Source organism: Papaver somniferum, chromosome 11 (assembly GCF_003573695.1).
Source record: "Papaver somniferum cultivar HN1 chromosome 11, ASM357369v1, whole genome shotgun sequence".
Taxonomy (NCBI): domain Eukaryota; kingdom Viridiplantae; phylum Streptophyta; class Magnoliopsida; order Ranunculales; family Papaveraceae; genus Papaver; species Papaver somniferum.
Window position 1 is genome coordinate 112,007,043 of NC_039368.1, and position 66,788 is coordinate 112,073,830.

Sequence of the window (66,788 nt, forward strand, 5' to 3'; positions counted from 1 at the left end):
ATAGTGTTTTGGAGCAAGAAATCCGACCATTGATTGCGTATATTTTCTCTTTAATTCGATTATTTTTTTGCTGCCCAAAAATGAGAATACTTACCATTTATAGAATTTCCACACGTTAACTCGTTCCCAAAACGCTCTAAATTAGTTTCTTCATGCCTCAGAAGCTTTCCCGCACCTCCACATCACTCCATGCACAGCAGAAACACACTTGAGCTCGCTTACAGTGCGTGTTGCTCTGTTTTGGTTTGGTGAATCGAACCAGGAATTTTAGCCAAAATTGACCGATTCCGTCACACATACTGTGTTCCTCAACCTATATCACATCTCTATACCAAAATTCAGCCATTGAATCGACCTAACACTACTTCATTTCTTCGATCGAAAATTCTCTTGTGTTGTGAACATTTTCCCCGCCAAAATCGATATTCAAATGAAGAAGAGGGGTGTCCCCCTATCATGTCTTGGTGTCCCCTTAGTAATTTGGGCTGAAATAGTAATTCTTGGGTTGAAATAGTAATTTTTCTGGTTTCCTCCGGGACGTTTCCGGGAAATTTTGGGGTGCCTTTAGTACTTTATCCGGGGTGTAAATCATCACTTTTTGAGCAACTATTTCCATACAAGGGTATTTTCTCCCAAAACACCTAAACAAACATAAAAACACCATAATGAGAACAAATGGGTACTAATAAAATACATAAAAGAGATCAAAATAGACACATAAATGTGTCTATCAAAGTTTCATACCCATCCATCCATGTTTGGTTTTATTTTTTTCGTGGAATCAACTAACTCATGTGCGATCTACACTAGATCGTCCGGTCAATGATCGTTGTCGTATGCGTCAAATGAATGACTTTTCTCCTCTCAAATTCTTCCACCAACATCAGCCATTCTTTTACTTCTCAAATCCACTTCTTCTCTTCAATTTCTTTTCATCACTAAAGTTATCATGCTTTTCAGACAATATTTGCATCACTAAAGACGATATGCTTTTTAGATAGAGATGAAGAAATAAAAGAAAATAATGAGAAATAATCCGCCTCCAACACTTTTTCCCTTTTAAGCAACATTTCTTCTTCTTTTGTTCCAAATGACTCCAAAGTACCTAAAACTCAAAATCAAACCTAAGATACATAATTTACAAGAAAACTTAGCAAAGAAAGCATAAATAATAGATAAATGTTAAGGTGATTTAGACACCTATCAAATTCCCCCGCACTTAGACTTTGCTAGTCCTCGAGAAGATCAAACAAAATAATTATAAAACATACAAACAACTCCATGTCTCCGAGGATACGGTTACTCTTAGCATGAATAACAGGCCTTTGAACCCCTAGGTGTCCCTAGTGGACGAGTTATAGTCTCGTGAAGGCTTACAAGAGGTTTACCTACAAAACCTATATTTCCAACTCCAGTTACCTGTGACAAATCTATGAACGAATCCAAAATGGTTGCAAAAGGAGGTACCTTGTTATGAATCCAAATTAATATATATAAATTAAGATCTGTTAAGAAAGTCGAACAAGCCACAATCTCGGAAACTAACAAACCACAATCACAAATGAATAGATAAAGAAGATGGAAATGGATATAGATGGTTGCGATGTTTACTAAAGTGATCGATGTTTCCCATATCTGTCTGAAGTTCACTGCCAAGATGAACCTATGCATCCTAATGGATTGAGCTACTGGTCTGAATTCTAATATCAACACAGCTAGCATATACAAGGGAACCAGTGGTCGACAAATTTAATTCTAGATCAATTCACTGACATATACAAGGGAACCAGTGATCGATTTTATTCAACACAATAATAATTTCTTTTTTTTTTCTTTTCTTTTTCCAATTTTTTTTTTTGGTCGACAACATGATTGGATCTTGTGGATCCAAGCGCATGTTTCTTGTCAGCAGATTACATGATAGTTCCCTTGGATCCTGCACTCCACGCTTGCTTAGGCGACGGAGACAGGGAGAACACACACATATTGCTTTATCCAAGTGTCAAATTTATTCCGTTTGGTCAATTGGTCGGTCTTTTTTTTTTCTCTTTTTGTAGTAACTCAATCACACTATTTCATCCTAGCAACAATAACAATTCGATGTTAGTGACCGACCAAATCACATAAAGTTTGCAAAAATAAAAACATAAAAGTGATATGGTGATATTCCGAGATATGGTAACAACTTTCATATTATTTCTAACACGTGAATAATTATGTCCCTTGTAGTTAATGGGTTCCTCAACTCCCGCAGCCAAGATGGTTCCATCCATTTAGATTGATAGTGTCATCCTAAAGGCACATATTTCTATGTTTTGGAGTGTATAAAGCATTTTTTTTAATAAAAAGCATAAAACTCTAAAAACATATAAATGCTCCCCCACACTTAAACTTTACATTGTCCTCAATGTAAATTAACTCATCCAAAATGAAGTTCAAGGTGGGAAATTGCGCAAATAATATGCAAAAACAAAGATAAAAATACTTAAAAATAAATAAAAAGATAAAGGTAAAGATACAAAACCGGTGGGTTGCCTCCCACTTAGCGCTTGGTTTAAAGTCGTCAGCCCGACATATCCTTGCAAGACGAATTCCCCATACACCAACAATCTGAAAAGTTGGGGATCCTCCCATAGAACCTGTTTTGCAAACACTAGCTTCACACAAATATTAGTACGAGAAAACAGAAGTGAAGCTATCGCTCCATAGAAGTTTCCCCCACACTTATTCTTTTCTACACTTGGAAGTGTATAAATAACATAGAAATCATGAACTTTCATGGTTTCTCGTTCACAAACCTGCATAGCATGAGAATCAAATGTTTCCAATGGCGGATATCGAGAAACAAAGTCATTCAACAATGTTTTCGAAGCACATACATTCAAACCAATAAGAGATAAAGGAGAAGAAACAATATGCAAAGGGTTAGACAAACCTTGCACAATCTCTTGTATTACAGAATCCTCTTCATCCTTGAAAAACTCAAGTGAGTTATTCACCTCTTTTATATCATGGTCCTCTATCAAACCTTGCAACCATTCTTCGTCCGTTTTTGCCTTAACCAAAGTATCGACATAAACATCATCATTACAATCCTTTGCAAGCTCAATTGGGTCTTCCACAATATTAATCATATCGGTTTCATTCTCAACACACTCTTCTTTATTGTAAGGCACATACGCTACTGCGGATTCAAGTCTCTCCATAAGGAACTTTTTAAGAACACGCATTGCATCATCCTCAAGCTCTACCTTTTGAATAGGTTCTTGATCATTATTAAGATCAATGCTTGAGTAAGCTGCACTAGTGTCATCATATTCCTTTTCATCTTGACCTTGATCGCAAAAAGACTCCATTGTACACTCCTCGGGGATGTCACCATAAATTGGTTCAAGCGTTGTACTTTCATAGTCATCGTCACTATCATAGTTGACATAATATTGGCTACCACTTCCCAAAGATTGGTCTTTCGCAGAATTTTGCATGTCCTCTTTGTATTCTTCAATGCCTTGTCTTAAAATGGAAACACCTTTTTGAAGCTCTTGGAGTGATTCATCCAAATTTTGAAAATAGTGTTCCATTTGTTGGTAAAGCTCGTTAGACAAGGAAAAAGTAGAATCACTTACTTCAGTATTGCTTGGACAATTATCTTCCCTTTGAATGGGTGAATGATCATAACTACGATCAGAAATTGGGCCAAACATACTATTAGCACATTCGGTCGACGAAATTGGTTCCACGCTTGGTTGTCTACAAACTGACTCCATGCCCACCATAAATTGTTGCATCTCATCTACCAAACTCGAATAAATATGAATAGGAGTACAACTAGTCTCCCCTCCTTGTGGTTGCTCACTTACATACCTACCGTAAGAAGGTTGGTATGTATGAGAATAACTCAAAGGGTACGTGAAATATTGACCATAACCAAAGGATTGGTTTTGATTGTATTCCCCATAAGGGTGATAGTTGTCATAATATTGTTGAGGTTGAAAACCGTACCCATTGTTCCAATATGCTCCGTCCATAGAAATTGGTACCTGAAACAAGAGTTCTCAAAACAAGGTTAAAAACCAGAAAATAAAATAAAAATAAAAAGACTAAAAAGACTAAAAACAAAAATAAGAAACCAAAAACAAATGACAACCGCTGCCTCCCCGGAAACGGCGCCAAATTTGATCGCTGTCGTATGCGTCAAATGAATGACTTTTCTCCTCTCGAATTCTTCCACCAACAGCATCCATTCTTTTACTTCTCAAATCCACTTCTTCTCTTCAATTTCTTTTCATCACTAAGTTATCATGCTTTTCAGACAATATTTGCATCACTAAAGACGACATGCTTTTCAGATAGAGATGAAGAAATAAAAGCAAATAATGAGAAATAATCGGCCTCCAACAGTTTTTCCCTTTTAAGCAACATTTCTTCTTCTTTTGTTCCAAATGACTCCAAAGTACCTAAAACTCAAAAGCAAACATAAGATACATAATTTACAAGAAAACTTAGCAAAGAAAGCATAAATAATAGATAAATGTTAAGGTGATTTAGACACCTATCAGTCAACACTAGGCCGCCCGGTCTAGACTCCACCGCTCGGTAGAGATTCGACTTCACCAAGCTAAGTGGATAATTTGCCACTTAACCAACTCAATTTGCCAGTTATCCAGCTCCATAGTGGGTGCAAAAATGGCAAAGTATGAAGTTTGCCATGCCCATAGGAACCGGCCTAAAACCACAATTCCTGGGTGAGAAAGTCATACAAAATTTGATAATACTTAAACGGAAGAGAACCAAAAATATATTTTTCAATTATCCATTTTGGATATTCTACCTAGAAAAATGAAATAAAAAATGTCTTTTACCTAAAATACCCCTTACCTTTTAACCAATTTTTTTAAAAGATTTTCTTTCGTTAGAAGCATAGAACTCATCTTTTGTCGATGGAAACATTACACCGACGATTTTCTTTTCCTTTTTGAAAGCGATTTTCTCTTCTTTTTCAGATTTGGGAGCTCAATCATGGTGATTAACGATTGTGGAATCAAAGTTTAAAATATTCTACTATCAAAAATCATCTCATATCTTCAAATCGGTAAGTTTCAATTTCACCAACTATTGTAGATGAGTATGATTCACTGATCCAATTTTGATTTTGGTTTTTTGTCTAATTTTTGTAACGTGTTTCTGACTTTGATTTTGATTTCATGATGTGATTTTTGTTAATTTTTTGGGTTTAGTTGGTCATTATCCAGGGTTTTACTAATAATCAACTTTTGTGCTCCAAAACTTGATCGATTTGAACTATTATTCCGTCTCCTAAAATACCCCTTAACTTTTGCGCAAGGTGTCGGGTTATTCTCTAGGTAGTATTCATACTTGCATCATTTTACATGGAAGTGTGATGACTTAGGAAATTTATGGAGTATTCTTGCAATAAGGTATTCTAGGGCTTTTGATGATGGCGAGATTAAATATTAATTCTAATCATACATTCAAAACTTATTTATAAATGAAGATAAAACCTTTATCCAATATTTTCCACATCCTTGATTTGCGTGCTTTGCTTTCTTGTTTCGCTTTTATATTAGTTTAATCATATAAAAATCAGAAAACCTCCATTGTTTTATTTAGGAAATCGAAACATATTGACAACCCAAAACCTCTATGTGGGAACGATCCTTTCTTGCCCTTGCTATATTATATATTTTGAGTAATGAGAAAGTAATTTATTTTTGACGCATACGACAGCGATCGGCAAGCAATCTTATTTGGATCAGCACAAACACCTGCAACTGTGATGATGTGTCCTAAATACTCCAAGGAGGTTTCCCAAAACAACATTTAGATAACTTAGCAAAGAGTTTATGTTGTCTGAGTAAGGAGAAACTAAACTTTGAAATGCTCCAAATGGTCAAACATGTTTTTGCTGTAGATTAAAATATCATCAAAAAAGACCATAATAAATTTTCTCAATGCTGGTTGAAATACCTCTGTAGCGCCCCCAAAGCTAGCAGCTGACTAATCCAAGAGATTAACTAAATAAAAAGGCAATAAGAATCTAAATTATTTACTTAAACATTCAATTTAGAAATCTGCTACAAAAACTTAATCCAAAACTGGCCCCGCTCAGAAAAAAAAAAAATATATATATATATATATATATACAAGGATTCCTCTCAAATGATACATATACAATAGTCATTTGGTTTACAAATAAAATATACAACATAATAAACATAACAGAAGTTAACCAACTAACGAAATCAACCCTTGAAGCTTTCGCTGCGCAACTCTGATCTGTCTCTGAAACTGAAAGTGGGAATGGGTGAGCACATCATCCCTAAAAGGGGTGCCCAGTAGAAATAGCATTTAACTTTCAATAAATCGTGGCAAGACATGGAAAACAATACATGTTTTCCCAAACATTAAAAGTGACCAAGTCATTGTAACAAATAAACATGTACATGGACAAACTCCTTCTTCAAACAATGTATAATATGGTTGTACAATTCTGAACTCGCAAATCCACACCTAATCGTATGTATTGATGTCGACAATTCCGAACTCGCAAACTGCCGACCAATATATCATAAAAGCTCTAGGTATAAATGTGAAGGAGCGTATCCTATATACCACGGTGGAAATTCTTATTTCCATAACAATTCATATGATAAACAAACATTACAAGTCCTTTCCAAACCATGGAAAGATTCAAAGAATCATCAGAACAATCGTAATACAAATTAAACAAACACATGGAATGTACAATTAAAAAAAGCATGAGTTTGTTAAACAAAGACTTTTGTAAAATAAAACAACAACGGTTACCAAAGAGTTAATTGTATTCCCACCTATTTTGACGACAAGCCACGCCTACCTCGAGATCCACGATCCACTGGTTCATCCTTTGAACCGATCGTTGTTAATAACTAACTGTTAATCATACAAGCACTCTAAGAGTTCAGCCGGAAGGCTCACACAAGGCTCATAACATAATTCATACAAGTTTCAGTTATAACTAAGTGAACTATCTAATGGTTCTACGCCCTTTATGGTATCTCGTTCTCTATTTTTCACATAATTAAGAGTTTGCTAATTCAATTAGATTGGTTCTATAATTCATTAGCTAAGTCTTATGAATATCTACAACTTTGTAGACGAAGTAAAAGGCTAATTCGGAACATAAGGGTCCAATTCATGTTCAATTGGAAAACTAGCCCTAAGCCCAAGTCTACTGAACAAGTCTATTAATCCAAGATCTGGCCCAACTGGTCATCTAACGGTCACTGGCGGTCAAAGTATGGTCAGAGAGGTCATCTAACAGTCAACGTCCAGTCAAAAGTTAAGGTCCAACTCGGTCACACTGAGTCAGCTACAATCTGGCTAGGTCTAGTCAATTGAGTCAACTCAATCAATAAGACTGATTCAGGTAAGTCTGATACACATTTGACTCAGTCAGATGAACTGAGTCAGCTAAGCAAATTGAGTCAGCTAAACTGACCGGGAGGACTAACAGGCCTAATACTCCTATGCAGACAAACTTCAACTCTAATTCTTACATTCTCATCTTTGTTTAACGATTAACTTCAAACCAAAAACATAACAACTTTGAATTTCAATTACAAACAACAACTCTGCCTACCTGCAATTGCAGCTTTAAGCAACACCCTAGAGATTCAACTCAACATTCACTGAACCTTTTCCCATTTCACTAATTCAAACAAACACAAACCATTCCCAGAAACATCTCAGTCATACTGCAACTTCAGTTCCACTTACAGTTCAAACATATCAGTCACTCACCTCATTTGCACATTCAACAACTCCAACATTAATATTCACAGAAAACATCACCAACTCCACCAAACTCAGTACCTGCAACAGCAAGCTTCTACTAAAACTATATCACTAGCTGCAACCTTAAAAACATCTGCATTCACTAACTTCAACTCAGGCAATACCTTCATCAATTCATATACCTTCTGCAATTTCAGTTAAGATCAAACTCAAACCATTAACCACAATTACTCAAACCCATTACTATCAGCCATATCTCAGCACCACTAACATCAAGCTTCAGCTAATATTAACCCTATTATAGCTTAATATCTCTAACACCATCTCAATTCTTATTCAATAACAACTTATAAACTCAATAATGAAAATAAATCTCTTTACTAGGTTTACTGAGAAAAGCAGTTACCTCAATTTATTAGCACGTGCATAATCTACCAATCAAATTCATCTTCAAAACACGCCTCATAGTCTTCATCAACTTCAATTTATTCCTTAAACAACTTCACATCATCAATCCACCAACTACCCCTTTGTACTTCATCTAACTGCTATTCTAATTTATTATCAAATCATTTCGAACCCTAATTCAATTTGAAGAAGAACACATGAACCCTAATCCTTCAATTTCTCAATCGATCTTCATCCCTGTAACCGAAACCCCAAATTAAACCCATAAAAATCTTCTGTACATTGCTTTCTTCAATACCGTTCCTTTAATTTCTCCTCAATCACCTTCAATCATATATTCAATAACTCACAGAAACCCTAATTCTTTTATTCAACCCTCAAAACAACTTCACAGCTTCAATTAAACATCAACCCTCTAAATCTTTTATCTTCATCGACTCAACATCATCCTCAGTCACACCCTATCCTAAATCAGAAACCTTAACTTCGATTTCTCATTCCTCCTTTGAATCTGAATCACAACAAACGCCATCACCATCACTATCGAATACAGTATGATCTTCTCCATCTTCTTTCGATCTCAGAACTTCCATTTGATCTCTCTCAAAACTCGCAGAAGAAGAACATGAGAAGAAGAAGAAGAAGAAGAACGAAGAACGAAGAATAAAGAAGAAGAAAAGAGAAAGAGAGCGAGTTTATCCTCTCGGTCGAACTGGTGGATAAGGCCGACTAAAACTTCTAAAGGCACCCTTCCAAACGATAAGGGAAGCCAAGCAGTTGAAATAAAGTGACTAATTTGTCATTTATGCAAAACTGATAATATCTTCTTTATCCGATATCCGATTGACACGTTCGAGTAGCCCATTCCGCGTAATTTTTCAAGATATATCCAGCGTTACTAGTTTCGTATCTAAATCGTTGTTACAAACTCATTCATTAGATCCTAAAATGTAGCTGGAGCATTAGTGAGGCCAAATGGCATCACTTTAGACTATAATGGCCTTGATGGGTTCTGAAAGCTGTTTTGAAAATATCTGAAACATGTACTCTAATTTGATGGTATCCAGCTCTCAAATCAATTCTTGTAAAGACAGTATCTCCATTCAATTCATCCAATAGTTCCTTAATAATAGGTATTGGAAATTTGTCCTTGATTGTAATGTTGTTTAACTTTCTATAGTCAACACAAAATCTCCATGTGTTGTCTTTCTTTTTGACTAAGAGAATTGGTGAGGCAAATGGACTATGGATGGGTTGGATGATTCCAGTTTCTAGCATCTGTTTGACCAGTTGTTATACTACTCCTTTTTGTATATAGGGGCATTTATAGGCTCTCTGATTTACAGCGGTGGAGTTGGGTTGTAATGAATTGTGTGGTCAAGATTCCTTTGGGTGGTAGCTGGGTTGGTTCTGCAAAAATGTCGGTAAACTCTTGAAGTAGAGGAAGTATTGCAGGAGGTGTGGAAAGTGGTGTAGTGGGTGTAAATATGGAATATAGATGACCCACAATACCATGTGAATTGTTGTCAAAAAAAAAATTGACTGCTTCACTGTCCATCATTGATAATGAAGACTTTGGATGGGTACCTAGTAGTGTAATCTTCTTAGGTTTGTACTTAAAAGTAATAGATAAGTTGGAGAAGTTAAAAAGTACATCACCTAAAGTTCTTAGCCAATCTGCACCATGTAAAATGTCAACACCTCCTAATGGAAAGACCCTGAGGCTTTCCATAAATTGGTGGCCCTGCATGCTCCATGTAAGCTTTGGACAAATAACAGTACTAATTGTTCTCTCTCCATTTGAAACTGTGACTAACATTGGATCAGTGGGCTCAATATGGCATTGAAGGGAACTTGTTATAGTACTATAAATGAAGCTTGTAGTACTGCCTGTATGAACCAGAACGGAGACAGTTTGGTTATGGAGAATACCAGAAATTCTAATTGTGTCACCAGTAGCAGCTCCTATAAGAGCACATGATGATATTTCAACATCAGATTGTACTGGAGATTCAGTGGTCTCCTCAAAAACTCCCTCCTCCTCGGTATCTGGTGATTTAGTATTGTCCATCTGAAGCATGAAAATCTTCTGTTTGCCTTTACAAAAATGTCCTGCCTTATATACCTCATCACAATTATAACATAATCCTTAAACTCTCCTTTTATTCATTTCTTCAGGTGTGAGTCTCTTAATTGTAGGAGTTGGTGAATTAAGTTTGTGTGGAAGAGTGAAAAAGGATTTAGGAGTGAGGGAAGCAGATTTTGGAGATGTTAAAATGGGTTTCGGTGGAAAATTGCTATAAGAGTATTGCCTGTTAGAGTTGCAGGAGTTGTTGAACGATTTTGTAAATGTTTAGTGGCGGTTGCTGCTAGAGTAATTTTCTGTTCTTGTAATCTAGCAAGGGAAAAGGCATCTGCTAAGGTTTTTGGTGAAACATAGATCGATTTGCCTATCTCATCCTTCAATCCACTAAGGAAACTCATAACAAAGTATTCTTCACTAAAAGACGGATTCATTTTCAACATCAAATTTTTGAGAAGCTCAAACTCTTCATAATAGTCATCCACAGATGAAGTTTGCACTAATTTATTTAAACTACCAACAAAGTTTTCTTCAATAGGATTTTCAAAGCGTGCACAGAGATGTGTAGCTAAGTCTTGCCAAGTGATTCTATGTCTATTGACCTGAAAATTTAAAAAACCAGGTTTCAGCCTTACCCTCAAGGTAGATTGCAACAATATTCACCTTCTTGTGTTCTTCAATATCATTTAAATCAAAATAACTTTCACTTTTCTATACCCAAACTCTAGGATTCTCACCGTCGAATCTTGGGAAATCCAGCTTAGGAAGACGGTGATGTTGATTTGAAAATTGCGGATCTCCATTAGGTTCTGTATGAGAATTACCAGCTGGCTCTGGTATCGTATCTAACTTCTTCATTGGTAAATCAAATTTAGAAGGAAGATCTGATGAGAAGCTGGTGAAATTTGTCTGTAACTTAGCAATGGAAGTGGTGTTTGCTTCCACCTTATCATTTACATCTTTGATAATCATTGGAAAAAAAATTGGACGGAATTTGAGTGGATAGAACGGCTTTGATGCCAATTGTTGTATCCCTACAACAAATTAACACAGAGAAGGGTCAGAAATGATGAAAACCACCTCTTGAATCAAAGATTCAAACCAATTTCTGTGTACAGAGGCGCGACCAAAAATTTCATTAACAACAAAAATCAGGTTACGGAGAGATGAACTCTTCTTACAACTTTAATAACAAATCATTAAACCCTAATCTAACTCAATCCCTAATAATGCATGGATATTAATCAACGGTCATACACTTAACCAATTGACAGCCTAGCTAACTTACTAAAGCACACAGCTAGAGAAGAGAAGGGCAGACTACAGGGTAGCCCTTTACATAAGGGATACAACATAAATTTGTCGAAATTATGATTTTCGCAACCAAACACACAATGTACCTCACAAGAATCTATGATTTTCGCAACCAGATATACCATGTACCTCACAGGAGTCATGAACTATCTATTAGTCCCACATAGGTGACCATATACCACACAGGCATCATGAACTATCTATTAGTCCCACATAGATTGTCACGCGGAAAAAGAATGACAAAGATCGACTATATAAACCCCTGCCCCGAGTTGAAAGGCGAAAAATCTAGGGAAGGGGAGTTTAGTCCCACACTCCCACATGTGAAATCCTACGCCTACGTGGGAGAAGGTCGACTAAGAGGAACTGGTGGGTGGGTGGGTAAGTTATAAATAAAACATAGAAAAGACCTAGAGAAAGAGAAAGAGAGAGTCGCGTTCGAAGAGTGGTTGGCAGAAAAACATTTCTAGGGTTACAGTAAAAGAGGAATTCAATCCAAGATCGATCGAGGATGCCGTTGCCAATTGATGATGGAAATGTGATCAAGAGGGATGTTGAATTAGTATTCAGGAAAAGAAAAGCATTGATGAAGGTCGAGAAGGAAGTAAGACGTAATAGAATTCAGAAACAATTAGCAGCAAAAAAGAGATTGAAGAGTATAATCCCAATTCCTCAACATATTCCTGATGAAATTATTCAAGAGATTCTACACAGACTTCCTCCTAATTCTCTGATTCAGTGGGGCTGCGTTTCCAAGCTTTGGTTCAACACTATTTGCCGCAACCATATCTTTGCTACAACTCATCTCCGTCGCCAATTACCGAATAAAAAACTGCGTCTCAGTTTCCACTTGAGTTGGGATTGTCCGCCCAAGTGTGGCTATACAATCAAAGAGGAGTTCTTCTATTTAGAAAAGGATGAAATCGATGTTAAAAAATCATATGAGCTTTTCACCACAAGCAGACCTCTTGTGTTCGGACATTGCAATGGCTTGTACTGTTACCCATACATGGATGCCCATCAAAATTTCATTTGGGTTTGTAACCCAAGCAGGGATGAGGTATTATCCATATGCCCTCCACCCATTGCTAATTACGATGCTGATAATGCAATAATAACATGTATGGGTTTTGGGTTTGATTCCTTGAGCAACAAATACAAGCTTGTCTTTGTTGCTCGCAGTACTTTTGGCGGTGAGTTCAAGTGCTTCATATTTACATTCGGAGCTGATTCATGCTGGAGAGAGGTCACAATAAACCTCAACTCGAGTAACATGTTCAGAGCTTCTGATCAATTATGGACTTTGAATAAATCTTCCGTCTTTTGCAATGGGGTTCTCTACTGGAGAGGTGCAACAGAGCCTTATCCATTGATATCATTCGACCTCCACCATGAGAGTTTTCATCTCATTCGATTCCCGACTGAGTGCATTTCAGCTGATGAGAAGCAACAACAATTGGTTCATCTTCTTGATTACAAAGGAGCTCTATGTGTTGCACGCCTTGAAAAACAATCAGGTAGTCAGAATCTTAAGCTTCACTTGCATACATTAAGGGACAGAATCAAGCAAGTTTGGATCAAGGAAACTCCTGTTGTTCTTCCGTTTCCACTTCCTCTCCTTGACGCAACTCGTCTAATGGGCTTCTCTGATGATCGGATTCTATTCCACTGGTTCGACGGGAAAGATTTTCAGCTGCGTGATATGCACATGAAATATGTCAAGGTAGTAATGCCCCCAGCTAGCCATGTGGAGTATCATGTGAACAATCTTGTGGAAAACGTTCTTTGTTTACGCACCTTCGTGCCCGCAAAAGCTAGTAGGTTATTTGACGTTGACATGAACAGCTTGAAAAAATATGTGTTTGAAAGTCGACGAGAATTTGGATTATTCGTGCTCACCACCAAATCCGTATTTAAAGCGGCATGCGAGGCATACATGGATTATTAGTGGTCCATGTTTTAGTATGTTTTTAAGGTCTAATCACATTGATCATTGCTCGAGAGCAATGTTCAAAAATAACGATTCTTTTTCTTATTGAGAATGAAAATGATTCTGTTACAGTTTAGTTCTTTTCATTTATATATGACTGCATTATATACTCGTTAGGTTCGGGCACTTTGCTGTTTGCCGAGAACATACAAGAATGAAAATTTTCTTCTAATTTCCAAGTCGTAAAATATGCCTGGGCAGACGTTTTGTTCTTTTTTAAGCTATAATCGTTATTAGGAATGCGTACTTTTTAGTCAGCGTATCTTTGTTTTTTTTCGTCTTTCAAAGATATTGAACTCTCAACTATGGATGAAGTTGTAGGCTTTTACAAACCTAGTTCCTCAAACAGAAATAGCATAGGGAGACCATGAGAAGTTACGATTCCGTATGAGGGATTCTCTTGCATGGGTGGTTTGCTTCTTGCAGCTGCTGCTCGTTCTTTGATTCTGTAACTGTTATGAAATTTGCTACTGCTAGGTGCCCTCAATTGGTATGTATCATCTGGAATGAAGGTTGGTGTGTACCGCAACTCTTATGCCTTTATCAGCTATAATTGACTATGGTTTTCTTATTCATGCTTTTGTTTCTTGCTGTTTTCTTCGAGTAATTGACATCCTACTTTTTCTACATTAGTTCAATCTGAATATGCGGTTATGATAATACCAACAGAGAGTGGTATATCCCTAGTGAATTAGCTGGTATGATTGTTGTCAATGGATTATCTCCTGCATATATCCTACATTAGTTCAATCTGAATATGTAATTTGGAAACACCTTGCAGGTTGCGAAAATAGGTTCAACCGAGTCAGTAGCATTAAATTTGTTTTGCTATTAGTGTGATCCTGATAAAAACTTGCGGGTAGTGATTTCAGCGCTTTTATGCTGTCTTTCAAGAAACACCTTGCAGGTTGCGAAAATAGGTTCAACGGAGTCAGTAGCATTAAATTTGTTTTTTTGATAACTGTGTTACAAGCTTCAAAAGTGTTGCCAGCTCCCTTTCTTTGCTTGTGTTCTTCTTTTCCTTTTCCACAAAATTTTCAAATTACTACGTACTAACCTTACTGACGCTCCCTTTTGAATATTTTGGTGCTCGTTTGGTATCTTATCCAACTTTGATATATCTAATATGCGTAGGATGCAATGGGGGTGCCCTTGCGTCAATTCCTTTAAACAAAGAGAAAACCAAGATGTTATATGTATTTCGGGGTGTTGGAGTAAACTATATATAACCTTTGACATTCTTGTGCTTGCTTCATGACATAGTTTGCGGCTGTTATTAGTTTAGTGAAGAAATATGCCCAGCCACATTAGAAAGTCCACCTTTCTAAGGCTTACCGTAGTAGAAGGGTAAGATTCAAGTTTCTCGCTGAATCCACGTCATCAAATTCCAAGGACCAAATTTAGTGAAAATTCAATATTCAAAGTAAAAGCGCCATTTGAAACCGCGTAAGATGACATTTGAAATGGCGCATCGTTATCAATCTTTAGATCTCCAATAAAATTATGAATCCAACGGTCTATATGATATTTCTATTTAAATTTTTATAAAGTAGTGATAAAACGTCATTTCTAATGGCGTGTGATGCTTTTAGATTCGTCATTCCAAATGGCGTGCCAAAGTTGCTTCCGTCTCACATCCAACCAAACTGAAGACAACTCTGGGATTCAAGGCAATTTACGACACCTAAACGACGGTTCTGGCTCCAAATCTTGAATCTTGGATATCCATTGGACTAAGCCTAATAGTTAGTTCCCTCTAAACAGCAATTCTCTATATAATAACAGAGTTTTTTAAAGCGTTGTCATTCACCGGAGCTCCACATTCACTAGAGTTTCACGTTAATTCTCGCTTCTGGTTGATTCTGGCCCCATCTGTTGTTTTTGTTTTTTAAAAACTTACTAAATTAAAACAAAAAAAAAGGATTCTTTTTTTTACCAATAATAAGATACTAAATCTTAAAAAATATTCAAAAAAAAATCTTGCTTGAAATATCTAGATTATTTTTGGTGATATTATAATATTCGATCAATCATACAAAATAAAAAACTTACCTAAACCAATTATATCTTATAAAATTTCATAATACTACCGAAAATATATTATAAAATTATTGTGAATATATTTAATCCTAATTTAAAGAATATTTATGTTTGAAATTAAAAATCACAAATAAATCACATCAAAATATTCGTTGTTCATCATGATCTCATCAAAAAATTATATCGATAAATAAAATTATAAAAAATAACTCAATGTTCAATGTCCAGTTACACTTTTTATAGCTAGAAAAGTAATCCTAATTGCAATTCCAATTTACTAAAGTTAAAAAGAAAAATTTGATTGATTACAATTGCATTTTAAAAATCGATCAAACTCTGAATGATTGGAATTTAAAATCAAAATTAATACATGTATATTGAAGTATCGAGTCTTCCTCTTTTGTGAATAAGTTAATTAGTAGTCATGTCCAACAGTAAAAATACAAAATCGTTAGTATAACATCCGGAGCATCTGAAAACAAAATTAAGAACGAGAAATCAAATCAAAATAGGTGCAATAAACAAGAATGAACGTTTTTCAATATTTTTTGTAGTAGAAATTGTAGGTGAAACAGAGAAAGATAAGGGGAAGAAGAAGAACAATCTTATTAGGAGGTTAGAGTAGAGCATTACATACTTTCCTTTATATACAACCTTAGGAATCTAGTTGGACCGCACATCCATGGGTCGTAGGCCCTGTAACACTCCCCCTTGTGCGGTTTAATAACAAAACAAAACTTTATACATGGTGCTTCACATATAGTTCTTCAAATGTCGTCATCTCCTTGATGATTTGTGCCGAAATCAATTGCCTCATTAAAACTTTGACAAGGAAAAACCTAGTGGGACGAAACCTTGGTACAGCTATTCACATGTAGTACTTCACATGTTGTCTCGTATTTTACATGTAGTTCATCACATGCAATACGATCTTCAAAGATCGACGAGTCTAAGTTAATTGCCTCGTTAAAACTTCGTCAGGGAAACCCCAAGGGACAAAACCTGAACTAAAGAAAAAGGGTACAATATTACGTAAACGTAGGACATAGTTAGGCTTGAATATGTTGCCTCATTAAAACCTTGACAAGGAAAACCCAGTGGGATAAAACCTTGACGAAGGAAAAAGAGTACAACCAGACAGATGCAAGTAAAGGTGACCCGTTGCAGATGATCACTTTGCTTCGTTGAAGTTGACTAGTTGTTTCACTACTTCTAAGGCAAAAAATCCTCGTGGGAAAGACAATAGCCTTAGCTGGGAAATCACATTCCCGGTGTTTGTTGTTGTTTCATTAAAAACCTTGTCGAGTAACAAAAGCAATGTAGGAAAGAGTAACCTCGGTGAAGGAAAATAGTTTAACACACCATTAGATGCTCCCCCTGTTGTCAGACAATTTTCATTAGTCTAATGCAGTCAAAAGGAGTTTATCACACTTTACTTTGGTGACTTTAAATGTTTATAAGACCATGTTATTGATTCTGGAAGTTATGTTGCTTAACATACTATCACGTTTCATTTCTTTGATTCCGATATTTTCAGTAATATCCACGCGATCTTTATGTCTTCAATGTTCAACATACTTGATGTTTTTAGTGTTGTCTCGCTAAAAACCTTGTCGAGTAACAAAACCCTTTGGGAAAAACTATTCTCGATCGAAGGGAAAAACAGTACAACATAACTTCAATTTCGAAGTAAAATATGTCGACATCATATCCTTGGATCCTCCCCCTGATGTCGGCATCTCCCCCTGATTACTTTCAGAGTTATTCCAGACAGTTCCTTTAGTCATGTATTTTTCGAAATTGAATATCAATAATGATTTAGAAAATAGTCTACCATATCTCCCCCTGATTACTTTCGTTGGAGAATAGATTATTGTTCTTTCATAATCAACAACCTTTGGATAGCACTTTCGTTAGCATTCCTTTTTATGTCTTTGAAGGGATAATATAAGTTTATGTCAATGGTTACCTTTAAGTACATGATTACATTCACTATACCATTCCAATGACGTTGCGTTGGCGCTGAGCTATATCTAGCTAACAAATTCACTGAGGATATAACATTTGGTCGAATATATTATGTTAAGTACAATAATGTGTCTATTATACTTAGATAAGGAAAGTTCATCTTCCGACACAATTTCGTCATCTTCCTTTAGACGAATTGGTCATTTATGTACATTTGAAACTCGACTAATCATGGGAGTGCTAGCAGGATGCATGTCCTTGTTAAATTGCCTGACAATAGAATATGAAAACTGGTGGAATAATATACCACAAGCTCGGTCTTCTAGAACAAAACATAGATAAGATCGAGATTTCCAGGATTTTCATCTCAAATTCAGATTTTAAATAGCTTATAAGATTACTTATCATGTCCATATTGTCGACACAGATAGCTATAATTATGAATCGGGAACTTATTTAATACGCATGGCACAAAAAACCTTACTTGTTTATCCCTTCCCAATCAGATAGTCACTTAAACGGGTATACCATATCCGCCTGATTGTTTAAATCAATAAGTGAGTGTTCCAGTGTAATTGAAAACACACTCTGTGGTTTAGAGTCATTCGACTTGGGAAGAAAAAAGCCATCATGCACTTTTGCAAATATCTTCTATCTCTTGATTCTTTCAGAGATACGTAACAACCACATACATATGCTGTATTTCAAGTATTTTTGAAATTACCAAGCTAACTAAGTAGCGGAACACTATAAAGTTCATTACAAGAGAACAATTCCAGGGGTTTATGAGAAACCTCGCGCCACAAGGCGAGTCTTTATACTTTAAGGTTGCTTTCTTATCATTATGCTTTGTGACAAATTAATCATGTATGTCCCACAGGCTTTATACTAGGTTGGTTAGCACTACCACAACAAATACCTATATATTTGTCAAAGAACTAACTTCTACCTGGATTGCATAGGCCAAATACGCTATTTATTTGAAATTAATCAAAATAAAGCGTGGTTCGATCTCATTGTGCTCTACTTCTTGAGCAACTATTTGTGGATTATATCATCACTATGCACGCATGATCCTTCCACTGACTCATGTGCATTCTCATAATCCGTTAGGATTTCATTTTTCCCTAGAATCATTTAAAAATTCAGAGCGTCCTCCAGTTTGATTCATGGACGTAGTGAGAGACAATCTTATGAGATGGTTTTTGATGACATAAATAAGTTGTGTCTTACTCACCTATTTCCTTTCTAGGTGAGGATTGATTGAACTTGGTGGTCTCTCCATCTTCCTTTATGGAGCCACGGCCTCAACTACACTTCCACCAAGTGTAGTTGCAACACCTAAGTTTATGGTGTACCCCATACCTTGCAGGAATATTTTCAGCTGGTATGTGTGATCTTGTCACTTTAGCGATATCAGTGTATATTCAGAAAATCTATTATTTTTTGTCAATTCACATTTACATTTGTGGAGTACAAGAATCAATATGAGACACGGTGGGAACACACCACAACAATTGTTGTCGTTCCCTTAGAAAATACGTTTTCTTATCTCCCCCTAACGACGGGAAGACTGTCTCATTAAAATGACAACCCGCAAATCTAGCGGTAAGATATCTCCTGCCAAAGGTTTTAAAAATGCGGATAATTGTTGGGAACTCGTTTCCAACATAACTACTTAACAGTTTTGAAGACCCATCATAGCACGATATGGAATCGTAACGGCACATGTATAGTGCAACCAAAAATGCGTAAGAACACAAATGTCAGGCTTAAATCCAGTTACCAACTGGTACGTAAAAAAAGGTTGACTAATATTGGGGTCTAAAAACTATTTAAGTAAAGATGCGCGTAATATTACATATCCCCAAAGCAATAAAAGGTAGGTTACTACGCATAACCTATTCCTTAGACATCATCTGTAACATTTGATGGTAGTCTATGTGAGACCAATGGGTATAAGGTGCTTTACATTAATCCTATTAAACATGCAATATTCATCAAATCCTTTTGATGTACACTCGCTAGCATTTACAATGGGTGGTGAGCCCTTACATGTATTTTAAGTGCTAGTAGTTTTCCATACGCAAAATTTCTTGGAAACTATAACTAGTCCAAAATATAAAAACATCCACGAGAGCCATAAGTCACTTTAATGGTACGCATTCTATATGGATATTTTTCTAAATATCAAATTGCTTTCCTTGTAATAAGGATTGTTTACCATTTGCATCTTAGGACGGTCTCGATCCTGTTTTACTGAAGGCTTTATAAAATGAGTGATATTTTTCTTACTTTAGAAAGATATCACTTTAGAAAACACTTATTGAGAGAACACTTATTGAGAGATATGCCGTCTCTTTGCATTCTGTCAATCTGTTTCCCATTTTCATTCACCCAAATAAAGTGATATTTGTATGAGTTCTTTCAAAACAATCATCATGTCACAACCAAAGTTGCTTTATGGTTATGCACAAAGCCTGTATGAGTCAGTTCCTAACATTTCATCTTCGACGTCAATATGGATTCAATAATCCAAATATTATAGTGAATTACATTTCACTAGGTTAACTCATTAGTTTCTCAAAAATATATTTCCTTCCAAATATATTAAAGACTATGAAAGATGCAATCAATTACATTCTCATCGTTGTGATGTTCCACATGATATCCATTTGCACGGGTTACTTAAGAATTTAACAAGGTGTGATTATCTCTTGGTACATATAGAGATTTTGCGACGTCTTTGTTCTATCTTGAAAACAAATTTTTGAGCAATGCTGCGCTTGATGATCCAATCCTCATAGTAACATTATAAGGAGATAGTTCAACAACTAGTTTAAATTCCTTAAATTAATGGAAGAAAAACAACTATCAGGTAGACATTTGGGTCTTGAGAGTTTTAATAAGTTGTGTCACCTTATTACGTAATAAAGTGGGATTCAACCCAAAGTACTTTAGAGTGAATATATATTACGTTTCACCCAATATATATCAAGTGCTTTAGATTTATGTCTCGTGTTTTCATTCCATAAGTGCACACATTGGATCTAGTTCAACTCACTAAGATAGTCAATTGGCCCAGCAAAGTTCTTATTGCCATTAAAGTTGAGGTGAAAATTGGTTGTTACTATGATACACACATTACATTTTATATACCAGTACCTATGACCATGTGCATTTCCAACTCTTTCATTTATTATGGGAGCTACAATTACATTTTAGCTAATCCCATACTCGGTTGATACTTGTGTATTGGTGTTATTACTGCCGAAGACAAAAGTAAATCTTTGTCTCATGATACATATGTCACTTTTCACATGCTTTATATGAGTCGATACGTCTAACCCTCATTACTTCGGGGTTCTTTCCATTTTTAATTTTACTACATTTAGCTTAATTTGAGAAATTTCTTTTATCTCAACAGGCCAAGAGAATCTCATTTTGAATGTCAACCATTTACTTTAGGTTGAATAGCTTACTAAATATAGTGAATCTCTTGTTGATACTTTAGCATATACTAGTTCATTAGTTTTGATGAAATATAAAAAATGGAAGAGGGGGAAAAAATCTGACTCATATCACTTTTTGTGAGTTCTTTCATAAAAATTGGATGCATGTGTAGACATAAAGTTATATGCAGGAATAAATTGCTTTTTCTTTTTGAAAGAAATGATTTCCACCTCAAATACACAATAATGATGTTCAAGTACTTCTGAGTCCAAAATGTCATTTTTGAGTCGAGTTTGGTCCAAATGGAAAAAACCTTACTAAAAGAAAACCATAACCTGATTAACGGCCAAATTACGATGATCCAGTTAGTAGTGTTAACTCGTTAAGGTCATAATGTGTTCAAGGCCCATGAAGAGTTACATGCCCATTCAAAAAAAAGGTAGTAGTGCAGTTTAATGTTTTGGTTTCACAGGAAATAAAACAAACAATTAAATGACACCATTTTTTAATAAGTGTGATATTTATATGATATAATTATAATTATTATTCTAATTGTATATGTGCATGAATGTCCTTGTGGAAACTAAATTGACTTGCATGAATATATTTTAATTATTATTGTATTAATTGTATTTGCATGTGCATGAATGTATTTGTGGAAACTAAAAGTTATCTCTATATTTAACTTTGCATGAATGCATGAAAATATTTTTATTATTTTTATTTTAATTGTATTTTCATGTGCATGAATGTATTTGTGGAAACTAAATTGACTTGCATGAATGCATGAATATGTTTTAATTATTATGTTAATTATATTTGCATGTGCATGAATGTATTTAACTAAATATTTATTCTATGTTTGACTTTGCATGAATGCATGAAAATATTTTTACTCTTATTTATTAGTGGAAGGTAATTATGGTTATTATATATTAGTTACCATTAATTAATTTATTTATTTATTTATTTTTCATTTTTAGTTAACATGTATATTATTAATTAATATTATGACAAATCTTATGAAAAATATTTATTTAAGTAATTAATATTTATGAAAAATCTTTTAATTACCATGTATATTGTTAATTAACATTAATTCATTAATTAGTTCCAATTGTATATTAATTAATATTGTTTCATTTTTATGAAGCTAAAAAAATGTTTCATTATAATATTCATTTTTATAAGAATACAGGCGTTATAAAATTAATAGAACAAAATTTATGAGAAAAATGTAACAACACACAATAATTATAGTAAATCAAAATCACAAAATTATAACTATACAGGATTAAATGAAATCTAACCTATTTGGCGTACAAATACAAACAAATCAATTAAAACAGGATTAAATGAAAAAATCAATTAAAACAGGATTAAATGAAAAACAGTTTTGAACAAATCAATTAAAACATTCCATGGCATATAAATACAAACAAATCATCCCTCATATTAACAGTACACATCGACCAAATTTCTAAACAAATAATACAAACATAATATGAATATGGCATATACATGACCAGATAAAATTTAACCTACTTCATTGACACACAAACAGAAGACTTTCATATACTGATAAAAAAAATGTTAAAAAAAAGAGTCTTCATTGCTATTATTATTCTTATTTAAAATAATAATGGAATGAAAACAGATGATATTATTTATATACACCAAACAATATTATTAAGTATGGATTATATATATATATAGACATATCAAACATGACAAAGATCTGATGACGCATCTAAAAAAATTGAAACAAAGAACAAACAAAATCTTATGATTACACCATATATATAATATAATAGTCATAGTATGTCAATCAATCGTAGCATGGTTTTATATCTCATAGCATGGAAGACAACATCTAGTGGATCATATCTCACTAACAAATATAAAATAATAATGATAAAACTATTCAATCAATCACCGTACAAACAGATAAATATATTATAAAATATATAATCTCCCACTCAATAAAATCAGTACAATCAGATTAATCACATGCAAGTTCATCACACAAACATAGCAAACAGAGGTCAGATGGGAGAAAATGTAAAAACGGGTTTAGGTATACCTTATGAGTACGGTTGAGAGAGAATAAAACAAGAACCCGAGTATGATGAATCTCCACGAGGTAGAATCCACCGATTGAGAACAAAACAGATATACATATCCAACATTTTTTTTTTGTATGCGGTTTTGATTTTATTGATTGAGAAGTATAAGATCAATCTAAAAGAAAAATTCTTAGCAGCAGGGTTAGAGCTCGTTGTTGATGACGTTTTGTAGTAGAAATTATAGGTGAAACAGAGAAAGATAAGGGGAAGAAGAAGAACAATCTTATTATGAGTTAGAGTAGAAGCATTACATATTTTCTTTTATATACAACCCTAAGAATCTAGTTGGACCGCACATCCATGGGATGTAGGCCCTGTAACAATATAGTTATTTTTAATATGGTTCATTCTATAATTTTTACTTTTTTTTTCTTCTAAAAACAGACATCTGGGATCTAGAACAAAATAAAAAAGTCTTTTTTCGAGTTGTTTTTGTGAAATAAAGAAATTTTGTTTTATTTTTGACTCAAAAAATGGTTATATTTACCAAAAAAATATTATTTTTATATTTTCTAAAACAAACTTTCCAAGATAAGATTTAATTAGGTAAAAAATATAACTAAAAAAATTTCTTTTCCCACAAAAGATGTTTAATATATTTATGGTTTCTATCGAAAATTATAATTTTTTCATATTCAATATTCTCGATATTCCTAATTCCATAAAAGATACTGTAAATATTAATTATATTCCTTGATCGTGTGAATACTTAATATGTTTTGACAAAAATAAATACGCATATACAAAAAAAATACATTAATGAATACTTAATAAGATTTATATATTCTTATTAAGTATTCCTTGATCGTGTGAATACTTAATAAGATTTATCTTTATTAATGAAAATAAATAATTTATTAAAAAATATATATAATAAAGATACGGTTATTTACTACTTGGATATCTAACTGTGGTTAAATGTTCGGTTAGATGATGTCAGATCTTTTTTATCCAACGATTATAAAGATACGAGTTCAATTTTGCTCCCGCACTGCGGGCTCAAAACTTTTTCCATGTCGTATCTGCGGAAAGACTTGTTAGAAAGGGATTTCGTTGATCATTTTAGGGTGTTGAAAACAAACGGGTAGTAGAAAATATATAACGGATGTATCTCTTTTTCACATCCGTTGGGGTTGTCAATAATTAAATTGTGTCTTCTGGTGGTATCTTTTAGGCTTTGGGTCGCCAATAATATTGTGTCTTATGGTAGTATCTTTTGGACTTTGGAGTCGCCAATAAAATTGTGTCTTATAACAGTATCTTTTGGAGTAATGATATCTGTTGGAGCATCCAATTAGAATGCGATGAAGAATATCAATACTGATATAACCAGAATCAATCGTTAGCATTAAACAGACGTGTTTGGGAAAAGCCGAAAGGTCGCTTCACCTGAAATATAAACACCGTGATTTCTGGTCTACCAAAATTACTCAGACTGTCCACTTTCATATTTTTGCCTTTTTCTTGCCTCTTCATACGAAAAGGTGCGTAGGTGATGACATGGCAATGACATGTGCAGCAATGCTGACATGGCTTCACCATGTAATACTTTGATTGTGGTTGCGCCATGTGGCATTTTTGGGGTCCCTTATTATCAAGAAAAATATTAAATTAAAATGGGAGGATGTGGACAAAGTTTTAGAGATTTTGCAGGTACACAGGTAGCTTCAATGTGCGTCAGTTTCAAGCTTTGAGTGCAGAACACTTGAAGAGTTTACCTGCTTTGTGGGGGGGGGGGGGGGGGGGGGGCGCATTGTAGTTGAATTTGACTATCAAAGTATAATATAGGTATATAGGTTCGTCTGGTTATGATATTTCCGTTATAAGTCGAATTATTATCTTTAATTGATAGTTAAATGTGAGTAAATGGGTTCGGCTCATATTGGGTATTTCGGGTTAGCCGAACCCTATTCTATGTATATAGGTTTTTAGGTTCGTCCGGTTATGATATTTCCATTAGAATACGAACATATCATTGTGATTTAAAGTCCATTGAAATTTATTGGGTTCGTCTCATAATAGGTGTTACGGGGTAGCCGAACCCTGGGTAGCCGAACCCTGTAACTGTTTATCTATTATAGTCCTAAACTTGAGTTAATCCACCAACTTTTAATAAATTAGTAAAGTTTTATACTTATTTTAGGAATAATGAATTTAAAAAGAGAAGGAGGATGGAGGTTATACCTTCTACTTCTAAAACACCCGATCCTCGAGGAGGAGGTAAAAAATTATTGGGAGCTGGAGGCAGAGGAATTTACAAAGACGAAGCATTAGAAATTCGTGAACAACTGCTAGAGATACAAAGGAAAGAAAAATAAGTAATAGTGTGTGATGGTGGTCATGTTAAGGAAGAACCGCAGCATCAACGAAAACCTCCGAAAGAGAAGCATCTTGCTGAACCCCGGTTTACAGTTTTGCATATTCCTCATGAGAATAATGTAATCCCATCTCGAGATGATGGTTTTCCCCATGGTCTTCCCGAAGATGGAGAAAGGGTGTTTATCGATTACGCCAAATCTTGGGAAAAGAGAATATATGAGACCCCTGATCACAACAATGCGGTCTGAGTATTGAGACACCAAAGGGCATTGAAATGAAACCATTATGTGCCGAACCATTAACAAATTCTGAACCCAACAATTCTCAGGATTGTGTACTACTTATCTTACAAGCCAAACCATAAACATGTTTTCTTCCAAAACTCTCAGGAATATGTTCGGTCTGTTATGAAACTTTCATATAATCCGAACTATGATCTAGCAAATAGGCGCGAAGTTACAAAATAGAGGTTCAGCGACTAACTTTAAACATTTCAGCTAGCCAAACTGTTCTTCATTTGTAAAGAACCAGGTGGGTTCGGCTGCTGATTCTAAGCCGAACATATTCCTGGTTCGCCGAACCATGGTAAAAAAAATACAAAGTTTTGATGATTTCAAGCTAAACAAGTGAGATTACACATAAGATAGACGTGTACGTGTGTATTAGAAGCATTGGGTTCCTCATATATGTATTCATCATCTGTATTTGGCTCATAAAAATCATCATCTTGAGTTTGAGTTTGAGTGCGAGCTTGAGTTTGAGTTTGTATAAAATCATTCTCATAATCTAAGAATTCAGCCATTTCCGGATCATTGTTATATTTTCCTAGATTTTTTAGATGAAGATTGATCCTCATCATCCATTGAATCAAAATACAAGATTTTCTTCTCACTTTCCCCTTCTCCTTCTCCAAAAAAACCTATCTTTTTTTTCTTCCTCAAAATTTTTCATCCACACAAACTTATAACTAAATGATCTTAATCAATAATCACACAAATTTATAACTAAATGATCTTAATCAATAATCATTAATATTAATCACTATAATCAAAATTATTAGTAACTAATCATTAGACATTAGTGTGCTAATTGGTGGCTCTCAAAAAGAGTCACAAACTATACCTGCAAGTGCACAGGGTCTAGTGTATAGAACAGGGCAAGCAGGGTCGAACCACAGAGACTTGGAGTGTGCAAGTTAAAGAAGTGCTAAATTATTCTAAGCTATGAAAAAGACAGTGTGTAACAGCAGTGGTAGAAGAATTTAGAAGTAATGGCAATGATGTGGCTCAATGCTCAGTGCACAGCATGCAAGGCAGTGTAGATAGTGAATTGAGATGCAAGATTGTAAAGAACTGAGAAGTTGGAGTTTAGGTTGTTGAATCCACAGCCTAGTTTCATAGAAATCCCTGTTTTGATACCCTAGTTCTCTTCTTCAATCAAGGAGTATAGAGGTTCCAGCCTCAACTACCTTGAAGGTGTGATAAATCACCAAAATGTCATGAATTAACCTTAAGTTAATAGTCTGTCAAATCCAAGAATTGGCTGTCTGATTAAGGCACAACCAAGCAAAGATTGAACTAAAAATGCCAATTCCTAGCATTACCCATCTGTTTAAAGTATGGGAAATCACAAATTGAGCTAAAATCATTTTACTAAGCTTGAATATACATCAAAGTGTTAACCTAACTACCTAGGATGCATGACATACTAGGTGAGAGTAAATCAATGTGTATTCAGGGGTTAAAGCATGCTTTTCCTTCTAAGTTCATGGAGCAACAGTGAATCAAACAGGGGATTCTTATCAACTAGGGTTTCATCTAAACCTTAACACAATGAATTAGAACATCATAACATCATAAACATGAACTGATAACAAAAATTGGAATTGAACTGGACCCTTGCGCTTGGCTAACCCAAGTCTCAATTGGTGCTCTGGCTTGCCCAGGCATGCCCAATTTTACAACCCCTAACACCCTTTTATAGTTACAACAAAAAAATTCAAAATCCCCCAAATCAGTAAAATTAGGGTTTCACCAAATACGAAATCACTCACCTAACTCTCTGATTTCTGCTTCTATTTCGTCGACCCATGCTTCCTCAACGTCTTCTACTCCTTCCCATGCTTCAATTACATCCATCTCATCAACTTATTTCACCAACTCCACAGCTAGGGATTAGAGGTGTGAAAATGGGTGAAATTAGTCGCTGAGAGGGATATATGACGTGATGTAGGGGATGGGTTTAGTTGGTAGGAGCCATGATGGCTTTGGTGGTGGATGTGGTGGTGGCAGAAGGTGGTTGTGGCAGTGGCAGGGAGTGGTGGTGATGGAGTTGCAGACGGAGGTGAGGGGAAAGATAATGGATTCGATGGTTTTGGAAGAAGGTGTGTTTGGCGATGGGTATAGGGTGTTCGATGCTTGGGTGTTAGGCGGGTTCAGCGAGGTTTGATGATCTGCGACAAGGAGCGATGGATGGGAAGATGGTAGGTGGATCCAACGGCGATACGGAGGTAAGCGTGGAGCGACCGTCGGATGAAGGGATGTAGCAAAACGGACGACCCAAGATGGAGATGGGCGTTGCGATGTAAAGCGGGGGCTTCGGAGTTTGATGTGCGATGATGGAGCGACCGTAGGATGCTGAAATGCTTCGATCTGACGGCTGAAATCCGAGACGGGCTTGGATAGTGGAAATGTGTTTGAGTAAGGGTTTTGGGCCTTGGGTATGCCAAGCCCATATCTTCTTTAAGGACAATTCTTCTTCTTCAAGCCCACTTCTAGCCTTTTGGTCTTGTGCACAACATTCTTCGCGGCTTCCTTGTGTAATTCCTCCCGGATTTTCACTACTTTTCTGCTCTTTTCCGCTCCGCTATTCATCCAAACTTTATTTATTACCTAAAAATGCAAAATTAATTAATAAAAATATTTATTCTTGAAAACAAAGAAAATACAGAATATGGGATAAAATGTAGAATTAATGCACAAAAGATGAGTTAAATGCCAAGAAAAATATATAGAAATATGCACTTTTTAGCACTCATCACTAATACTAAAAGGGCAGATTTTCCATTATTAAAAATATTTGGTTAAAGGGTTACTGATCGTGAAAACTACTATAATCCCCCTACTATATGGATTTAACATTTAGAAGCCCCACCAAATGGATCTTTCACTATCAACTCCATTCTTTCAATATTTGATATTTCTAGGCCCAGAACTTTTAAATATGGGGCCAGATTTTGAATTTTCCCGGATTCGCTGACATCATCTTTTTTTTTTAAATAAATGGTAAAATAACAAAAATAACCTCCACTATTTATACTAGTTTTATACAGGAACAGTAACAGAAAACCAAATCAGATTGTTTTTTCTTATCTCTCATCTTTCAAATTCGGCGATTTGATCTTCATGAAATTGAAATCTTCTCAATTTAAATTGTTTTTTCACACAATTGTTGCATTAAAGAACAAAAAATAGCTGCATTGATTTTTGATTCGTTCTATTGAAGACGAGAGGAAGAATATTACGTTATTTGAGAGAAAATTATTTAGTTGATTAGTTTTTTCAGATCTGACCAGAAGTATACGTATTGAAGAAAAACAAACAGGTATGTTTCTATTTATATGTTTTGTTACTGTTATTTGTGGTTATCTTTGTTTTTTTTATTTCGATCTGTACTGATTTTGTTCTGTTTTTTTTAGCTGGTATTTGTTGATTCTTAGAAGAGGAAGAAGATAGGTTTGAAAATACAGTAATCAATATAGGTTTGTTTTCGTTCTTATTTATGAAGGATTTTGTTTCGATTTTTATGATTTGGATCTTATTGATTCGATATTTATATATTAGTTTTCACTTTTGTATTTCGATTTATTGATGCTGAGAACAAGAAGAAGAGATAACATTGTTTCAGCTGAAGAAAACAACAAATCTATGTACGAATTCTGTTCGGTTTGATTTCAATTTTTTTTCTATATTTTGTTCTTCTTTTTTCTTGCATGTCCCATATGAGATTTTGTTCAGAATTTGTTGGTTTTTTTTGTTGATATTGAGAAGAGGATGAAGAAACAATATTGTTTCAAAACAACCACTAGAAATTTAGGTAGAGATGTTGTTTTTTATGAAATGTGTAACTTGAGGTTACACATATATATCTTGTTGTTTTTTTAAGCATGTGTAACTTGAAGTTACACATATATATATCTTGTTGCATGTGTATTTGTAAACAATTGTAGCATTTGTATCTTTTACTCATATTTTCTATTTTTTTCCTTTATCTTGTATTATTTAGCTTGCCGCTTAGGATATACTTCTCACGAGGGGCAACGCCCCCGAGTGAATTGCGTTCATATTTTTTTTCTTGATATTCTTATTGTATGTTTGATTTTTTCAGGTTGTCATGGTTGTTGTTAGTTCCATTGTTGTTGTTCGCTACTTTTCAGATTTGATTACCACTCGTGTTAATATTGAAACCACACTTGATGATTTTAAAGACGAAGTTTGCAAGCAATGGAAGCAATTTACTCCACTTTATATTTGTTTCTTGTTCCGAGAAGGTGGGAAAGATCTTTCGGTTGACTGTGATTATTCTATTCAAGTTGTTGCTTCCCCCACAGATAGTAAAAAAAAAACAATTTTTGATATATTTTTGCGAAATGTCACTCATGTAGCCTCCTCATCTAGATCTAGGGCAATTTCTTCTATTTCTAATGGTTCTAGTACATCTTCGAGAAACAATTTCTCAGTTGGAATGTATCTGGAAGATAGGAGCAAGCCTGCAAAACCCTTGTTGTCGGATGGTTGGCCTAAGGTCCTTGGTGAGATTGGTCATGTGTTTGTTGAAGGGGTTAATTAAGGAGGTCGGGTTGCTTACACCAATTACCATCTTGGCACTGGTTTCAACATGGTTGTAACACACAATGAGCATTCTAGGTTCATGGCTAAGTGCAGTAAAAGAATGCGACTGGAAATTTCGTGCAGAAGTATTGATAAAAGGAACGAAATGTTTCAGGTATTTTTCTTTTGTTCTGTTATTTTTTAGCATATGATGTTTTATTCTAACTTTGGGTTACACATGATGTTTTTTGCACTAAATTGGTGTTTTTTCAGCTTCTATTGTAGTTTTTGTTACAATATGTGTAACTTTGATTTACACATGATGTTTTTAGCACCAGATTGGTGTTCTTCAGCTTCTATTGTATTGTAGTTTTTATTACAATATGTGTAACTTTGGTTTACACATGATGTTTTTTGCACCAGATTGGTGTTTGGTTGATTTTTTATATATTGTATGAACTTTCTTAGGTCAGAGCTTATAATCGTGAGCATACTTGTGGTGCTGGTGGGCGCAATTTGAATAAAAAAATACTCAACCAACTTCACGTCTAGTTTGATTGAGGAAAAATTTCGTAAAAAACCTCACAAGAAGCCAAGGCAAATTGTTGATGATTTCCAGACCAACTATGGAATTACCATGGAGTGGCTTATAATGGTAGGGAGAAGGTTTATGAGTCAATACGATGTGAAGTCTTACTCAAACTTGGAATGATATATTAATGCTATAAGGGAAACTAACCCAGGTAGTGTGATAGACTTTCAATTTGACCCTGTAAAGAAACAGTTCAGACGGATTTTCATCTCGTTTTCTGCATGCATCAAAGGGTACCGGTTTTGTCGTCCAATAGTCTATTTGGATGCTACTTTCCTTACTGGTAGATTCAGAGGTTGCTTGATAGCATATACTGGGATCAATGGTAATAAAGGTATGTTTTTTAAGTTTTCTGAACAACTGCAACTGAGAGATAACTGAGAGTTATACATGTATAACTCTCAGTTACACATTGAGGAATAACATCTGTAACTTTAAGTTACATATCTTTTTTTAGGATGTGTAACTTCAAGTTACACATTGTTTTCTGTTTTTGTGTAACTTATTTTAACTTCATTTCTGCACACTTTGTAGGATTTTTTTCCTTGCTGTGGCACTAGTCGATCCTGAGAATAACGAAAACTGGGAGTGGTTTTTAAGAAATCCGACCCATGTTGTTGGCGAGGGAGGCCAATCACCTTCCATTAGGATCGCCATGAAGGATTCTTGCGTGGTGTTCCACTTTTCTATCCAGACTCATTCTATAGCTTCTGTTACTATCATTTGAAGACTATTCTTCCCATCAATGGATCAAATCCTAGGTATTGGGTGGCTGATTAGATAGAAACCACCCCACCTGAATCATATGCGAATGCGTTTTTCCAAGGTTGTCGGTATAGACGCACATCTAGTATTCTATTAGAATCATTAAAAAGTTGGATTAAGGTTCTTGATCAATTAGGCCTATAGGTTTTATTACCTTTACAAAATCCTTAATTGCATTCAAATATTACCTTAATTTTCCTGTACACATCACACACAAAAATAACATGAGTTAGTATGTTATGTACTTATCAAATACACTCCTTTTTAACTGCAAAATCAAAATCATGTTACAAACAATGTGTATTTTCCAAGTATACAAACTGAATCATTCTATTATATGTTGTGTAACCTTAACTTACACATGCATATGAAGGTTTAAATTTAATTTATAGACGTCATTTTTGATGTGTAACTATTATTTAAACACAATACAGTCGTAGGTGATATTTTGCATGTGTAAATTTTAGTTACATAGGCAATTGGAAAGTTAGTGGTGAGATTTTGAATGTGTAACTTGATAAGCACGTAAGTGCGACGCTTTTTCACCCATAATTAAATTAGCTAGGACTCATTTTATTGCTAATAAACTTGTTTTAAGTATTTTGAAGGAAATAAAGCTCGATCGACTAAAACACGGAAATCTGCGGGAAAAATGGAGGAAATGAAGTGATTTATGATTAAATGGGCTAAGGCCGAAAGCAATTACATGGAGAATCATTTTATTAAGTCCAATTATGTGGATATGGGAGTGTGATAAGAATTCCACTGAGTGTATAGAAGTGTGGAAACCATGTGAAAGATATTAATTATGATACAGGATATCTGAAGATATTTTGTTTAATGAAGAAAATATTTCCTTATGATGTGGAGTAATGGAATATTTGAAGATCTGGAAAAGAATATTATTATTTATGGTTGAAAATAATAATTAAGATATTGATTGCAGTATTTAACACATGGCGCAATCTGATTGGAAAACTTTTGTATTATTTGACACGTGGCATACTTTTATTGGATGATGATGTGGTAGTGGATATGATAAAGGAAAGTGGTTTCCTTTAAAAACTATAAATACTGGTTGAAGCAGATGGAATATGGAGGCCGGAGTTTTGAGTTTGAGAAAAATAGTAGAGTCTTTATTTCATTCTTTTAATTTTCTTTTGTAATAATGGAGTAATTTCTCCACTAGGGTTTTGGAGGAAGCTATTTTTTATATGTATTATTAATAGTTTTATTTCTTAGACAATAAGTACTCTATTATTTGTGTTATTCATGAGTAATAATTTCTCTTCTATAAATGCTTCATTTTAATTGTTTTGGGTGGTTTAGCTACCGATCTTATATAAGCGAAGGAGGTTATATTTTTGTGTAACGGCGAAAGTCGCATAATTGATTTTAAACGTCTTATCTTCCAAAACATGAGATTGGGTTCAATATGGTTTTGAGTATTTCATGAGTAATTGTTTGAGATAATAAATTGTTAATTTAAAATCGTCAAAAGTAGTGGACTTCGAATCCCTAGATTCATCTCTCCTTGGTAACGAAAACCAAACTTTATTAGTTTTTCCTTATTTAATTTTAAACCAAACCTTAGAAAATAGTCTGAGAATCGAACCTTCTACTTACCACCTGTAAAAACTACATCATAACTTATAGTTACACATGCACTTTTTTGTAAATTTACACATTCACAGGCATTACATATGATTAAAACATGAGATTCTAAATGTGTAACTTAAAGTTACACATCACCTTGGCAAGTCAGTGGTGAGATTTTGAATGTGTAACTATAGGCTCATTTGTATGTGTAACTACAAGTTATACACTCAATATACAAACCAAAATACAGTCAGTGACAAGATTTTGAATGTGTAACTTATAGTTACACAAGCCCTTTTATAGTTACACATTCAAAAGCATTTACATGAGATCATCACATATGTATAGTTTTCACTAGCATGAGATCATAACAACACATATACTCAAATAGTAAATTTGATATGGTTAAGGAAAAAATAGTTTTTCACATCTTAATACCTCTTAAGGCAGGATATTTTTCAGGAGGATTTTGTCTTCCTTGCACCATTCTAGTTCACAAAATGTAAATTGAACCTGAATCTGTAGTTTAAACAGTAAGAAAATCAAATTAGTTGTTCATATGGATTTCAATTGAACCTGAATCTGCAGTTTAAACAGTAAGAAAACATCAATTAGTAGTAGTCCTAGACCCCTAAACATGAGATTGAGATGATACATGAACAAAAAACATAAATTTCCAACCAATTCCATGTAAATCCAACCTCTAAAACCATAAAGGAAAAATGAGAAGATCTAAAACAGATGCAAACCTCTCTTCGTCTTCTTCTTCTTTATCAGCAAACAAATCAAAAATGACTGACTCAAGAAACAGAACGAAAACATATGAAAACAGATCAAATTCATCGAAAATGTGAAACACGAAGAAGAAGAAAAGATTAAACATGAAGAAGAAGATTGATCGAAAACCTACCTGTTTTTGATTTTCGTTTGTTTGATCTGCAAAAAAAAAAACTGAAATTTAAGTTTTCGATCTGCAGTATTCTCAGGTGAGATTTGTTTTCCCTCTCCTAAAATGAAAAAAATGTTTCCGTGTAAGAAAAAACCTAGGTTAGACACTTATACAGTCAAGGATAATTTGGTCATTTTGACCTCCATTAAAAAAATATTTAATTAGGGGTTTGGTTTTAAAACTCTTTTAACTAAGGACCTCATATTATAGGTTATCCATGGATGGAGCTTTAGCCTAATTGTCCGTTACTTATTTTACCATTTACAACCGATTTTTATTTTGTGAAACTACAGCCACACCCATTTTCTCAGCTTCCACCACTGTCAAACCCACGCGTGTAAAAGTTCACACGCGCACCCAAAATCGGCGTATAAATTCTGCCGAAACCCAAAATTTTCAAAATTCAGTTTTCTTTTTATTTTATTTCCAAGTTTAACCTCACTTTATGTTTTGAGATTTTGTATTGAGATTTTGTTATGAGAGATTGAGATAGAGCCGGAGCGAGAGCTGAAGTATTGAATTATCGAGAGTTGAGAAGGAGCTGATTGAGAGATTCAATTTACTCAGCAAAGATAATCTGAAAGTCAAGCTCAGGTTCGTTCGTTTTATCTTTGATTCTGATCTTGTTTAACTTTGATTCTGATCTTGTTTAATCTTGATTCGATTCTAGGTTTTAGTTTCTTTAAGATTATGATCTATTATTCTAAGTTACAGAGTTTAATTTAGGTTTTCGAATCGATTTTTAGATACTTTAAGCTTTTTTTTGAATTTACGATCAATGTAGATCTTTTCGATTCAATCTTTTAGTTTCGATTTCACAGAGTTCCAACTCCATTGCACTGTACTCATCTCTAAAGTTCTCCTGAAACTGCAACATGATTTAATAACACTCATCAGGGAAGGCATAACTTTATATGCATAACAGGTTATGCGGATACTCTAAACAATGCATAACTTGTCATGCAGTCAATGTTGGATCTGTATAAGATGTTATGCATTAAGACAATGTGTGATGCAGGAAGGCGTAACCAATATAATAAGGCTTTTTATATGCATAACAAGTTATGCAGATACTCTAAACAATGCATAACTTGTCATGCAGTCAATGTTGGATCTGCATAAGATGTTATGAAGTTAAACAATGTGTGATGCAGGGAAGGCGTAACCAATATAATAAGGCTTTTTATATGCATAACAAGTTATGCAGATACTCTAAACAATGCATAACAGGTCATGCAGTCAATTTTGGATCTGCATAAGATGTTATGCAGTAAAACAATGTGTGATGCAGGAAGGCGTAACCAATATAATAAGGCTTTTTATATGCATAACAAGTTATGCAGATACTCTAAACAATGCATAACAGGTCATGCAGTTAATTTTGGATCTGCATAAGATGTTATGCAGTTAAACAATGTGTGATGCAGGGAAGGCGTAACCAATATAATAAGGCTTTTTATATGCATAACAAGTTATGCAGATACTCTAAACAATGCATAACAGGTCATGCAATTAATTTTGGATCTGCATAAGATGTTATGCAGGATAGATATGATTTGATTTTTTAAATTTGATCTTTGTTGTTGTTGATTTGATATTTTAATTTTGAGTAAGAATTTTTTTCTGAAGCAACATGTAGGATATATATGTTTGATTTTTTCTCTTTTTGTGTTTTGCAGGGTGAAATGCCTTTTGTTAGTGCACTAGTTGTGATTCTCTACTTCAGTGAATTCTTAGCACATCATGTTGATGTCAATTCAACTCTGGAGAATTTGAAGACAGACGTTTGCCTGAAGTGGACTCGTTTACTACCTCATCATGTCAGTTTTTCTTTTAATGATGGAAGTAAGTTTTTGCGAGTTGATTCTGATTTTCTGCTTCAGTGTTTTGTATCTCGTTGCCATTATAAAGGTCAGAAGATCTTTGATTTACTTGTTGAAGTTGTCTCCAATTCTTTCAATTGTTCCAGCAGTCGTAGTAGAGCTTCATCAAGTATACATGTAATAGAACCTGAACCAGAACAAGCTATGGTGAATTTCCTTGAAGATGGTTCTGTCCCTGTTAACAAGGTTCTTAGGACTGAGGGTTGGGATAAATTACTTGGTGAAGTTGGTAAAGTTTTTTTTGGAGGTGTAGCAGAGGTACGTATTGCAGTGAAGAAATACGAGCTAAAGTCTGGGTATGTTCTTGTATATACTAAGAATGAACCTAGCAGGTTCTATGCAAAATGCTCTAAAGAAAATTGCCCTTGGGAGTATAAGGTTTGTGCTGTTGATGTTGAAAACATGATTCTTAAGGTTAAGAAATATTCTAGAAGTCATCACTGTGGTGTGGGATGTCAAAGGCTTTTCCACAGGCTCAGCAGTAAATTTGTTTCTAGTCTTATCAAGGAAGAAATCAGAAGTGATCCAAGTGTCAAAGCTTCTGATTTGAAAAAGTTTTTAAACATAGCTACAATATCAATATGAAATACTATCAAGGTTACAATGGAAGAGAGAAAGTGTATGAGGATATATTTGGTGATGATGCCATTTCGTATTCGCATCTGGTATGGTATGTAGATGGCATTCGCAGCACAAATCCTGGGAGTTGTATTGATTTTCAAGTTCAAATCGATGAAACTGAATCGAACAAGGATAGTTTAACTGATTTAGAAGTTGAAGCACCTTCAAATAAGTTTGTGCGTCTTTTTATTGCTTTCGAGACATGCATCAGCGGTTACCGTTACCTTCATCCCATGATTTATGTCGATGCTACCTTTCTTACAGGGAGATTTAGAGGATGCCTCATGGCTGCAACCGGTATCAATGCTGAAAAGATGAATTCTTCAACAAATTTGGCAATCCCATCATTGTCCTTTGTTTTAACAAAGTACTGCAAAAAAAAATTAAAAAAAATGTTAGAGGTTGTCATTGAAAGGGTGCACAACAGGTGTAGGAAACAATGCGGCATAACTAGTTATGCATTTAAATTTATCTGCATAACAAGTTATGCAAAAGTAAGAATATGTTGAATAACATGTTATGCAGTTCAAATTTAGCTGCATAACTAGTTATGCTGAATAACTTGTTATACAGTTAAAATTTAACTGCATAATTTGTGCAGTTAATTTATGTTATAACATGTTATGCAGAAGTTAACATTAGCTGCATAACTTGTTATGCAGAAGTAAGAATATGCTGAATAACTTGTTATGCAGTTCAAATTTAACTGCATAACTAGTTATGCAGAATAACTAGTTATGCAGAATAACTTGTTATGTTGTTCAAATTTAACTGCATAACTTATGCAGTTAATTTCAGGTTATAACATGTTATGCAGAAGTTAAAATTAGTTGCATAACTTGTTATGCAGAAGTAAGAATATGCTGAATAACTTGTTATGCAGTTCAAATTTAAGTGCATAACTAGTTATGCAGAATAACTTGTTATGCAGTTCAAATTTGACTACATAACTTATGCAGTTAATTTCAGGTTATAACATGTTATGCAGAAGTTAAAATTAGCTGCATAACTTGTTATGCAGAAGTAAGAATATGCTGAATAACTTGTTATGCAGTTCAAATTTAACTGCATAACTTATGCAGTTAATTTTAGGTTATAACGTGTTATGCAGAAGTAAAAAAAAACTGAATAACTTGTTATGCAGTTAAAATTAGATGCATAACTTGTTATGCAGAAGTAAGAATATGCTGAATAACTTGTTATGCAGTTAAAATTAGAAGCATAACTTGTTATGCAGAAGTAAGAATATGCTGAATAACTTGTTATGCAGTTCAACTTTAGATGTATAATAACAAGTTATGCATAACAAGTTACGCAGTTATGCATAGTTGTTTTTACTGCATAAGCAGTTATGCATAATAAGTTATGCAGTTCTGCATAGTTGCTTTTACTGCATAACCAGTTATGCATGCATGTTTGCTTTTACTGCATAACAAGTTATGCATGATAACTTACGCAGTTATGCATAGTTGTTTTTACTGCATAAGCAGTTATGCATAATAAGTTATGCAGTTCTGCATAGTTAATTTTACTGCATAACCAGTTATGCATAATAAGCTACGCAGTTCAGCATGTTTGCTTTTACTGCATAACAAGTTATGCATGATAAGTTACGCAGTTATGCAGAGTTGTTTTTACTGCATAAGCAGTTATGCATAATAAGTTATGCAGTTCAGCATGTTTGCTTTTACTGCATAACCAGTTATGCATAATAAGCTACGCAGTTATGCATAGTTGATTTTACTGCATAAGCAGTTATGCACATTATTTTTCCTGCGTAACATATGTTATTTAAAAGTAAAACACATGACCTATTATAGATGCATACCAGACAATTCCTTTATCTCTTTCACAAAATCTTCCTTTGCCTTCATTGTAATCTCAATCATTGGTCTTTCACTATCTGTTTCTCCATTTTCAAAATCAACATCAACAAGTAAAAATGATGTTAAAATCAAAGAAAAAGAAAGTAATAAAAATGATGTTAAAATAAAATGATGTTGTTAACCTGATTGTGCTTCTGTTTCGTTCATTTTTGTCGAAATGTTCTTTCTTGGGTTTGTAATTTCAACTTAACTAGTTTCTAGGTTGGTTTTATAGAGTATGAAATTGATTTTTTAGGATTTAAATGGAGAAGAAATTAACTCTGCAAATCAGTTACAGAGTTTTTGGTGGAGGAGAAAAGAAACTGCTGACGAGGAAAGATTTTAAACCGCTTAGGGTAATAACTGCTTAGGGTAATAACTGCTCAGGAGAAAAGAAACCGCTTTATTTCGTTACGTTCGAAACTGCCGAGGATAATACAGTAAAAACACATTTCTAAAAAACTTTGGATATGAGCGTATCCAAAGTTACTTACGGGCCTGATGGTAAAAAAATTAGTTTTTTTGGGCCTGCGACTAAAATTCGCTTTTATTTTTTTTCTCTATTTAGTATGCCCCTAAAATTTTAGGTATGCCCTAAAACTTGGCTCATCCAAAGAGTCTACCAAAACTCCTGGTTTGACTCCTCAAGTTAGCGGTTACTTGACATGTCACGACGGAAACGAGACCCAGATTTGCTTTATCAGGTATCAAACGGGGAAGACGATGTCCTGATTTCCCTCGAGGTAGGATATTTATCGTATCCTTTGTTTCACCAGATATCAGTACAGTATGATTTTTAATCACACTTGTTTTTACTTGTTTGTAGGAGGAGGAAGTACTCTGGGTAGGCGTGAAGAGTCTGAAATCCGTGCGGAGGTTGATGACGGAATATAGAGAATCAAAAAAAGAAGAGTAAAAGGCAGAAAAAGGATACAGTTGAGGCTGATGATTTTGGTTCACTTTTTGGTGATGGTATTGCTGGTAAATTACCTAGGTTTGCAAATAGAATCACTTTGAAGGTATAAAATCACCAAATTACTTTGTGTTTTATTTCTATTGTAGCCAATCTTGAATCTTTAGCAATTTCTGGAAATGAACAGTTTAACATGTTGGTGTTTTTCCCGACATACAATAGGTTACTTATCCGAGCACATTTAAAGCATTAGTGTGTACTGTGCATGATATTAGTAATGAACTTATGAGTTCTTTGACTTTTTCAGAATGTTGCACCTGGAATGAAGCTTTGGGGTGTTGAAGCAAATGAGAAAGATATAGCAGTTAGTCTCCCAGGTGGATTACGTGGATTGGTTCGAGCGAATGAGGCATCTGGCCTTATAGCAGGATTCGGTAGGTAACTTTATTTCTAGCATATTTCATGCTGGTGAACCCGTATCCTGCGTCGTCGTATAAGTTGATGAAGATAAAGGTACAGGCACAGGGAGGAAAAAGGTTTGGCTTTCTTTGCGGCTTGCTGTATTGCATAAGAACTTGACGTGGGATGCGATACAAGAAGGGATGGTATGTTCTTACTCATTATACTCCGTGGTGTGCAAAGCTGTTTTAAACTTTTGTTCTCATTGTACAATGTTTCGTCGACCTCCTCATCAGTGATAGTTGTAGGGATTATGATATTTGATTTCTCTCTTTAATTGGATTGTCAATAGGACATGGCTCATCACTTGGGTAAAATTATTATCCCATACCTAGATGGTTAACACATAAAATGATAGAGGCATTACGAATATGGGAGAAAGCTTACTTTGTATTGTTTCAGGAGAATGTTGTTTGGCTAACCTGCAGGAGCAAATGGCGTTGTCAGATCCAAATACTTAACTATTCTGCATATTCCTTTGCAAATACTTAACTGTTAGTGAATTTGTTTTTTCTGTTTACTTGTACATTATCTACAGGTGTTAATGGTGTATGTGAAAAGCATTGAAGACCGTGGTTACATTCTTAATTTTGGGCCTTATTCCTTCACTGGTTTTCTCTCTAGAAAAAATATTATTGATCCATCAACTAGGGCTGTTGGTCTCACCATGAACTATCACCTTGTTCATAATGAAGCTCCTCCTTCAGTAAGTCTACTTGTCTACAATAAGAGATTAATTGCTCTTGCTGCACATATTCAGTATCTGGAATTTTCATATGCAAACAACTCTCTTAAACTCGTAGTATGTTATGATGTCCTAGATGTTGCTGAATGAACTTAAACTCTATCATTTCTTCTGCTTTATTTGCTAGTGCATTGTTTACTTTTCATAGAAAGCTCTAAAATAATATTTACTTGAGATAAAAAACATCAAGAATCTTAAATAAATTTTATTAACGAAAACAGAGAGTTTACGAGTCAAAAGCCTAGTTTAGGGCGTATTTTAGCCCAAGAATTGAGACATACAATCAACCTTGTACTTCAGGCATGGATATGACAGGTTAAGCGTTTTGGATGATGACATGCATAAGGAGTAAGCATCGAAACATTAGGCTTTCAACCCCATGAGCAGACCCATGAGAAACAAAATGCTAAATAAGAACTTGAAAGTGTTAAGCCAAATGGACAATGTTCTGAATCTTAAAAAAGTGCCTTGTTCAGATTATGTGGTATTACATCATCTTTATACTGAATAGCTAAGTAGCTAAGATTTGTCTGGAGATTGTAAGTGGATAACTCCCAAGCGTTTTAATTTGTAATTACCTGTTTCAACTATTCAACCAATACTGCACATAAAGGCATAATGGCATACCTCTTGCACTTTTCTCGTTAGGTGTATGACTTCAGGTCTGTGAACCTTGTAAAACTCGTATGCCTAAGAGTTGAGCCAATGACACTTTTCGCGTAAACGTCACCAACTTGGCCTGTTTAGTGATCCTATAAGAAGTTGATCAGTGATTCATTTCTACCCACTAGAAAGGACACATGTGCGATGCACATGCTTGAACTTTTTCTCATCCAATAATACTAAATTTCAAAGCCATGTAATCTTTTTCCTAAAACAAAAATTTGCTATTCTTGTTTATACTCGTTAAGTAGATAATTGAAATAGCTTTTCAAATATATAAATTTTTAAAATATCCGGTGTATATTTTGAAAGATATTGAGTTTTTAAAAATTTTGATCTATTTTTAAAACAATGGTATTTATGTAAATATGTAAAAATAGGGGCAACTAAGTAATTTAGGGGGTCTCCTACCAAAAAGAGCTCTTTTCTTTATATTAGTAAGATTAGCTGGTATTTCATAGGTTTACCTCACTGTTAATTGCATTTATGGTGTAATGGTTGAGATTATGATTTGTGATTTGTCTTTTGTTACCTGACTAATAATGTGGTTTTTCTCTAGCATGTTAAAACTGGTGATATTTCTGATGGTTCCCATGTAGTTAGAGTTGATAGAGTGTTTGACCTGCTGCTTGAGATTCCTTCAACTCCAGTACCAACTCCTTCGTATGTTAGCGTAAGTTCGCATCAGTGCATCTGTTTTCTGTTGATATTTCTATATGTTCATCACCACTCAGACCACACCTGCTGTTTTGAAACTTATCTTTTTTTAAATTTAGATATCGGATGTGGCTGATGGTGGAAATTCGGAAGTTGGAGAAAAAGTACAAGGAAGGGAATACTGTTCGTGCATGCATTCTAGGATTCAGGCACTTAGAAGGACCCGCATTGGGTATCTTTCCCTTAATGTATTTTCTCTGCATGAGAGGTGCACATCATCAGATTAGAGGCCTTAATTTGCACAAAAAATTTATAGAGAATTTATCCACCAAGGTGGTAATATGTTGGTGTCTTGATTCAAATGATTTACCTCTCATGTTATAGTTGTAAATTTATACAGACTACAAGTGTCACCCTGCTAGCAGTATTATTTTATGTAATGTTTTGAACCACGAAGAATATGCATCCATTCCTGCCTCTGAAAGGCTAGTTCTTTTAGTACTCCGTATTCAAAGTGTGGTTTCTTAATTCGCTTCCACCATTCTACATACTTTGTTCAGGCTGGTGCTTTGAGGGATCAGTTTTCACTCACTCAGATGCCAAGCCAGGCATGGTGGGGGGAAGGTAACCTCTGTCAGGAACTTTGGTGCTCATGTGCAGCCATCGACTGGTGTGAAGGCCCTTTGTCCTCTTATACAGAACTTGAAGTCCCAAAGCCTGGGAAGAAATTCAAGGTATTAATTACTCTCATCGTCTGTTACCTCCTAACTGCATTGAATGTGTGAAAATTATTAACTTGTTTAACCTACCTTGTGGCAATTATTCTGTGTAGGTTGGAGTAGATTTAACATTTCGAGTGCTAGGTTTCAAGTCCAGGCTTATATCACTCACCCACAAAGAAACTCGTGTACGTATGTTTTTGTCTTTTATGTTATTGTTGACTTAGTATTCCTTACTATTTTCTTACAGTCTAATGTATTAGGATCTCTGTTAGTCGGTCCTCACTTCCTCAGCATTGCAGCCCCTTTTCTGGAAGTCGCCCGTGATTTGTCTTATCTTCCTATCTTGTTTGCTGTGTTCTTTTCAGGTCAAGTCAAAACTTGCTATTCTTAGTTCATATGCCGATGCTACTGATGGACTAATAACACATGGATGGATCAGATCAGAAAAGTCGAAACATATGGGTGCTTTGTGAACTTTTACAATGGAGTGCACGGATTTGCTCTTTGGTTAGTTGCTCTATTTAACCAATCCCTTGCTGTTATACAAACCTTAAACTTGCATACATGTGTATTCATTTCATTTTTGTAGATTTGTGCATATGCGATGATCTTAGTCAGCACTATGCTATGTAATTGCATCTACTTGTTTCATGATTTCTTCGTATTTACTTAGTGTATAAAAACTATTATTTGTATATATGAAATTAATCTGTGGATAAAGGGTAACCAGTTTGCCCTCTTCAAGAACATAACTAGGCAACTTTTCTACCTTGTCTTTTTTGGTATTAGATATAGATAGAGTTAGCTCTGATGATTATCTACTTTATAAGCCTTCTAATATATTATATGATTTTTTTATTCATTATTGTTTATTTTAGCTGATTATTTCCTCTCTTAATCAGATCTGAACTTGGATTAGACCCAGGCTGTGAAGCAAGTTCAATGTATGATGCTGGACAAGTCGTGAATTGTAGGTTATTGAGTGCAGCATTAGATTTCTTATGTCTCCAACAAGGTTCGCTTCCATTCTCTCACTGTGTTTGAATTCTATGTGTATGAAGGTGCCAATTATACGTTCTTCTCAGGTGTATGAGGGTTGGCTATCTCTTAGAATTTACAAACTTCTGTATGTTAAATCGACGGTTGTGATGTCTGGTCACCACTAGCTTTGAAGGTTAGCCTACTGTCTTTTGGGCATTGAATCTCTTAACTGAGCAAGGCGTATTTGGGATTAGAGTTTTGTACTGGGTTCCACTGTTCAACTAGAGAATCTTCCATCTGATTTTTTTTTCTTCATATTATCAAAACCATAATAAATGGTGCTCACTGTTACTGCTATTTTCTTTCCGAAATATTTACCATTCCATCTTGCGAAGTTAGTAACATCTCCAGATTAATATTCTTTTCTCGATTTCGTCCTGACAGAACATCAGAAGAAGCTGCATTAAAGTTCGGTAGTGTGGTTTCTGGTATTGTTGAGCGCTTGACTCATATTGCAGTTATCGTCAAAGTGAACGCTAAAGGTTATTCGAACAGTACCATACTCACTGAACATTTGGCGGACCACCAAGGTACCTGTTTTCACTGGTGTTTGGGTATTGTATTTTTTTCAGAAGTTACTTACGCTATTCCTTCTGGTTACTCTGTAGCGCATACTACTTCAATGAAGTCTGTGCTGAAGCCTGGGCATGAATTTGATCAACTTGTGGTTCTAGGTAAGCTCACAATTATCAATTATTTCCAAATATTGGTTCAATATTACATTTAGAGGATATATACATACTCGGGAAACCTGTCTTACATATAGAGTCATGCGTTGGTCAGCTATCATATGGGGGAGAGACTAATTCTGTTTATTTAAGGATATTTAAAGATTCAATCAAAACAAAACAAAAAAAGGATATTTAAAGATAAAAGCTCGTTTAACGATAACATTTTATTTTTTTGAATGCTTCGTGTTATAGAGAGCATGAACGACAATTTTCGAAGAGTTTACACCCTTTAGTATATATATTTTTTGACATTGTGACAACATTTTGCCATACAATCGAGATGCTCTTTATCATCAGGTCTGAGGTCTTAGATAGCCAAAACTCATCTGGTAGGGTTACCATTTAGTCAGTTGCGTTCCATTTTTGAAAGAACTTGGTTCCTGTTTTAAGGTGTAATGTCTGTAAGAAACAACAATTTTCGAAGAGTTTACAGCCTTTAGTAAAGAATGTTTTTGACATTGGGACAATATTTTACTATACAATCCAGATGCTCTTTATCATCAGGTCCGAGGTCTCAAATAGCCAAAACTCATCTGGTAGAATTTCCATTTAGTCAGTTACATTCCATTTTTGAAAGAACTTGGTTCCTATTTTAAGGTGTAACATCTGTAAGAAACTGTAAAATTTGTTTCAATATTGTCTTCTGTTTTTAATCATTTTTTGCTTAATCAAAATTTTATCATGTGGCAATGGTTGTCTGCTATTTTGAAACACTTGGGGATAGATGGTATAATTAATTGGGTCCAACTGACAATGACATCCCTAGTCTTTAGAACTATGCATCGGGTTTCCTAATGTGCATATGTTTACAAAAAGGCATAAAAGAAAGAATTAGTAAGTTTGAGTTATGTATAATTAATTATCTTTCAGCAAGCCTTTTCGGTTATGGGATTTGGCTCCATTTTTAATCTGATGATAAGCGCGTGCAATGTTACTGGACAATTTGTACTCTTGAATGGATCATTTCCCCGTACTATGGGAACATTGATATTGTTCTATTAGGTTTGATATTTCGATCATCTACCAGATACTCTCCGCAAAATTTTCTCTTATTAACTCTGCTACAGAGCGATATTGCACAGATGGTTAAGTTCTCTTTTCATAGGGTATAACATTAGTCATCCTACTGTTTTTGTAGAAATAACTTTCTTTTTCTTGATAATCAGGGATATGCCTGCAATTCGATAATAGCTCCTAAAAGTAAACGGATATCTCTGAGGGCTTCAGCATCGGGCAATCTGTCCGAAGTCATGTCGAAACTGTAAGTGGGCGTAATTTGGTTTGATAGATGTGTATATCTGGAATCTTCAATACTTCGCTGTTGTTTGATCTGGTTGCTGTTACTTTCAGGTTAACAATGACACAAATAGAATAACACTCTTCTTGAAGCAGTCATCTTGCTTTTCAACTGACACGTCCCCATTGTATCTCCGCCACCAACTACAAAACCAAATATGTTAGTTTTTCTGTTCATGTTCACTCATCTTAGCTAAATACAGAATCACGTGAGAAATTAGATTAAAAAGAGCTAGCCACGATTTAATGGATGAATCTTCGCCTTGGCGACGGGTTTATCTTTTCATAACAGCTTCAACCATTGCCAAATCCATCTCCAAATGGCAAAGCCCTAAACAATTCTCTCTAATCAACCGACAATCCCTTCCTCCCTTAGAAATTACTTGCACATTTTTCGTCCTCCTCCATTATGCCTTCCAATCTCTTCGGTAAGGAAAATCTCCAAGATGAGTGTTGCAGTTGACGGAGGTGGGAGGTTTTAGGATGGATATGGGTTTTGAGATGGATATGAGTTCACAAGTGGTTAGTGGCTGTAACTTTTTTTTTTACTCGGTGGGTGTATTTTGTAGGGTTAATTTTGTCCGGAGTAGTAATACATTGACTAGGTTCTAGTTTGCCGTTTTCGCTATCCACGAAGCCATTTTTACCCTCCCTTTAACAAATTTTCTTTATAATATAAATTTTCTTTCCCCATAAACAAAAACAAAAAACAAGTTCTTCAAAGAAGTAAATGAGATGATTCGCGCACTAGCTATATTGTAGTGCAATATCTGTGATCATGGATAATTTGGATTGTATGATCGTCTTAAAGTGGTTTTGGTTGGATACTTCCGAGAGAAAGCCTCACAGCTACAGCGGATAGATGGATAAGCTTACAGGAAATGGTTAGTTAAAAGTATAATGTCAAGTAGGGGTGGGTGTCAATGGGTGCGGGTCCTTCCCAGTATTACTAGACCCGGACTCATTTATAAGACCCGGACTCATTTATAAGTTTGGATTTAGAAGCGGACCTGTTTATGTCATGCGTATCCGTCGATTCCGTTGGGTATTAAAAAGGATTTTTGTTAAAGGGAGAGTAAAAACAGATCCGAGGAGTGCAAAATTCGGAATTGACTCGCTGAGTGAGACTGGTCTTATAAATGTACACAAATCAGACAAAATTGCCCTTCTTAAGTTACCTCGTATTGTATCTTTCTTTTCTCTTTCCCTCACCAGAAACGCCCATTTCTTCTATAACCTTACCACCACCATTAGCAATAGTTGCCAACTTTATTATTCGACCTCCACCGAAGTAATGATTGCTAGATTAGTTAGATTTTTTTTTGAGAATCTATACTTAAGTTTGATTTAAAAAGTAGAATCCGCTAGAAAAAAAACTTGGTTTTGTTCTATTCCGTGAAGGAAGTCTATTTGCCTGATAAGCAATGGATCATCAAAACCTAATGATAGAAACCAACTTGCACTCCCGTGGACTTAGCAAGAGTTAAAAGGCTAAATTCGATGGATTGTGTTTCTTTTGACCTGGCTGTGTGTATGACAGTATTCCATAACTAATTCCTAATACAAACTTTCAGGTAAATTAAAACTTCTTAAAGAAAGAAAAATCTTGTGTCGATCCCATATAATAAAATAAAGGCATATTATGAATCTATTATCGATCAGAAATAAACCAAAAGAACACAGACTAATGCAGTTAATGGCTCATCTATATCTTATGTATTCATCACTAGCTATCAAGGATCGTAACGTGATGTTGGTGGTAACATAACGTGATGCCTTAGAAGACCAAGTGGAAGAAGCAGGTCTAGCAATCCCTATTAGTGATCATGTCCTCGGCACTTTCAACTGCGATGGGAAAATATTTTCAACCAAATATTAATTGTTGCTGGATTATGATGAAACATCGTCTAATAGTTTTAGTTATCCGAAAATATATTTCAACTGCGATGGGAACTATAGAGGAAGAAGAGGGTGATGAATTCCACTGTTTGAGTGTGTGCAACTAATACGTGTGATTAATTAGGGTAATTTTGTCCCACTTATAAAATCAGTCGGACTCAACGAGTCAATCACGATTTTCGCTCTCTTCAGATCCGTTTTTGCTCTCTCTTTAATAAAGATCTTATAAAAACTATATTAAAACTGGAAAAAAAAAAAGAATCAAATCCAAAACTAACAAAATACTTATACTTTAGCTAAAAAGATGCATAAAATGATGGATAATTGGGTACTTTTTTTTAACGTGCGGGTACCCAATAGGTATTATCTATAATTACAAGTATCACAAAGATTTCAGGTCAGTTTCTTGTCAGAATTCTACATTCTAGTTTCTATTCTACAAGTAGGTCCACGTAAACAGTTAGCTCTTCCAATAATTCATCCAGATCACAAAATTGAAGAATATTGAGAAGCCATAACCAGAGGAAAGACTGGTACCTACTGAGCGTCGCCTTTGCATTCCTCAAAAACATGTTCCAGTGCCATACGAACAAAAGTTACACTGAAGTACCGAAACTAATCCCATTTTCCTCAAAAAGTAAGAAGAAACCAAAAATGGCAGAAGAGGGTCAAAACGCAATATAGTAAAAACTCCATATATTAATAACTTTGGAACTTTACAAAATTATTAATATATGGAGTTTATCAATACAGGGAGGTATACAAAAAAAAAGATGAATAATATATTGAAAATAGATCACATTGAATAATATATCCTTTATGTGAAGGATATATATCCTTTATGAATAATATATTGAAAATATATCCCATTGAATATCCTTTATTATATATTGAATATCCTTTAATATATAGAATAATACATCCTATTAAGAATTTTTAAAGTTTTCTCTACACTATAAATAGTATTAGATATATTAGAAGATAACTCATTATTTTTAATATTCTCTTCTTCTCAGCCAAATCAAAATGTCATCCAATTTTAGGAAAAGAACTCATATGAGTGATAAAATTCGTATAGAATTGTGTGAAAAGAAAAAATCACATCCAAATTGGACGCAAAAAGATCCTGCGAAATGGTTGAAAGATACTTATGAGTAGTCAAATTGAACCACTAATTGAATGGATATGGACGTCTTCCTTAATCATCCCTATGAGCAACAAGTCATATATGCTTCAACCGAAGAAGAAATAATCGATGGAATTAGACAAGAAGCATAGGCAGATAATCCCGATGATGATAGTACGAAGATACCAAAAGTTTCATGCCAAGAAACTTTAAACATGCTCGACAAGTTGGAAATGTTATGGCTTCAACAAGATGGTGCATTGAAGAAGAAATAATCGATGGAATTAGGCAAGAAGCAGAGGCAGATAATTCCGATGATGATAGTACGGAGATACCAAAAGTTTCATGCCAAGAAACTTTAAACATTCTCGACAAGTTGGAAATGTTTTGGATTCAACAAGATGGTGCACATAGCAATGAGGTCTTACGCATACGCAAATCAAAAGATACGATAACAATCCAAAAAATTACATTATTTTCTCAACCAACTATAGATTAATATTTTTCTGCATCTTAAATTTTGATGTAACAAGATCTATAATTTTCCTATTATGTTGATTTTATTAATATATATGGAGGTAAATTCATTAAGGTGGGACTAGAAAAATGTATTAATATTAAAATGTAGAGTTTATTATTATTTGTAACTGGCCCAAGTTGGGACCATGATTTTTTGTTAATATATAAAGTTTATTAATATATGGGGTATCAATATATAGAGTTTTTACTGTATATACTAGTAGCCAGGACAAATAAGCGAACACTAGGCTGACAAAACTCAGGATGACCACACTAGAAGCAATGGAAGCCAAGTGATGTTGAAATAAGGTTTCATGTCTTTTGGAGTGAAATTTGTGCATATGAGTATATGCAACTGATCATCGTAAGAGCCCAAGAAGAGTTCACGAAGCCAATAGGAGGCGAATATCTTCACTACTCATTTGTCTCTTATCCTTATTCTTTTTAGAACCTTGACTTCCTAAATTCTTTTCCCCCAACTGTAACTCCAATATCCTTGTTGTTCTCAACTGTTAGCCAGTCTCACAATCTTGACATCTTCCTTTTGTCCTGTCACGGTCCATGGCCTGTTCAGGGTTCCACCATGTCTCGAACAAGTATACCCTAGACGCGACCACAAGATTTATCCCAGTTCCTGAAGCTTTAAGACTTGCGAGAAGCACAGTAGCTGAATCTGACCCCTGATTTTCAAATTCTTTGATCACCTTGTTGCACTCATCGATCCGTCTAATCTCGGAATTGAGTGATTCTTGGCTCGTTGGATTCGTAAGCTCATTCACTATAACGTGAGATTCTTTATAAGGATAAATGTTATTGTATCCAAGATCATGAATCAAATAACCTCAAGTATATATACATAAATGTACATTTACCGTCATTGGAATTGTTCCATAGAATGAGCATTTATCTTGATAGATTAGAAAGGTATAATTGAACAAGAATCCAAATGAAGTCAATCACATACCTTTGTTGATGAAGTACTTGTTGATGTCTTCTTGTAGTCTTCAATCTTCATCCTTTAAGGATAGGTTCGATTTAACTTCTTAGACCTAATCTAGTCTGAAACTATCTTTAGTATGATAAATCAAGAATGCATTTTGGAACCTAAAATTTACAACTAACTTGACATATCAACGCTAGTGGGTTCAACTGAGCAGTGCTCTAACAATAATATGAAGAGATAATGAGATAAAGGATCTCCTTGTCTCAAGCATCTTTCAGGTTTAAATGTTTCACCAGGTGAACCATTTAGTAAAATAGATGTCGAGACAGTACTTATACATTCAAGAATCATATCACAAAAAAATTCACAGAATCCCACAGCTTTAAGAGAGCTGATCAAAAATGGTCATTATATCCTATCAAAGGCCTTAGACATGTCAATTTTCATAGTCATCCATCCATTTTTGTTTTTTTTCATGGAATCAACTAACTCATGTGCGATCTACACTAGATCGTCCGGTCAACACTAGGACACCCGGTCTGGACTCCACCGCTCGGTAGAGATTCGACTTCACCTGGCTAAGTGGCAAATTTGCCACTTAACCAACTCAATTTGCCAATTAGCCAGCTCCATAGTGGGTGCAAAAATGGCAAACTATGAAGTTTGCCATGCCCATAGGAACTGGCCTAAAACCACAATTCCTGGGTGAAAAAGTCATACAAAGTTTAATACTGTTTAAACGGACGAGAACCAAAAGTATACTTTCAATTATCCATTTTGGATATTCTACCCAGAAAAATGAAACAAAAGATATCATTTACCTAAAATACCCCTTAACCTTTTAACCAATTTTTTAAAAAGATTTTGTTTCGTTAGAAGCATAAAACTCATCTTTTGTCGACGGAAACGTCACACCGACGATTTTATTTTCTTTTTTCAAAGCGATTTTCTCTTCTTTTTCAGATCTGGGAGCTCAATCATGGTGATTAACGATTGTGGAATCAAAGTTTAAAATATTCTACTATCAAAAATCATCTCATATATTCAAATCGGTAAGTTTCAATTTCACCGACTACTATAGATGATTATGATTCATTGATCCAATTTTGATTTTGGTTTTTTGTCTAATTGTGGTAACGTGTTTCTGACTTTGATTTTGATTTCATGATGGGATTTTTGTTAATTTGTTGGGTTTAGTTGGTCATTATCCAGGGTTTTACTAATAATCAACTTTTGTGCTCCAAAACTTGATCGATTTGAATTATTATTCTGTCTCCTAAATACCCCTTAACTTTTTCGCAAGGCGTCGGGTTATTCTCTGGGTAGTATTCATGCTTTACATGGAAGTGTGATGACTTAGCAAAATTTACGGAGTATTCTTGCAATAAGTTATTCTAGTTATTTTGATGGTAGCGAGATTAAATATTAATTCTAATCATACATTCAAAACTTGTTTATAAATGAAGATGAAACCTTTATCCAATATTTTACACATCCTTGATTTGATTGCTTTGCTTTCTTGTTTTGCTTTTATATTAGTTTAATTATACAAAAAATCAGAAACATATTGACAACCCAAAACCTCTCTGTGGGAACGATCCTTTCTTGCCCTTGTTATATTATATAATTTTGAGTAGTGAGAAAGTAATTTATTTTTGACGCATACGACAACGGTCGGAAAGCAATCTTATTTGGATCAACACAAAAACCTGAAACTATGATGATGTGTCCCAAATACCCCAAGGATGATTCCTAAAACAACATTTCGATAACTTAGCAAAGAGTTTATGTTGTCTGAGTAAGGATAAAGTAAACTTCGAGATGCTCCAAATGGTCAAACATGTTTTTGTTGTAGATTAAAATATCATCAAAAAAATACCAGAGTAAATTTTCTCAATGGTGGTTGAAATACGTCATTCATTAGAGCCTGAAATGTAGCTGGAGCATTAGTGAGGCCAAATGGCATCACTTTAAACTATAATGGCCTTGATGGGTTCTGAAATATGTTTTGATAATATATGAAACATGTACTCTGATTTGACGGTATCCATGTCTCAAATCAATTCTTGTAAAGACAATAGATCCATTAGACTCATCCAATAGTTCCTCAATAATAGGTATTGTAAATTTGTCCTTGATTGTAATGTTGTGTAACTTTTTATAGTCAACACAAAATCTCCATATGTTGTCTTTCCTTTTGACTAAGAGAATTGGTGAGGCAAAAGGACTATGGTAGGTTGATAATTCCAGTTTCTAGCATCTGTTTGACCAGTTATTCTACTAATCTTGTTTGTATATAGAGGCATTTATAGGTTCTCTGATTTACAGGGGTGGAGTTGAGTTGTAATGAATTGTGTGGTAAAGATTCCTTTGGGGTGGTAGCTGAGTTGGTTCTGCAAAAATGTCAGTAAACTCTTGAAGTAGAGGAAGTTGCAGGAGGTGTGGAAAGTGGTGTAGTGGGTGTAGATATGGAATATAGATGACCCACAATGCCATGTGAATTGTTGTCAAAAAAAAATTGACTGGTTCACTGCCCATCATTGATAATGAAGACTTTGGATGGGTACCTAGTAGTGTAATCTTCTTAGCTTTGTACTTAAAAGTAATAGATAAGTTGGAGAAGTTAAAAAGTACATCACCTAAAGTTCTTAGCCAATCTACACCATGTACAATATCACAACCTCCTAATGGAAATACTCTGAGGCTTTCCATAAATTGGTGGTCCTGCATGCTCCATGTAAGATTTGGACAAATACCAGTACTAACTGTCCTCTCTCCATTTGCAACTGTGACTAGCATTGGATCAGTGGGCTCAATGTTGCATTAAAGGGAACTTGTTATAGTACTATCAATGAAGCTTGTAGTACTGCCTGTATCAACCAGAATGGAGACAGTTTGTTTATGGAGAATACCAAGAATTCTAATTGTATCACCAGTAGCAGCTCCTGTTAGAGCATGTGATGATATTTCAACATCAGATTGTACTGGAGATCCAGTGGTCTCCTCAAAAACTCTCATTTTATTCATTTCTTCAAGTGTGAGTCTCTTAATTGTATGAGTTTGTGAATTAAGTTTGTATGGAAGAGTTAAAGAGGATTTAGGGGTGAGGGAAGCAGATTTTGGAGATGTTAAAACGGGTTTTGGTGGAAAATGGTTATAAGAGTATTGCATGTTAGAGTTGAAGGAGTTGTTGAACGACTTTGTAAATGTTTAGTGGCAGTTGTTGTTAGAGCATTGCTCAGTTGAACCCACCAAGCGTTGGTATGTCAAGTTTGGTTGTCATATTTTAGTGAACCAAAACTCATGCTAAGAGTCGCTTGATTACGTACTAGAGTTAAACTTCGTATAGGTTAGCTTGAAAGCATTAGGATATGAGACGTTACAAGTATTGTGAAGTCTAGAAGATAGAAGAAGCAAGGAGCTACAACGACAACAATCATCCTTCCACTTGAGTTTAGTGATATTTGACTTGAATTGTTTCATTCCCTAACGTATCTTTCAAGTCGTGCATATTGAAAACATAACTGTGAAGCATGTTTGAACTCTAGATAGACATAGTATTAAGGAATACAATACGAGGTTTATTGCTTAACCATTAAACTTTGTAGATAAGACATCGCCGTAATTATTTGAATGTTATTGTGATTATGTATGGGTATAAGGTGAGGATTTCATCCTAGGGAACAATGTTTACATGTGTTCTAAGGAAGTAAGTTCATAAACTTGTTCTGTGATCCGAAAAGGAAATTGCCAGGTGTTATTGGTTTTGTTATTCATTGCATATCTTATGAACAACCAATATGAGTGATAAAGTAGAACCGCTCACAACTTGTTGTGTTCTTGGTAGAACTATTCACAAAGGCCTGACTTTTGTATTTGGTATAACTTTTATTAGTAAAACCAATCTTAAGTAATCACCTTGGTATGTATCGGATTATATCTGCCATGAGAAAGGGAACCGATCCTTGAACGGGGTGAAGGGAATCGATCCTAGTAAGGGGTGAAGGGGAACCGATCCTTGTAATGGGTGAAGGGGAACCTATTCTTGTAAAGGGTGCAGTACATCAAGGGGAACCGATCCTTGTATGGGGTGCACCAGGGTTTATAGAAGAAAGGGTAACCGATCCTGTGAACGTGTGCAACACATATAAGTTAGATACCATATATATGTGGAGAACCGATCCTAGTACCTAGTCAACCGAATATTTTGGGAAGCTAGTGTGACTATGCGTAGTACTCACATGGAGGTAGAACCGAAACTTGTCTTGGTAGAACCGTAAACCCATGATTGTGATTGAATGTTGGTTTGATCAATCACATAGTTCTTGAAAGTCATATGAACCAATTCTAAACTTGTTTGGAAGTGTGGAAAATCGGTTTCAAGGTTGTAAGTGTGAAAGAGAACTTACAAAGTAAAGATGTCGACAAACTTTGAACACGTGTTGAGAATGTTTATTTTTATAATTGTTCAAAGATATTCCTTAAAGGCTAATGGAAGAAAATCCCAGGATCGAAACATAAGTAAATTAAGAATCTTTTAATTAAGGTTATTAATTTATCTTGGTAGGGAAATTATGGAATTAGTAATGTGCATTTATTAATTAGATTTTCCGAGAGATTTCGATTATATTTTTGGACAGAACATTTCCAGGAATTATGAAAACCGAATCTGTGCATTTATGAATATCTTGAGAATATTTTCGGTTTTGGAAATTCCTTGGTGTCCAAACTTTCTTGTCTATAAATACACGAAGTTTGCCTTTCCAGCAAACTAATCCTTCGTAACATTTGACTTCCTCTTTTGTCATTGTTACTGGTGTAGCCGCCTATCAGAGAGGAGAGTAATCTAATTAGGTGAAATATCTTACGGCCGCTCGTATTAAAGTCTTCTTTGGGATTGAGAAGCTCTAGCACGACCTTTTGGTGGGAAAATAGATAATTGCGGTTTATCTTTGTTTTCGATTGATTTGATTGACTAACGGTGGTTGAAATCTGATTGCACATAGTTTGTTTATTCTTGAGAATCTTCTCTTCTGATATAAGATTCGCTCAAACTAGTTCAGAGTTTCGACAGGGATCTTTAGACTGTTGTAAGTTCTAAAGACGATATTGTGATAATTCATTGTTAACAGACTCCCGTTCTGTGCGTGATTGATCACGAGAGATTCAAAAGTGATTGGGTGCAGATGCTAATTGAAGATTTAAGAAGATTTGAAGACAAAGAAGATATTGAAGATCTGACTTGGGTTTTATAATCTTTGGTGTGCATAATACTTGTTTGGGAAAAGAGGATCCAATTAATAATCGGTTTATCCTTGTGGTAGATTGGATTAATTAATTGAGTAGATCGGCATCAACACGATTCTTCGGATTAAAGGTGTTGTTGGCTTAATCTTAAACGATTACCTTTGGGCGATTGAACATAAGATAGATCTAGACCCGACGAAGGATTTTATGTTGAGATAAACGGAAGAGCCTTTGTCCGACTCATATCACTTGGTTGAATAGAGTTGATACCAAACAGATTTCGTTTTCCTTTACTATTTGGAATACAAACCAAAGGGATTATTCCAAGTAAGTGACTTATTCACAAGTCGGAAGCGTGGGAACACAAATGGAACTAGGTATATTATAGAGTTAGGTACTTGGTCTCAACTATACGAAGTTAGGTGTAATTTTGTGTAGTGGCTTAATCCTGAGAGTATTCAATTATGGACTAGGTCCTGGGGTTTTTCTGCATTTGCGGTATCCTCGTTAACAAAATCTTGCTGTGTCATTTACTTTTATTTTTCGCATTATAATTGTTTTATTATAATGAAAGTAAATTACACAAATGTTAATTCATATTTACTTGATAATCAATCCTATTGTGTTTGGTTAAGTCCGAACCGTTGTATCAAGTAAACATACTAAGTTGTTGTATTGTCTCGATCTCGTGTCCATAGACGATCACACGAAGTGTGAACCGATTAGTTGTATTGTCTCGACTCAGTCCATAGACAATTACTTTAGGAGAAAGGACTTATAGGTAAGAAACGTTTTAGCTTGAGGTATATTTGGGTACCCTCGCCTTTTCAATTGGTATCAGAGCAGGCAAACACGAAAAGATCTAACAATCTGTGTTTGGTGCGATCCAACCTATAAGAATTGAATCCATGGATGATTCAGTTTACGTAAGTCAAGATAATGAGAACAAGATCTCAAGGAAAACCAATGGGAAATTGGTCTCGAAAGTCTTTTCGAAAATCAAAGAAAAATTCTATGTTGATGAGTGCCAAATATTGTATATATCTATCCCTTTTTGTTGGCATTTAACTCATCTTTTGTGCAGTAATTCTACATTTTATCCCATATTCTGTATTTTCATTGTTTTCAAGAATAAATATTTTTCTTACTTAATTTTGCATTTTTAGGTAATAAATAAAGTCTGGATAACTTGCGGAGCGGAAAAGAGCTGAAGAGTGGTGAAAAGCCGGAAGAAATTATGCAAGGAAGCCGCAAAGAATGGAGCACAAGACCAAAAAGTTAGGAATGGGCTCAAGAAGGAAGAATTGTTCTTAAAGAAGATATGGGCTTGGCATACCCAAGGCCCAAAACCCTTACCCAAACCCATTTTCTATAACCAAAACCACCTCCATCTTCAGCCGTCGGATTGGATCCATCTCATCATCCGATGGTCGCTCCTTCATCGCGCATCAAAATCTGAAGCTCCTGCAAAACACCATAGTGCCTAAATTCCAAGCCTTCAGATTAGATTGTAGTTGAATCCAACGATCGCTTCTTTGCCTGCGCATCAAACCCAGATACTTCCGCTTAACACTACAACACCTAACTCCATCTGGCGCCGTTAATTTCGTTGTATATCTGCATCCAACGGTCGCTGCCAGCATCTTCACTTTTATCCGTTAGATCAATCTTCATCTCCACACCCCACGGCTAAGCATTGCAAGACATCGAAATCTGATGAGCCCGCCTCACACTAGAACAACCAAACCCTATACTACCCAACCAAACAGACCTTCTCCCAAAACCATCGACTTCACCTCCCCCATCCCTCTCTGCAACTTCACCACCTTCTTCAACAGAACCGTACCACCACCTTCTTCACCTCCACTGCCACCACCACACCTCCCCCATCATCACCCCTATCTTTCTCCATCATTACCCCCTTGTTCTAACCTTCTATTATATAGTTTTCTTCCCTAATTTCTCTCTAAAAACCTAGGGAAGAAATCAATAAAATAGGACGAGTTGGAAAGATGCAATTGAAGCATGGGATGGAGCAGGTGAACAAGGAAAATAATGGGTCGACGATTGAAGTGTCAAATCACATGTTTGGTGAGTAAAATTCGAAACCCTAATTTCAACTGTCCAAATTAGGTTTTTGGGGATTTTTATAGAAAACCCTAATTTCTGTTAGGGAAAGCCTGGAGACGAATAGAGAAAAACATGGGTTCAAATTGTACTATCAAATTAGGTAGAATCAAATACCTAATTTCTGTGTTGTTTGATTTTGGGATTTGGGTGAAGAACCCTAATTTTGTATTTTGGGGAAATGGGGTCTGTGGGTATAAATTGGGACTGTGGGTGTGATGTAAAGACTCATGCTGGAATAGCCAGTGTCATTTGGTCTGATTTTGGGAGAGCTGGATTAGCCAGTCTCTCCAATCTTTGTGCCATTCATATTTTGCTCTTGTTTTATCCATTGTTAACTGTTACTGTGAGGTTTGATGCTGGAATATCCAGTGTCCAGAACTTAGTTCTGTTAATGTTCAATTTCAGTTCAATTTTAGTTCAATTTTCAATTTCAGTTCAATTTCATTTCTGTTCATGTGTGTTAGTTTCTTTCCCTGTTTTAATTTCCTGTTGATGTTCATGTTAAATGTGCATGTTCCTGTTGATGTTTGTGTTCCATGTAATGTTAGTTTAGTGGAATGTTAGGCTAGAAATCTCAGTGCATTGAGTTGATTGAGCAGTGGGGAGAAACTAGTGCTCACTAGTGACTGTGAGCAAGCTGGTTCTCTTCCCACTCTAGATGAATGCCTTAGCTTTGCTTTGTTAGATTCCTATCTCCCCTGCCCTTGGCTTAGGCCTTGGTTCATTTGCATTGTTCTCTGCTTGTTTTCTTCATTTTCTTCATTGTTTTTGCTTCACTGCCATCTCTTCTTTATTCATTGCCTTGTTTTGCCCTGTTTTGCTTCCCTGAGCAGCATGCATTACCCTGCTGTTTTTGCCTCCCTTCCACTGCTTGTGCAGCTGCTGTGCAGTACTGCTGCTGCTGCTGCTTTCTTTGCCTTGTGCTGCTGCTGCTGCAACCCTGTTGCTGCTGCTGTTTTCTTCCACTTGCCTTGCACTGCTGCATTGCTTTCCTTCCTCTTCCCACTGCTGCTGCTGCAACTGAGCTTGGCTCAGCAAAGACTACAGTTCAGGTTAAGGCCTAAGGCCTGTCACTGTCAAGCCCAGATCCTCATACAAGCCAACTGAGCCCAAAGCTCACTTCAACACTGAGCCCAAGTTCAGCTTACTGAAACCAAGCCCAGTTCACAAGTGAACTGTTCATTATCAAGCCCAGTTCAATTCATTTTAAGACCAACTGAGTCCAAGGCTCAGTTCAATTCAAAGGCCCAAGGCCTCAAGCACTTCATCATTACAAACAAACCCACTAAGCCCAAAGCAAATTTAGATCCCAATAGCAACTAGAACCCAAAATAGCTAAACACTACAAAGCACTCCCAATCTCTGTGGATCGACCCGTACTTGCACGAGCTACAACCGACGACCGTGCACTTGCGGTATTACTGTAGGCCCGCATTTTTATTGCGCTTCAATCTTATACACTCCTCCGGTCCCATCAAGTTTTTGGCGCCGCTGCCGGGGATTGGTGCTGTGTTTTTCTTGTTGTTTTATTAGCTAATTTTGCATTTCACTGCATAGCATTTGCATCTGCATCTGCTTCACTTCATTTGCTGTTGGACCTGCTATTCTGAACCTGTTTTTCCTCTGCTGGGACGCCACCAAGGAAAAGAACCAAAGCCCAACTGGGTTTTCGTAACAATATCAGAGCAGCTGGGCTGTGCTTAAAAGGTAACCCATTTAAGAGAACCCGAATTGTGGGCTTCCAATTTTTAATTGTGGGCTTGTAATATTAAAGCCAATTTTTGGGCTTCTCTTATTTTCTGTTGGGTTTGTAATAATTTATTTGTGGGCTTGTTTGTTTAATTTGTGGGCTTGTATTTAATTTTTGTGAGCTTGTTTAATTTGGACTTGTATTTTGTATTCTGGGTTTTTAAACCCAACTGAGCTTGTAACCGATCACGCTAGGTTAACTCGTTAGTGGGCCGAGTACCCAAATTCTAGGCCGAGATTTTGGACTCAGTTCCACCAAAAGTTTTCAACCAAGCGGAGCCAAAGCAAACACACTACCAACAGTGGGCGTGCTCCCATTTCAAAAAACCAAATTTTATTTTCTTTCTTCAAAAAAAAAAAAAAAAAAAAAAAAAAAAAAAAAAAACCAAAATTTTCTTTGCTCCCTTTAAAACCAAATTTCCTTTGCTCCCATTTTAAACCAAATTTTCTTTTCAAATATATCCCATCAAAAACCAAAATTTTCCCATAAAAAAACCAAATTTTTTGAAAACCCATTAAAACCAAATAGTGGGCTTTGTGTCATTTCAAAATGGGCCAACCTCGTGCTCTCCATGAATACATGTATCCGTCAATAAAAATTCTATTATCATGTATTGTATTACCTCAAACCAATAACCCTTTTAAAATAAATGCAAGCATGATACAAATACTTCCTATATTTCGAGGGTTCGATTCTGAGAACCCCTATACTCATGTAAGAGAGTTTGAAAAAATTTGTCGGACTATGCAACCTGATCATATGTCCGAAGACTCTCTGAAATTGCGTTTGTTTACATTTTCTTTAAAGGAAAGGGCCAAAACATGGTTTTACGGTTTGAGACCACAATCAATCAACACTTGGGACCAACTCACAGATCTATTTTTCAAAAAATTCTTTCCACATCATAGGACCATCGCTATTCGTCAAAGTATCAATTGTTTTGTCCAATTGGATGAGGAAACTGTTTTTCACTATTTTGAACGTTTTAATGATTTGTTGAGTGAATGTCCGCACCATGGAATTGAGAAGTGGAGACTTGTCGTCATCCTCTATGAGGGACTAGACTTTAAATCTCGAACCATGGTTGAGTCTATGTGTAATGGTGAGTTTATTGATAAATCTGTGGATGATGCATGGAATTTTTTAGCCGAGATTGCAGAGAAAACCCATCAATGGGAATCCGTTAGGGAAACAGGAACAACACCACATGATATGAGTCACCCCCATGAATTAGAGTTTTATTCTTGTAATAACTCCGACCTTAGGATTGAAAATTATCCTAGATTGCAAAATTCCTATCATGATGATGATGATGATGATGATTATGATGTTATGTTAGAAGAACATGTCTATACTGAAAATGTTATGGAACCTTTGGGTTCAAATACATTAGGCTTCTCTGCCCCGACCTTAATGCATGATATTTCTTCTAGTATTCCATGTGATGTTTCCCCTGATGTGCCGATACACGAGAATCAATTTGTTGATGATGTTGAGGATTCTGATTGTGATCTTGCCAATTTGATTGATGATTGTGAGCATGATGTGACATGTGTAGATGAGTTAGAAGATTTTGATTTTATTGATAATGATATGCCTATTCTTCCACCTAAGTCACAATCTGATGGCCTTCCACCCAACCTAGATTTGGTTTGTACCCATATTGTCAAACCGATTTTTCTGAAAATTCCTGATCTAGGATTGGAACTGTGTGCCTCCCAAGTCCTCTTGGACTATTTTGTTTCAAAATATAACACTTTTAAAGAGCCACAGTTGGAATGCATTTCTTTGCCCATCCCGAAAACAGTCCATTATGAGTTAGATCTTTTGAATCCTGAACCCCTAAAATTAAAAGATTTTGTGCTTAAAAGTAAACCTGTTGAACAATTTAGGTTTAGGGGTGATTCATTCGGTTTTTCACTCTCACTCCCATTTAAGTCCAATTTTAGTGTTTTGAAACTTTCTATGTCTTTACACTTTGTCTTCTGGGTTGATCCTCAACTCTTTAGATTGTTAGTGTATGGTGAATTTTTTGTATATAATCCAGTAAATAAAATTTCTTAAAAACCCTTTTGTTCCTTTTGTATATATTTTGCTAATCCAATATGACCTCGGCTGAAATATGTTGGATTTTTGCCTTGAATAACGGAGTTTTAATTCTGCTTTCGCCGAAATCGGGTATTCTCTCTCCTTTTACTCTACTCAGCATGTCCCTTTCCATATGTTGCATTTTAATTCTTCCCATATTTTGAAACATTGAGGACAATGTTTAGTTTAGGTTTGGGGGTATAGAGTAGATACCATGATAATTTGCCATAATTGAAAACGAACTCCTTCTTCTTTTTGAAAAAAAATCAAAATTCCAAAAAAATTGAAAAATCAAAATTCAAAAAAATTAAAAAATTGAAAAAAACATAAAAATGGAGCTCATTTACCTTGAAATGTTGACTCTTGTGCAAATATGTAATTATTAGGAGTCTTAGTCTAGATATTTAGGCACCTTGATTCTAGCACAATTCACATAGTGATAAGAAATTTGCACGCGCACGATCTACCAATACATGTATGGCCTCGATCTTCAAGGTGTTTGATAGGAAGTTACGATTGCCAATCACTTTAGAATACTGAACGAAACTTGACTAGCTTGTTCTTTGGTTGGTTGGGATAGAAGGTGGAGGTTACATTAAGAAAGACAACCATCGAATTTAACTGGGTGCATCAAAAAGGGCTACCTCTTGCAAAGTGTCATGTAATTTTTGTTTCCTTTTGTATTTGTATCAAAAGTGTTTACTCTTAAAAAAAAAAAAAAAAAAAAAAAAAAAAAAAAAAAAACGATGTATATTCAGAAAAAAAAGAGAGAGAAAAAAATATCAGAAAAATACAAAAAAATCAAGTATTTATCAATTCCATTCTCTCTTGTTCCAAAAATTAAAAGAGAATAGTCAATGTAAATAAGAGTCATGTAATTTGTCATCTTTTGTTGTTTCATTAAGCAAGGAGGGTGTATGCCATTGATGTACAACGCGAGTAATTGTGAAATACCTCCAACTCATTCACAATTCTCGTAAAGTCCGGACAGCTAGCTAGATTTCGACCTCAGTTCTTAGCCTGAGAAACTATCTCTTGGTGATTAGTAGTCATAACTTCAGATCTTTCTTTACACATGTGTAGATACACTTTACACTTATCACATGTCTTTTTTTTGTTATCAGTGCTAGGATTGTGCCTTCGATAGCTAGATTGACATCTCCATTTTGCTGTGAGCTTAACTGACTTGCACATGTCACATTTGATGGAATCTGAGTATTTTGACCTAGAACTTTGTAGGTACATTCTAAGCAAACCTTCACGAGACTTCAACTCGTCCACTAGGGACACTTAGTGGTTTAAAAGGCTTAGTGCATACGCTAAATGCATTCGAGAGACCAGCGACAGTGGTATAGTTAGGATTTCCTTAGTTTTGTTTTACTTGAGGACAAGTAAAATTCAGGTTTGGGGGTATTTGATGAGTGCCAAATATTGTATATATCTATCCCTTTTTGTTGGCATTTAACTCATCTTTTGTGCAGTAATTCTACATTTTATCCCATATTCTGTATTTTCATTGTTTTCAAGAATAAATATTTTTCTTACTTAATTTTGCATTTTTAGGTAATAAATAAAGTCTGGATAACTTGCGGAGCGGAAAAGAGCTGAAGAGTGGTGAAAAGCCGGAAGAAATTATGCAAGGAAGCCGCAAAGAATGGAGCACAAGACCAAAAAGTTAGGAATGGGCTCAAGAAGGAAGAATTGTTCTTAAAGAAGATATGGGCTTGGCATACCCAAGGCCCAAAACCCTTACCCAAACCCATTTTCTATAACCAAAACCGCCTCCATCTTCAGCCGTCGGATTGGATCCATCTCATCATCCGATGGTCGCTCCTTCATCGCGCATCAAAATCTGAAGCTCCTGCAAAACACCATAGTGCCTAAATTCCAAGCCTTCAGATTAGATTGTAGTTGAATCCGACGATCGCTTCTTTGCCTGCGCATCAAACCCAGATACTTCCGCTTAACACTACAACACCTAACTCCATCTGGCGCCGTTAATTTCGTTGTATATCTGCATCCAAAGGTCGCTGCCAGCATCTTCACTTTTATCCGTTTGATCAATCTTCATCTCCACACCCCACGGCTAAGCATTGCAAGACATCGAAATCTGATGAGCCCGCCTCACACTAGAACAACCAAACCCTATACTACCCAACCAAACAGACCTTCTCCCAAAACCATCGACTTCACCTCCCCCATCCCTCTCTGCAACTTCACCACCTTCTTCAACAGAACCGTACCACCACCTTCTTCACCTCCACTGCCACCACCACACCTCCCCCATCATCACCCCTATCTTTCTCCATCATTACCCCCTTGTTCTAACCTTCTATTATATAGTTTTCTTCCCTAATTTCTCTCTAAAAACCTAGGGAAGAAATCAATAAAATAGGACGAGTTGGAAAGATGCAATTGAAGCATGGGGAGCAGGTGAACAAGGAAAATAATGGGTCGACGATTGAAGTGTCAAATCACATGTTTGGTGAGTAAAATTCGAAACCCTAATTTCAACTGTCCAAATTAGGTTTTTGGGGATTTTTATAGAAAACCCTAATTTCTGTTAGGGAAAGCCTGGAGACGAATAGAGAGAAACATGGGTTCAAATTGTACTATCAAATTAGGTAGAATCAAATACCTAATTTCTGTGTTGTTTGATTTTGGGATTTGGGTGAAGAACCCTAATTTTGTATTTTGGGGAAATGGGGTCTGTGGGTATAAATTGGGACTGTGGGTGTGATGTAAAGACTCATGCTGGAATAGCCAGTGTCATTTGGTCTGATTTTGGGAGAGCTGGATTAGCCAGTCTCTCCAATCTTTGTGCCATTCATATTTTGCTCTTGTTTTATCCATTGTTAACTGTTACTGTGAGGTTTGATGCTGGAATATCCAGTGTCCAGAACTTAGTTCTGTTAATGTTCAATTTCAGTTCAATTTTAGTTCAATTTTCAATTTCAGTTCAATTTCATTTCTGTTCATGTGTGTTAGTTTCTTTCCCTGTTTTAATTTCCTGTTGATGTTCATGTTAAATGTGCATGTTCCTGTTGATGTTTGTGTTCCATGTAATGTTAGTTTAGTGGAATGTTAGGCTAGAAATCTCAGTGCATTGAGTTGATTGAGCAGTGGGGAGAAACTAGTGCTCACTAGTGACTGTGAGCAAGCTGGTTCTCTTCCCACTCTAGATGAATGCCTTAGCTTTGCTTTGTTAGCTTCCTATCTCCCCTGCCCTTGGCTTAGGCCTTGGTTCATTTGCATTGTTCTCTGCTTGTTTTCTTCATTTTCTTCATTGTTTTTGCTTCACTGCCATCTCTTCTTTATTCATTGCCTTGTTTTGCCCTGTTTTGCTTCCCTGAGCAGCATGCATTACCCTGCTGTTTTTGCCTCCCTTCCACTGCTTGTGCAGCTGCTGTGCAGTACTGCTGCTGCTGCTGCTTTCTTTGCCTTGTGCTGCTGCTGCTGCAACCCTGTTGCTGCTGCTGTTTTCTTCCACTTGCCTTGCACTGCTGCATTGCTTTCCTTCCTCTTCCCACTGCTGCTGCTGCAACTGAGCTTGGCTCAGCAAAGACTACAGTTCAGGTTAAGGCCTAAGGCCTGTCACTGTCAAGCCCAGATCCTCATACAAGCCAACTGAGCCCAAAGCTCACTTCAACACTGAGCCCAAGTTCAGCTTACTGAAACCAAGCCCAGTTCACAAGTGAACTGTTCATTATCAAGCCCAGTTCAATTCATTTTAAGACCAACTGAGTCCAAGGCTCAGTTCAATTCAAAGGCCCAAGGCCTCAAGCACTTCATCATTACAAACAAACCCACTAAGCCCAAAGCAAATTTAGAGCCCAATAGCAACTAGAACCCAAAATAGCTAAACACTACAAAGCACTCCCAATCTCTGTGGATCGACCCGTACTTGCACGAGATACAACCGACGACCGTGCACTTGCGGTATTACTGTAGGCCCGCGTTTTTATTGCGCTTCAATCTTATACACTCCTCCGGGCCCATCATATGTCTAATAATTTGATTACGAATCAGATTCCTGATCAAAAGGGAATAAGTTCGAAACTCAAGAAACATGGGTTGGACCCGTCTCCATTTCCTTGTGACAAATCTTCTGAAAATAGATTCGATTCACTCGTTAGCCCGAGTTCTGAATTTGCTAAAATGATGGAAAGATTTTTCAAACATATTGAAAAGATTTCAGAAAAGGGTAAATCCATTGACAGCCTAAATGATGTCCTAGAACTTGTTGTTCAATTGAATGTAAGAATATGTGAAGGAAAGCGAGAAACACTCAGTCTTCAAAATAATCTAATAGATTATGAGGAAAAAAATTGGCTTTTTGCAATGAAGTTCATCAACAGACTATATAGTGTGAAAATGTTACTCATTCGCTGGAACACTCACAGATAAGGAATAATGCCCTTATTGAGAATCCTCTTACAGTCACATGCCAAGAGTTATATATGAACAAATGTTTAGAAAAAAATTACCAACAAGGAATGAAAACCTTAAGAGGACATATAGAACGTCTTGAACAGAGACGTTAACAAACTGTCGACTGGCAGATCTAGACATTACGGGTTCAAGTTCAAGGAACATACCATCCTGGGCGCAAAATGTAATTAAGGATATTGTATCTCACAATTCCCTTAACTACAAGGACAGGTTCAGAACCCACGAAGAAGAACATGATTATGTTCAAAAGGGAGAAAGATCTCCTCCTGAAGTGTATGATGAGGATTATCCTCATCCCGGTGCTTTACCGCACTGGAGTGTGCATCCTTACTTGCCCAATCTTCGGATGTAAGGAAGCACACATACCTGGGCAGCTGGTATCCAGCTAATATCTCTTATTCAACAGAGAGAGATTACACAATCTACCTTAAAGACTTTGATCATCTCTTTGGTAGAAAGGTTGTCTTACAACAACTTGTGTAAAAAGGATAAGCTATAACACATTAGATACGAAAATCTTTTTCAACTCTTGTCAGAATTATTTATTTAAGGTTGATATCTAAGTTAGGAATGTGTTAAAAGTATTCCTTGTATTAGTACTCAAAGTGTCAGATAATTTATACAAAAGAATGGACTCTCAAACCAAATCTCAGTCTGACTCGGAAAGACTGTGACGGCGCAACGATACGCGCACATGGTACCCGTTGGTGGGGAAAATACCGAGCAAATTAGACAGTCAAAGTCATCTCCATCTTGTAGAATTGACACCAACTTTTGAAGCAATTCAGGATCACTGGCAAATTTTA

The 66,788-nt window shown here is 35.5% G+C and overlaps 2 protein-coding genes and 1 long non-coding RNA gene across 9 annotated transcripts; all 3 read left to right on the forward strand.

The window, feature by feature from the left end:
* The first annotated feature begins 12,113 nt into the window (after nucleotides 1–12,113).
* Nucleotides 12,114–13,550, forward strand: LOC113324923 (F-box protein At5g65850-like). The gene has a single exon (XM_026573198.1). It carries the CDS (start codon nucleotides 12,114–12,116, stop codon nucleotides 13,548–13,550), a length of 1,437 nt encoding a protein of 478 aa, XP_026428983.1.
* A 15,306-nt stretch (nucleotides 13,551–28,856) lies between these two features.
* LOC113320700 lies at nucleotides 28,857–32,779 on the forward strand. The gene is made up of 5 exons (XR_003346249.1): nucleotides 28,857–29,101; nucleotides 29,196–29,426; nucleotides 29,885–30,502; nucleotides 30,796–31,253; nucleotides 31,454–32,779. It is a non-coding gene; the product is annotated as an uncharacterized LOC113320700 (long non-coding RNA).
* A 6,433-nt stretch (nucleotides 32,780–39,212) lies between these two features.
* On the forward strand, nucleotides 39,213–45,999 carry LOC113321236 (rRNA biogenesis protein RRP5-like). Of its 7 annotated transcripts, none has more exons than XM_026569129.1 (16): nucleotides 39,213–39,344; nucleotides 39,428–39,620; nucleotides 39,822–39,948; nucleotides 40,022–40,119; nucleotides 40,512–40,679; nucleotides 41,941–42,054; nucleotides 42,158–42,286; nucleotides 42,599–42,772; nucleotides 42,871–42,945; nucleotides 43,126–43,267; nucleotides 43,663–43,775; nucleotides 43,846–43,934; nucleotides 44,186–44,331; nucleotides 44,410–44,475; nucleotides 45,699–45,793; nucleotides 45,883–45,999. In XM_026569129.1, the coding sequence occupies exons 3-10, from the start codon at nucleotides 39,837–39,839 to the stop codon at nucleotides 43,231–43,233; spliced, it is 978 nt and encodes a 325-aa protein (XP_026424914.1). In that variant the 5' UTR covers nucleotides 39,213–39,344; nucleotides 39,428–39,620; nucleotides 39,822–39,836; the 3' UTR covers nucleotides 43,234–43,267; nucleotides 43,663–43,775; nucleotides 43,846–43,934; nucleotides 44,186–44,331; nucleotides 44,410–44,475; nucleotides 45,699–45,793; nucleotides 45,883–45,999. The 7 variants fall into 7 exon arrangements, with proteins under 7 accessions (XP_026424914.1, XP_026424908.1, XP_026424910.1 ...); XM_026569123.1 differs by having other exon boundaries at nucleotides 41,981–42,054; nucleotides 42,158–42,371; XM_026569125.1 differs by having other exon boundaries at nucleotides 41,981–42,054; nucleotides 42,158–42,371; nucleotides 43,663–43,730; nucleotides 43,822–43,934.
* The last annotated feature ends 20,789 nt before the right edge of the window (nucleotides 46,000–66,788 follow it).

Bases quoted from the DNA above. Each gene is read 5' to 3' on its own strand.
- LOC113321236 (XM_026569123.1), top strand. From the start codon at position 39,837: ATGAAGCTTTGGGGTGTTGAAGCAAATGAGAAAGATATAGCAGTTAGT. The intron at 40,680-41,980 runs GTAAGTCTACTT...GTTCCCATGTAG, and splicing joins ATAATGAAGCTCCTCCTTCA to TTAGAGTTGATAGAGTGTTT. The intron at 42,055-42,157 runs GTAAGTTCGCAT...TTTTAAATTTAG, and splicing joins CAACTCCTTCGTATGTTAGC to ATATCGGATGTGGCTGATGG.
- LOC113324923 (XM_026573198.1), top strand. From the start codon at position 12,114: ATGCCGTTGCCAATTGATGATGGAAATGTGATCAAGAGGGATGTTGAA.